The sequence below is a fragment of the Sorex fumeus genome, unplaced genomic scaffold (genome assembly GCF_029834395.1).
Source record: "Sorex fumeus unplaced genomic scaffold, SorFum_2.1 ptg000238l, whole genome shotgun sequence".
Lineage (NCBI taxonomy): Eukaryota > Metazoa > Chordata > Mammalia > Eulipotyphla > Soricidae > Sorex > Sorex fumeus.
Genome location: NW_026606295.1, coordinates 658,961 through 731,049, shown reverse-complemented (window position 1 = coordinate 731,049; position 72,089 = coordinate 658,961). Strand labels below are relative to the sequence as shown.

General features: G+C 48.0%; 1 pseudogene; it reads right to left on the bottom strand.

Moving 5' to 3' along the window:
* Positions 1–15,926: 15,926 nt before the first annotated feature.
* On the bottom strand, positions 15,927–33,884 carry LOC130018135 (uncharacterized protein C6orf62 homolog; annotated as a pseudogene).
* Positions 33,885–72,089: the final 38,205 nt, after the last annotated feature.

Genomic DNA, 72,089 nt, shown 5'->3' with positions numbered 1-72,089 from the left:
GCTGATATCACTGGGAAGTCCCCGAAGAAGTAGGTGCTGCCGTCCCGCCTTCTCCAGAGAAAATCCCGGTGATTATGACCTCCAAAAAGTATGGCTCTGGCATGTGGGTACCAGATCTTTTTCCCCGAACTGCAAAAGGGCCGCCCTGGCTCCCAGGCAACCTCTGATTCCGGAAGTCATGCCCACAACTCGCACACAGCGCCAATTTACAACACACAGCAACAAAGAAGAAAACCGGCTGGAGGGCCACACAGCTGCAGGAGAATGCTTCAGGCCGAAAATGGAGCTGATATCACTGGGAGGTCCCCGAAGAAGTAGGTGCTGCCGTCCCGCCTTCTCCAGAGAAAATCCCGGTGATTATGACCTCCAAAAAGCATGGCTCTGGCATGTGGGTACCAGGACTTTTTCCCCGAACTGCAAAAGGGCCGCCCTGGCTCCCAGGCAATCACTGATTCCAGAAGTCATGCCCACAACTCGCCCCCATACCATCTTACAACACACAGTAACAAAGTAGAAAACCGGCAGGAGGGCCCCACAGCTGCAGGAGAATGCTCCAGGCCCCAAACAGAGCCGCTATCACCGGGAGGTCCCAGATGGGCTAGATGTTCCCGTCCCATATTCTGCAGAGGGTATCCAGTGACCATGAGCTCGTATAAACATGGATATGGCATGCGAGTACCAGGACTTTTTTTCCAAACTGCGAAGGGGCTACCCCGGTTCTTAGGCAACCTCTGATTTTGGAACTCACGCCAACGACTCGCACCCAGCTCCATATTACACCACACATCAACAAAAAAGAAAACCGGGTGGAGGAGCACACAGCTCCCAGACAATGCTCTGGGCCTCAAATATTCAACATCACCTGGAGGTCCCCGATGGTGTAGGTGCTGCCATCCCGCCTTCTCCAGAGGGAGTTTCAGTGACCATGAGCTCACACAAGGATGTGTCAGACATATGGGTACCAGGACATTTTATCTGAACTACAATGGAGCCGACCCAGCTCCCAGGCAACCTTTGATTCCATAAGTCACGCACACGACGCGCCACTCAGCGCCAACTTACACCAAAAAGCAACAAAGAAGAAAACCTGTGGGAGGGCCACACAGCTCCCGGAAAATGCTCCGGGCCCAACTAGAGGCAATATCACCTGAAGGTCCCAGATGGGCTACGTACTGCCATCCTGCCTTCTCCAGAGGGTATGCCAGTGACCATAAGCTCCTACAAGTATGGCTCTGGCATACTGGTACCAGGACATTTTTTCCAAACTCAATGGGTCCGCCCCGGCAACCAGACAACCTCTGAGTCCTGAGTCAAACCCACAACTCGCCCCCCAGCGCCATCTTACACTACACAGCAACAAAGAAGAAAACTGGCTGGAGGGACCCACAGCTCCCGGAGAATGCTTCCGGCCGAAAATGGAGCCGATATCACTGGAAGGTCCCAGCAGGGGTAGGTGCTGCTGTCCACCTTCTCAGAGAAAATCCCAGTGAGCACAAGCTCCAAAAAGCAAAATCATATGGGCATGATTTCAGAATCAGAGGTTGCCTGGGAGCCGGACCGGACCCATTGAGTTCGGAAAAAATGTCCTGGTACCATCATGCCAGAGCCATGTGGATACCAGGACTTTTTATCCGTACTGCAAAGGGGGCAGCCCGGCTCCCAGGCAACCTCTGATTCCAGAAGTCATGCCCACAACTCGCACACAGCACCAATTTACAACACACAGCAACAAAGAAGAAAACTGGCTGGAGGGCCCCACAACTGCAGGAAAATTCTTCAGGCCGAAAATGGAGCCGATATCACTGGGAGGTCCCCGAAGAACTAGGTGCTGCCGTCCCACCTTCTCCAGAAAAAATCCCAGTGATTAAGTGCTCCAAAAAGCATGGCTCTTTCATGGGGGTACCAGGACTTTTTTCCCGAACTGCAAAAGGGCCGCCCTTGTTCCCAGGCAACCTCTGATTCCGGAAGTCATGCCCACAACTCGCCCCCATGCCATCTTACAACACACAGCAACAAACTAGAAAACTGGCTGGAGGAGAATGCTCCAGGCCCCAAACAGAGCCAATATCACCGGGAGGTCCCAGATGGGCTAGATGTTCCCGTCCCACCTTCTTCAGAGGGTATCCAGTGACCATGAGCTCGTACAAACATGGATATGGCATGCGGGTACCAGGACTTTTTTTCCAAACTGCGAAGGGGCTACCCCGGTTCCTAGGCAATCTCTGATTTTGCAACTCACGCCAACGACTCGCACCCAGCGCCATATTACACCCCACATCAACAAAAAAGAAAACCGGGTGGAGGAGCACACAGCTCCCAGAGAATGCTCTGGGCCTCAAATATTCAACATCACCTGGAGGTCCCAGATGGTGTAGGTGCTGCCGTCCCGCCTTCTCCAGAGGGAGTTTCAGTGACCATGAGCTCATACAAGGATGTGTCTGACATATGGGTACCGGGACATTTTATCTGAACTACAATGGAGCCGACCCAGCTCCCAGGCAACCTTTGATTCCATAAGTCACGCACACGACCTGCCACTCAGCGCCATCTTACACCAAAAAGCAACAAAGAAGAAAACCTGTGGGAGGGCCACACAGCTCCCAGAAAATGCTCCGGGCTCAACTAGAGGCGATATCACCTGAAGGTCCCAGATGGGCTACGTACTGCCATCCTGCCTTCTCCAGAGGGTATGCCAGTGACCATAAGCTCCTACAAGTATGGCTCTGGCATACTGGTACCAGGACATTTTTTCCAAACTCAATGGGTCTGCCCCGGCAACCAGACAACCTCTGAGTCCTGAGTCAAACCCACAACTCGCCCCCCAGCGCCATCTTACACTACACAGCAACAAAGAAGAAAACTGGCTGGAGGGACCCACAGCTCCCGGAGAATGCTTCCGGCCGAAAATGGAGCCAATATCACTGGAAGGTCCCAGCAGGGGTAGGTGCTGCTGTCCACCTTCTCAGAGAAAATCCCAGTGAGCACAAGCTCCAAAAAGCAAAATCATATGGGCATGATTTCAGAATCAGAGGTTGCCTGGGAGCCGGACCGGACCCATTGAGTTCGGAAAAAATGTCCTGGTACCATCATGCCAGAGCCATGTGGGTACCAGGACTTTTTATCCGTACTGCAAAGGGGGCAGCCCGGCTCCCAGGCAACCTCTAATTCCAGAAGTCATGCCCACAACTCCCACACAGCACCAATTTACAACACACAGCAACAAAGAAGAAAACTGGCTGGAGGGCCCCACAACTGCAGGAAAATTCTTCAGGCCGAAAATGGAGCCGATATCACTGGGAGGTCCCCGAAGAACTAGGTGCTGCCGTCCCACCTTCTCCAGAGAAAATCCCAGTGATTATGAGCTCCAAAAAGCATGGCTCTTTCATGGGGGTACCAGGACTTTTTTCCCGAACTGCAAAAGGGCCGCCCTGGCTTCCAGGCAACCTCTCATTCCGGAAGTCATGCCCACAACTCGCACACAGCGCCAATTTACAACACACAGCAACAAAGAAGAAAACCGGCTGGAGGGCCCCACAGCTGCAGGAGAATGCTTCAGGCCGAAAATGGAGCTGATATCACTGGGAGGTCCCCGAAGAACTAGGTGCTGCCGTCCCGCCTTCTCCAGAGAAAATCCCGGTGATTATGACCCCCAAAAAGCATGGCTCTTTCATGGGGGTACCAGGACTTTTTTCCCGAACTGCAAAAGGGCCGCCCTGGCTCCCAGGCAATCACTGATTCCGGAAGTCATGCCCACAACCCGCCCCCATACCACCTTACAACACACAGTAACAAAGTAGAAAACCGGCTGGAGAGCCTCACAGCTGCAGTAGAATGTTCCAGGCCCCAAACAGAGCCGCTATCACCGGGAGGTCCCAGATGGGCTAGATGTTCCCATCCCACCTTCTTCAGAGGGTATCCAGTGACCATGAGCTCGTACAAACATGGATATGGCATGCGGGTACCAGGACTTTTTTTCCAAACTGCGAAGGGGCCACCCCGGTTCCTAGGCAACCTCTGATTTTGGAACTCACGCCAACGACTCGCACCCGGCGCCATATTACACCACACAGCAACAAAGAAAAAAACCGGCTGGAGGAGCACATAGCTCCCAGACAATGCTCTGGGCCTCAAATATTCAACATCATCTGGAGGTCCCAGATGGTGTACGTGCTGCCGTCCCGCCTTCTCCAGAGGGAGTTTCAGTGACCATGAGCTCATACAAGGATGTGTCTGACATATGGGTACCAGGACATTTTATCTGAACGACAATGGAGCGGACCCAGCTCCCAGGCAACCTTTGATTCCATAAGTCACGCACACGACCCGCCACTCAGCGCCATCTTACACCAAAAAGCAACAAAGAAGAAAACCGGTGGGAGGGCCACACAGCTCCCGGAAAATGCTCCGGGCCCAACTAGAGGCAATATCACCTGGAGGTCCCAGATAGGCTAGGTACTGCCATCCTGCCTTCTCCAGAGTGTATCCCAGTGACCATAAGCTCCTACAAGTATGGATCTGGCATACTGGTACCAGAATATTTTTTCCAAACTCAATGGGTCCATCCCTGCAAGCAGGCAACCACTGAGTCCTGAGTCAAACCCACAACTCGCCCCCCAGCGCCATCTTACACTACACAGCAACAAAGAAGAAAACTGGCTGGAGGGACCCACAGCTCCCGGAGAATGCTTCCGGCCGAAAATGGAGCCGATATCACTGGAAGGTCCCAGCAGGGGTAGGTGCTGCTGTCCACCTTCTCAGAGAAAATCCCAGTGAGCACAAGCTCCAAAAAGCAAAATCATATGGGCATGATTTCAGAATCAGAGGTTGCCTGGGAGCCGGACCGGACCCATTGAGTTCGGAAAAAATGTCCTGGTACCATCATGCCAGAGCTATGTGGGTACCAGGACTTTTTATCCGAATTGCAAAGGGAGCAGCCCGGCTCCCAGGCAACCTCTGATTCCAGAAGTCATGCCCACAACTCGCACACAGCGCCAATATACAACACACAGCAACAAAGAAGAAAACCGGCTGGAGGGCCCCTCAGCTGCAGGAGAATGCTTCAGGCCGAAAATGGAGCTGATATCACTGGGAGGTCCCCGAAGAAGTAGGTGCTGCCGTCCTGCCTTCTCCAGTGAAAATCCCGGTGATTATGACCTCCAAAAAGCATGGCTCTGGCATGTGGGTACCAGGACATTTTCCCCGAACTGCAAAAGGGCCGCCCTGGCTCCCAGGCAATCACTGATTCCAGAAGTCATGCCAACAACTCGCCCCCATGCCATCTTACAACACACAGCAACAAACTAGAAAACCAGCTGGAGGGCCCCACAGCTGCAGGAGAATGCTCCAGGCCCCAAACAGAGCCGATATCACCGTGAGGGCCCAGATGGGATAGATGTTCCCATCCCACCTTTTCCAGAGCGTATCCAGTGACCATGAGCTCGTACAAACTTGGATATGGCATGCGGGTACCAGGACTTTTTTTCCAAACTGCGAAGGGGCCACCCCGGTTCCTAGGCAACCTCTGATTTTGGAACTCACGCCAACGACTCACAACCAGCGCCATATTACAGCACACAGCAACAAAGAAGAAAACCAGCTGGAGGAGCACACAGCTCCCAGACAATGCTCCGGGCCTCAAATATTCAACATCACCTGGAGGCCCCAGATGGTGTAGGGGCTCCCGTCCCGCCTTCTCCAGAGAAAGTTTCGGTGACCATGAGCTCATACTAGCATGTGTCTGGCATGTGGGTACCAGGACATTTTATCCGAACTACAATGGGGCCGACCCAGCTCCCAGGCAACTTTTGATTCCATACGTCATTCACACGACTCGCCACCCAGCGCCAGCTTACACAGAAAAGCAACAAACGAGAAAACCGGCAGGAGGGCCACACAGCTCCCAGAAAATGCTCCGGGCCCAAGCAGAGTCGATATCACCTGGAGGTCCCAGATGGGCTAGGTCCTGCTGTCCTGCCTTCTCCAGAGGGCATCCCAGTGACCATAAGCTCCTACAAGTATGGTTCTGGAAAACTGGTACCAGGACATTTTTTCCAAACTCAATGGGTCCGCCCCGGCAAACAGGCTTCCTCTGAGTCCTGAGTCAAACCCACAACTTGCCCCCCAGCGCCATCTTACACTACACAGCAACAAAGAAGAAACCTAGCTGGATGGCCCCACAGTTCCCTTAGAATACTTCCGGCCAAAAATGGAGCCGATATCACTGGAAGGTCTCAGCTGGGGTAGGTGATGCTGTCCCTCCTTCTCAGAGAAAATCCCGGTGACCACAGCTCCAAAAAGCAAAATTATGTGGGCATGCTTTCAGAATCAGAGATTGCCTGGGAGCTGGGGCAGACCCACTGAGTTCGGAAAAAATGTCCTGGTACACTCATGTCAGAGTCATGTGGGTACCAGGACTTTTTATCCGAACTGCAGAGGGGGCAGCCAGCTCCCAGGCAACCTCTGATTCCAGAAGTCATGCCCACAACTCGCACACAGCGCAAACTTACAACACACAGCAACAAAGAAGAAAACCGGCTGGAGGGCCCCACAGCTGCAGGAGAATGCTTCAGGCCGAAAATGGAGCCGATATCACTGGGAGGTCTCCAAAGAAGTAAGTGCTGCCATCCCGCCTTCTATAGAGGGAGTTTTGGTGACCAGGAGCTCATACAAGCATGTGTCTGGCATGTGGGTACGAGGACAGTTTATCCGAACTACAATGGAGCCGACCCAGCTCCCAGGCAACCTTTGATTCCATAAGTCACGCACACGACCCGCCACCCAGCGCCATCTTACACCAAAAAGCAACAAAGAAGAAAACCGGTGGGAGGGCCACACAGCTCCCGGAAAATGCTCCGGGCCCAACTAGAGGCGATGTCACCTGAAGGTCCCAGATGGGCTACGTACTGCCATCCTGCCTTCTCCAGAGTGTATCCCAGTGACCATAAGCTCCTTCAAGTATGGCTCTGGCATACTGGTACCAGGACATTTTTTCCAAACTGAATGGGTCCGCCCCGGCAACCAGGCAACCTCTGAGTCCTGAGTCAAACCCACAACTCGCCCCCCAGCGCCATCTTACACTACACAGCAACAAAGAAGAAAACTGGCTGGAGGGACCCACAGCTCCCGGAGAATGCTTCCGGCCGAAAATGGAGCCGATATCACTGGAAGGTCCCAGCAGGGTTAGGTGCTGCTGTCCACCTTCTCAGAGAAAATCCCGGTGCGCGCAAGCTCCATAAAGCAAAATCATGTGGGCATGATTTCAGAATCAGAGGTTGCCTGGAAGCCGGACCGGACCCATTGAGTTCGGAAAAAAATGTCCTGGTACCATCATGCCAGAGCCATGTGGGTACCATGGCTTTTTATCCGAACTGCAAAGGGGGCAGCCCAGCTCCCAGGCAACCTCTGATTCCAGAAGTCATGCCCACAACTCACACACAGCGCCAATTTACAACACACAGCAACAAAGAAGAAAACCGGCTGGAGGGCCCCACAGCTGCAGGAGAATGCTTCTGGCCGAAAATGGAGCGGATATCACTGGGAGGTCCCCGAAGAAGTAGGTACTGCCGTCCCGCCTTCTCCAGAGAATATCCCAGTGATTATGAGCTCCAAAAAGCATGGCTCTGGCATGTGGGTACCAGGACTTTTTTCCCGAACTGCAAAAGGGCCACCCTTGTTCCCAGGCAACCTCTGATTCCGGAAGTCATGCCCACAACTCGCCCCCATGCCATCTTACAACACACAGCAACAAACTAGAAAACTGGCTGGAGGAGAATGCTCCAGGCCCCAAACAGAGCCAATATCACCAGGAGGTCCCAGATGGGCTAGATGCTCCCGCCCCACCTTCTCCAGAGGGTGTCCAGTGACCATGAGCTCATATAAACATGGATATGGCATGCGGGTACCAGGACTTTTTTTCCAAACTGCGAAGGGGCCACCCCGGCTCCCAGGCAACCTCTGATTCTGGAACTCACGCCAACGACTCGCACCCAGCGCCATATTACACCACACAGCAACAAAGAAGAAAACCGGCTGGAGGAGCCCACATCTCCCGGAGAATCCTCCGGGCCTCAAACAGATTTGATAACACCGGGAGATCCCAGATGTGGTTGATGCTGCCTTCCCACCTTTTCCAGAGGGATTTCCGGTGACCATGAGCTCATAGAAGCATGGCTCTGGCATTCAGTACCAGGATATTTTTTCCAAACTCAATGGGTTCGCTCCGACTCCTAGAAAACCTCTGATCCCGAAAGTCAGTACCACGAGGCGCCCCCCAGCACCATCTTACACCACACAGCAACAAAGAAGAAAACCGGCTGGAGGGACCCAGAGCTCCCAGACAATTCTCTGGGGCTCAAACATTCTATATCACCTGGAGGTCCCAGATGGTGTAGTGCTGCTGTCCCACCTTCTCCAGAGGGAGTTTCGGTGACCATGAGCTCATACAAGCATGTGTCTGGCATGTGGGTACCAGGACATTTTATCCGAACTACAATGGGGCCGACCCAGCTCCCAGGAAACCTTTGATTCCATAAGTCACGCACAGGACTCTCCACCCAGCGCCAGCTTACACCAAAAAGCAACAAAGTAGAAAACCGGTGGGAGGGACACACAGCTCCAGGAAAATGCTCCGGGCCCAACCAGAGGCGATATCAACTGAAGGTCCCAGTTGGGCTAGGTACTGCCATCCTGCCTTCTCCAGAGGGTATCCCAGTGACCATAAGCTCCTACAAGTATGGTTCTGGAAAACTGGTACCAGGACATTTTTTCCAAACTCAATGGTTCTGCCCCGGCAACCAGGCAACCACTGAGTCCTGAGTCAAACCCACAACTCGCCCCCCAGCACCATATTACACTACAAAGAAACAAAGAAGAAAACTGGCTGGAGGGCCCCACAGCTCCCGTAGAATGCTTCTGGCCAAAAATGGAGCCGATATCACTGGAAGTTCCCAGCAGGGGTAGGTGCTGCTGTCCCGCCTTCTCAGAGAAAATCCCGGTGACCACGAGCTCCAAAAAGCAAAATCATGTGGGCATGACTTCAGAATCAGAGGTTGCCTGTTAGCCGGACTGGACCCATGGAGTTCGGAAAAACTGTCCTGGTACCCTCATGCCAGAGCCATGTGGGTACCAGGACTTTTTTGTCCGAATCTCAAAGGGGGCAGTCCAGCTCCCAGACAACCTCTGATTCCAGAAGTCATGCCCACAACTCGCTCACAGCGCAATCTTACAACACACAGCAACAAAGAAGAAAACTGGCTGGAGGTCCCTACAGCTCCCGGAGAATGCTCTAGGCCACAAACAGAGCCAGTGTCACTGGTAGTTCCCAGATGGGCTGTGTGCTCCCATCCTGCCTTCTCCAGAGGGTATCCCAGTGACCATGAGCTCATACAAGCATGGGTCTGTTATATGGGTACCAGGACTTTTATTCCCAACTGCAAAGGGCCGCCTTGGCTCACAGGCAACCTGATTCTGAAGTCGCGCCGACACCTAGTCCCCCAGTGCCATCTTACACCACACAGCAACAAAGAAGAAAACCGGCTCGAGGGTTCCACAGATCCCGTGAATGGTCCCGACCCAAACAGAGCCGATATCCCTGGGCGGTCCCAGATGCGCTAGGTGCTGCCGTCCCGCCTTTTCCAGAGGGAATCTCGGTGACCATGAGCTCCTACAAGCATGGGTCTGGCATGCAGGTACCAGGACATTTTTTCCGAACGGCAATATGGCCGCCCCGGCGCCAAGGCAACCTGTGATTCAAAAGTCATGCCACAACTCGCCCTCCAGCACCATCTTATGCACACAACAACAAAGAAGGAAACCGGTGGAGGGCCCCACAGCTCCCGGAGAATGCTCCAGGCAAAAACAGAGCCAATATCACCCGGAGGTCCCAGATGGGCTAGGTGCTTCCGTCACGCCTTCTCCATACGGAATCTCGGTGACCATGAGCTTCTACAGGCATAGCCTGGGCATGCTGGTACCAGGACATTTTTTCTGAACTGCAATGGGGCCGTCTTGGCTGCAGGCAACCTCTGATTATGAAGTCACACCCACATCTCGCCCCCCAGTGTCATCTTACAGCACACAGCAACAAAGAAGAAAACTGGCTGGAGGTCCCCAGAGCTCCAAGACAATGCTCCAGGGCCCAAACAAAGCTGATATCACTGGGAGGTCCCAGATGAGCTAGGTCCTACAGTCCCGCCTTCTCAAGAGGGAATCCCGGTGACCATGAGCTCCTACAGATATGGCTCTGGCATGCAGGTACCAGGACAATTTTTCCGAACTGCAATGATGCACCCCGGCTCCAGGGCAAGCTCTGATTTTGGATGCCCTGCCCACAACTCGCCCCCAGGGCCATATTACAGCACACACCAAGAAAGAAGAAAACTGGCTGGAGGGACCCATAACTCCCGGAGCATGCTCCAGGCACAAACAGAGCCAATATCACTCGGAGGTCCCCAATGCGGTAGGTGCTGCCGTCCCACTTCTCCAGAGGGAACCCGGTGAGCATGAGCTCCTACAAGCATAGCTCTGGCAACCTGGTACCAGGATATTTTTTCAGAACTTCAATGGGGCCACCCCAGTCACAGGCAACCTCTGATTCTGGAAGTTGTGCCCACAACTCGCCCCCCCAGCGCCATCTTACAGCACACAGTAAGAAAGAAGAAAACGGCGGTGGGCCTACAGCTCCCAGACAAAGAACCAGGCCCCAAACAGAGCCAACATCACCCTGAGGTACCAGATGGGGTAGGTGCTGCCGTCCCGCATTCTCCAGAGGGAATCCCGGTGGCCATGAGCTCCTACAAGCATGGCTCTGGCATGCGGGTACCAGGACATTTTTTCCGAACTGCAATGGGGCTGCCCCGGTCACAGGCAACCTCTGCTTCCAGAAGTCACGCCCACAACTCGCCCCCCAGAGCCATCTTACACCACACAGCAAAAAAGAAGAAAACCCGGCATAGGGACCCACAGCTCCCAGAGAATGCTTCAAGCCCCAAACGGAGCAGATATCACTGGGAGGTCCCAGATGGAGTAGGTGCTGCCGTCCTGCCTTCTCCATAGGGAATCCCGGTGACCATGAGCTCCTACAGGCATGGGTCTGGCATGCGGGTACCAGGACTTTTTTTCCGAACTGCAAAGGGGCCGCCTCGGCTCCCAGGCAATCTCTGATTCCGGAAGTCATGCCCACGACTAGCCCCCAACGCCATCTTACAACACACAGCAACAAAGAAGAAAACCAGCTGGAGGGCCCCATAGCTCCCGGAGAATGCTCCAGGCCCCAAACAGAGCCGATATCACCAGGAGGTCCCAGATGGGCTAGGTGCTCCCGTCCAGCCTTTTCCAGAGAGTATCCCAGTGACCATGAGCTCATACAAGCATGGCTCTGGCATCCGGGTACCAGGGCATTTTTTCCGATCAGCAACGATGCACTGGGTTCCAGGGCATTCTCTTACTTTGAATGTCCCGCCCACAACTTGCCGCATTTTTAATCTATTTTAATTTATCTTTAATCCCGCCCACAACTTGCCCACATTTTTAATCGATGTTAAAAATGCGCACTGCATCCTAAATTTACACCTGTCCTTTTGGTTTATACATACTTCACTCCATATACAATGTGAAGTAAAATGAGGATTATTTTATTCTCCAATGAAGTCTACTGGCAGAGAGAAACAGAAACAAAGAAACAGCTGGTCATCAATGGGATGAGAGAGGACCTGGATGTTTTAAACAAGAAAAAGGGGTAAGAAACCCTATTTTATACGAGGGCGTTGGGAAAAGTGCCATGTCAAAAGGAGCATGTAAATTGAGACTAGAAAGATGAAAAGCAACACTTGCAGGATTTTCAGGTCAGAGAGAGAAAATGACCCAGGCAGAAAGAAATGTCAAATTGATGGAAAGTCCCAAAGGTGGAAATGTGGGTTGAATTCAATGCAGTGCTTGAGAAAAAGCAGGTGGCCAACGCGTGAATAAAGAATGAAGAGAGAAAGAGAGAGGCTGAGAGTAGTACAGAGGTGCAAGCACTTGCTTTGCACACAGTACTGGATTCCCCACACACTGCAGGGCAGGATCCCTGAGCACAGATCCAGGAGTAATCCTTGAATACTGCCAGGTGTGACACAAACCCCACCCCCTCCGCAATGGGGGACAGGGGAAGAGAGAAAGGAGAAAAGGAGAAGGGAGGAAGAGCAAAGGGAACCAAATCATGTGTCTTTTATCCTCAGGGAAGTAGGAAGCTACTTAGGGGATCAGGGACAATTGTGACTGATGATAGGACCAATCACCCTAATCACTAGGCTCAAGAGCAGAAGTGAATTAGCACAGCTCGGCGGTCACAGAGACAGGCCACTTCCATGCATTCAGGGCCAAAGGAAAGAAGAGTGAAATGAAGAGGTTTAAAAAGAGACAACCAATATCGAATGTTTGGAAACGACTCCTTCCAATATTTTTTTCAAGTCATCGGAAAAGCTGAAAGCAACTAAAAACATGGAATTTAAGTCACCATCCCCACCACCACAAGGACAGCCTCTCTCGGGTCACAGGAACCTTCCTTCCTATGCCCTGCACCCTTGGTAATCTCAGTTCTGTCATCAGAGTCTATGGGTCTATTTTCAGTGAACACTGTCTATTCCTTACCTTGGATGATCTACCGATGAGATCATCCAGGAAGACTTAGCCTTCAAGTTCTTTTTCTTTTCTTTAAATACACTTGAAAATAGGTAGCCTACTTACACTTGGAGAAAAATGTTAAAAAGTTTTACAAGAAAATCTCCCTCGTGTTCCCAGCCTACCTATGGATAACCACTGATACTTCTACTAAATACTCCTTAGAACAATAGTATAATGCTGTACGACTGAACTACATCAGTTCTCCATTGATGGGCACGTACTTGTTTCAAGTCCTTTGCTGTTACAAAGAGCTGTGGTGTAAAAAACATTGTTGATGTGTTGTTTTCTAAATGTGAGATTAAGTAGATCTAACTTTCTACATTTAATTACAGTTCATTAAGCTTGTATTACTATCATTCTTTATCAATGGAAATGTACTTGCACATCTTGAATTTTAATACTTTGCTTAGCATGTTGTCAGTTAAAATTCTTGGAAAAAAATTTGAACCCACTGCAATAGCTCACTTATAAAAGTTCAGGAATCTTCCAGACTCACCCAAATCATCAATCTTTAAATGATCTTCAGCCACAACATCCAGAAAGGAGTCACCAACTTTTCCTTTGACATTCATGTTTCCCCATCATGCTTTATAACGTAGACAATGTTACTTTATCTTCTGAACTGGAAAAGAGCAGACCTTTTACTCATTTGAAAAGGTTCTTTCAAATAATTGTTTTTAGAACTTGGGGAGTCAAAGAAATAGTGTTGGGGTGTGTGTGTGCAAAAATATGTTCTTTTAGAGTCATTTTTTTTCTTTCCAAAACTGAACTCAGAAGGAGACACCACAAATCAAAGGCACGTCTCCACTCCTAGAGGAAGGGAAACTCCCACCATACAGGAAATAGCAAGGACATCATTGTAAGGCCTCAGTATAACACCTGCCACAACTCCCTGAAGTCATGGTCACAGCCATGTGGGGACATTTAGCAATCACTGCCATTTGTGAAGTCTGTTTTACTTTCACACAGCTTGCTGATGAAAGCTCTCTGCTCCTGTTCCTAAAGGACTATCCCAGCGCTGTGAGGCACTTCAGGCAACTCAAGTGCTTGTTGTGGAGGTCTCTGACAGGGAGCTGTCATTGAGACAGCAATGCGATGTTTTTCAGAGCATTTGAACATGGGTCCATACCGTGAACTCATCTAACACGGTCCTCCTCCACTGCTGAATTAACCGAATCACAGGCTAGAACTTCTCTGGGCTGTCATCGGAACCGAGGACATCTCCCTTGTCAAGTTAAACCCTCTGAGAGCTCAGACATTTTTCAGATGAGGAAAGTCATCATCCTTAGACAAACACTGAATTTCAGGCCACCCGAAGACATTCTTAAGGGTGACCAAAGACCCACAAAAATTTGCTGAATAATGTTACCGTTATAACGCAACCTACCAGACGCCTTTTTCTGACCTTTACCAATTAAGACACCTGTTTGCTGGTGAGGGTCAAGCTTCTCAAATGAATCACCCTAAAAAGGGATCTACAGAAGCACACCCTTAACGTGTGGTAGACTCAAGTAGGCAAGCTTTACCAAGCCTTTCTACAGCAGGGCCTTTCAGAAACTTAACTAGAATAAAACTCGAGTATATAAAAGCCTGATGAAAATATCCTTGACTACAATTGACATCAGATTATTATTACTGCTGTTGTGGGTTTTTTTTTTTTGAGGGGGGGAAGGGGCACACCCAGCATTGCTCAGGTCTTACGGAGGAGGCAACTCAGAAACACTGCCTCCAGAAAAGCACACAGACTATCTAGGCACTATTATTAACTGGCGGTGTTGAGTTCTGCAGATTATTCCAATTCTAAGAACTAGCAAACAGCTTTTTGCTCTGATTCCCAGAAGGAAACTGGGAAATACATAGGATCCTTTCAAATCCTCACCTGCTCAGCGCGCCTGCCCACACCGCCTGCCCACACGCTCAGCGTCCAGCTGGGCCCCACAGGCTGGCAAGGACCCCCACCCCCATGCCCGCCCCTCACCTGCTCTGAGCGCCCGCCCACACGCTCAGCATCCAGCTGGGCCCCAAGCACAGGCCACCTAGCAGCAGCTTGGCATGGCGGGCGCAGCCCAGGGCCTCGGAGGTGGCGTGCAGGAGCCGGGCAGTCTCCAAGGAGCCACCACCAGCGGTCGGCGGTCAACGCCCGTGACGCAGTCCGCACAGGCACGCAGGACACGGAGCCCGCCTCAGCGTGAGACCTGGGAGGTGGGGAGCGTGAGCCCGCAGTCCCAGCCAGGCCTGCCCCACCCGCCTTCCCGCTGACCTTTAAAGGCCAGAGCAACAGCGCTTTCCCCCTCCCGCCCCCACCAACTGGCCCCTAGCCACGCCCCCTAAGCGGGGGCATTATGACATACATTGTTTGATTATGTTCACAAGCCAGTTAGTTTCAGCCCTCAGGAAAGAAACACAGCCAAATGTTCTGGCCTGTTATTTACAACCTCAAGCATCTGGTGTCAAGTGGGTCTGGTGTCATCTGGTCTATGAGAAAAGACTGACTCTTCTGCTATACTAAGATTTAGGTTTTTTACTTAAGGCAGCTTAAAGAAAGAGATGTTGAGCCTCATTGAAACCAATCTGGACACACACGTCTTGTCTCGCCCATTTTCATGGTTCCCTGTATTCCTGACCGTTAGTGGGATAGTCTACATGGACTCGTCTGGTTTTTTTTTTTTTAAACAAACCTGGCCCAGTAAAATGAGGCTAGAATACCTGCAATGAGATGCTTTTTTCATTTAAGATTTCTTTTCCGTGGTTGAATTTTCTTTTTAGAACAACTACTTCTGGTCATTAGATTGAATCTGACAGTGTTCTGGATCAACGGTAATTATAGCAAAGCTATTGCATTTGTAAAAATTATTTATTCTCCTACATGTACTTCTTACCCTCTAAATGCTGATGACAGATGTCAAAGAGGCAAAAACCAGCTCAAATGGAAAGACCGTCAAAAAGAGTATCACCTTGTGCTTTCAAATACATTGAAGCATTTCGGTGTACAATAGTCCTTTCATTTGACATTTTTAACAAGATGCTGATACAGTGCAGCAAATATGCAAAGTCTTCTTTCACACAGTCTGTGAAGAAGACAGCTAATTTTTTTCAGTTCTGAGATACAAATGATTTAAAAAGAAATCAGGATGAACAAGTTTCAAAATGCAGAGTGTTCTGTGCATGAGTCCATTTTCTTTAATCTCTGAAAGAATAAAGTGGTAAGAAAACAAGACAAGATCTCCTGCTGCACTCTGATCTTCTCCACTGTGCTGGCCCAGACTCTATTCTGGCTTGGAAGGATGCAGGTGTTTCTTTACGGTGCCAACCTCCCAGTGGGTGAGCTGTTCCTCTGGCAGGTAGAGGCAGATGCTGCATAACTTGAAGATATTACCTTTATTTTTTGGAGTCTGCAAATGCTGTTGGTCGATAAAGAGAAACACTGACTGGTTGGGATTGTTGACAACAATTCCAGTCTTGTCCTTGTGGCTCAGTACATGCAGAAAGTGTTTTTCATAGTCACAGTGATGAAACTCAAATTTGGCATGAATGAGACGAAAAGGCTCATCAGATTCCTTCCAACTAGAAAACAGTAGACAGACAATTTTTTTCAATAACATTCTAAGGCCACAGAATGAAATACATCTCCTGAGTACAGTCAATGACATCCCTTCTCACAGACTGGTATCGAGGAGCAGGAAGCTGGACCACATCCTCCTTTAAAAGCTCTATGGAACTTTCCAAGGAATAGCTGGAATCCCGCACACCTTTTAGGATATTTTCTTATAATTATTCGTCATGACTGGTTTGACCTCAGACACTTCAAAACCTGCTGATTTTTTCTTCTTCTCCTTGAATGCAAAGGTAATATACATCTTGAAGTCAAACTGGTCAGCTAGAGCTTCTTTTTCTTTCTAAGCTGAGCATGTAGTCTGTACAGAGCTTGTTTCTTCTACACGGACTCATCTTCACCATCTAGTCCGGCCCCAACAGAAAGAGACAGTGAGAGAGAAAGACAGAGAGAGACAGAGAGAAAGATACCGCCACTCCTCCAATAAGAAACTAGGAATAGTTCTCAAAAGCCAGAGTTTGAAAACAGGATTTGAAAACGGAAGTCCCTGGTTAGATGCTCAGTACCCTGTGGTCCCATGAACACTGCCAGCAACAACCTTTCACACCAAACCTGAAGTAGCTCCTGAGAACTAATAGGTGTGACCTCAAATCAAAAGCCAACGTTTGAAGTCATGGTTCCCACCACCAATTGAATGAATGTTCACAGCGCATTATATACTTAGGACCAAATCTTTGCTGGAATAAAAAACTAGCCACGATAACCCTGTGTGCATATTTCTGAGAATAAGACCTTCCTTGGGTCTAGAGTGATAGTGCAGTGGATAGAGCATTTGGTCCCCAAGGAACTGCTCAGAGTTGTTCCTGAGTTACAGAGCCAGGAGTAACCTCTGAGCATTTCCAGTCTGCTTCCCCGACGAAAATAGAAATGAAGAAAGCCCCCCAAAACACGGCTATAGAACGAAGAGCTGGAGTGCAGGCTTTGTGTCTGGGTTTAGTCTTGCACTGCATGGTTCACTCAGCACTGCCGGGAGTAATCCCAGACCACAGAGCTAGATTAGTCCGTGAACAATATGAGGTTCAATCCCTGGGGCAACCCATATGGTCTCATGAGCAGTACCAGGAGTAAATCTTGAGTGCGTAGCCAGGAGTAAGCCCTGAACATTGCCAGATGTGACTAAAAAAACAAAATCATAAGTACTTAGACCACCTGAAATAGAGCTGCGGGCAGGTCCTACAAGACACATTCCAGAGGAAGCTATTGCTGTCCCAAGGGATGGCAGATGACAACTCCATGTGAGATTCTTCCTCTGCAGCCACGCCAGTGAGAAGAACAGCTGTGAAGGTGGAAAACAATGAGATTGCTGGTTCTGACCCTGTCTAGGACTATGCGGATGGATGTGCTTATGCCTTACTTGATGCTGTTAATGTTCATTCATTTTCCCTTTCTCTTCCCTTTTCACTGTTGTAATGACCAGGATTTGCAGTGCTCCCACAGTTGGTTATGGTATTCACTGGGGTTACACGCATTTTGTTGTGGCATCTGCACACACTTGGATGCAGTGCACCACAGGTCATGTGGACTTGCTGAATCAAGCATCTTTCTAGTGTGGGAAGAACTACATCAGAGGAAGTGGGTGGGGGCTGGGGAAGGGACAAGGGACAGTCTGGAGTGAAGTGAGCGTGGGCAAGGAGGATCAGGGCACTCCTATGCCACTGTTCAGCAGCATAAGGACTCCATAAATTTCAAAGTGGATCCAGTCAATGGGTTTGCTGTGGTGCTATATCCAGGCTGGGGTGCCCACCTAATATAAAGGATCTTGAGTCAGGGTGTTTAGTGTGAATTCCCGGAGGTGACTGAAATGACTGGCAAGTTGGCTTCAAAGGGTCATTGAGAATAGAGAGCCGCAGGCCTGAGTCTGTTCTCAGTCATCGGGGTTCTAAGACACACGCCAAGAGAGGTGAAAAGACACAAGAAAGTACTGGCCGCTGGCCTCTGGCACTGAGTAAATCCCATCTCCTTCAAAGCCCGTGAACCAGCTGCCAGCATGGCTGGTGCATTCTCACTCTCCAGGCTGTAGGCCTTCCCTGACATCCCAGGCTGACACAGGGCCCTCCTGGGCATCGCCTCTTGATTTCCTGTGTGAATTCATCAGCATCTCCTTCATCATTTTGATTCCATGCTAATGATAAGCTTTCTCACAGAAGGTAAGCTCTGGAAGAGCAGGAATCGCACCTGCCTGTTCACCACAGCAACCTCAGAACCTACACAACCCAACACTCCGTTAACATGGAGAGGAGGGGGTAGCGGTCCCTCCTGGTTCTGTACTCGGGGGTCACTCCTGGTGATGAAGATATGCTGTGCTAAGGACAAAACTGTGTGCGAAGCAAACCTCTTCACCTCTCTCGAGCCACTCGTTGAACATGTAATAAATACTGTTGAATTAATCAAATTGTTATTCTGGGTTGTTTTTCCAATGGACTCGTTTCCATTTTGTATAGCCCCCATCATCAATATGTTGGCCCCTTGGTCTTACCATTTATGTTATTTTCATCTGAGGTCGGACCCTGACTGAGAAATGTTTTACTAGGCTAAGGATGTTTTTATAACTTTTTCTCCCCTCTGCTGGCCAAGGAGTTTTGATCATCATCTTTAAAAACATTTTGTGATGGGGGAGAATTGGGCTATACCCGAAGCTGCTCAGGGCCTACTCCTTATTCCTTCGCTCAGGGCTTCCTTCTAGAGGTACTCATGGGACCACATGTGGTGCCAGAAACCGAAGTGAGATTAGAAGCAGGTATGGCAAGTGCCTTGCCCCCTCCACATCTCTAATCCTAGATACATCTTCTCCATGAACACTCTAAGATATCTACTCTGTCACTGTCATCCTGTTGTTCATTGATTTGCTCGAGCGGGCCCCAGTAACGTCTCCATTCGTCCCAGCCCTGAGAGTGTATCAGCCTCTCCTTACTCGTCCTTCCCAACGGTGCCTTATGGGAGGCTCTTTCAGGGTCAGGGCAATGAGACCCACTATTAGAACATTTACTCTAGGTAAGTTAAAGTTGAATTTGGGCCTAAGAGAAAGAACACAGTGGCTAAGGCACTTGTCTTGCACACAGCCAATCGGCTTCAATCCCCAGCATCCCATATGGTTCCCTGAGCCCCCGCCAGGAGTGATTCCTGAGTGCAGAGACAGGAGTAATCCCTGAGCACCACCGGGGGTGGCCCCAAAGCAAAAATCAAACCAAGAAAAACCTGAAGGGGGTTATGCGATTTATCAAAGTCTGTAGCAAAGCTGAGTAAACTGAATTTTGTTAACTGAGCAGCAGTGCTCATGCTGCTAAGGGTTTTACAGGAAAGAGGAGAAGGTGAAAAAAAGAACTTAGAAGAAGAGGGGCTGTAACTCCGACTCTTTCTGGTGGCACTAAGGAGACATGAGGTTCTGGAGATCAAGTCTGGGGTTGCTGCATGCTGAGCTGAGCATCCACCCTGGAGAGCTCTCTCTCTCTCTCTCTCTCTCTCTCTCTCTCTCTCTCTCTCAATCTCTCTCTGCCCCTGGCACTTTTTAATGCTCTGACATCTGCCTCATGCCAGCTGTTTTAGCATATTCAAAATTAACTGTTGCTTTCTGAAATTCTGATTTTTAAAAAATTTCTATTAGTAAAACACCATGAGGTACAGTTGTAGACTTACAAATGTTTGTGATTGAGTTTCAATTATACAGTGATCAAGTACCCATCCCTCCACCAGTGCCCAATTTCCACCACCATGGATCCCAGTATCCCTTCCCCCCCCCATTGCCCCTCCCCCCCACCCTGCCTCTGTGGCAGGGCATTTCCTTTTGTTCTCTCTCTCCTTTTCAGTGCTGTGGTTTTCAAAAGACGCATTGAGTGACAATCATGTTCGATCTATAGTCTACTTTCAGCATGCTTCTCCCATCCTGGGAGGATTCTCCTATCACTAATCTAATCATCTAATCTTTGATAAAGGAGCAAGAAATGTGAAGTGGAATAAGGAAAGCCTCTTTAACAAATAGTGCTGGCAAAACTGGATGGCTACATGCAAAAAAAATGGACTTAGATCCTGCCTAACACCGTGTACAAAATTAAGATCAAAATGGATTGAAGACTTCAACATCAGACCTGAATCCATAAGGTACATTGAAGACAAAGTTGCAAAACCCTCCATGACATTGAAGCTAATGGTATCTTCAAAGATGTCACATCACTGGCCAAGCAAGTGAAAACAGAGATAGACAAATGGGACTATTTTAAACTAAGAAGCTTCTGCACTTCAAAAGAAACAGTGACCAAAGTACAAAGACAGTCTACAGAAAGGGAAAGGATATTTGCCCAATACACATCCAACAAGGGGTTGATATCAAGGATATATAAAGTACTAGTTGAAGTCCACAAGTAGAAAACATCCAACACCATCAAAAAATGGGGAGATGAAATAAACAGACACTTTCTCAAAGAAGACATTGAATGGCAAAAAAGGTACATGAGAAAATGCTCTACATCATTAATCATCAGAGAGATGCAGATCAAAACCACAATGAGATATCATTGCACACCACAGAGACTGGCCCACATCCAAAAGAACAAAAGCAATCAGTGCTGGCGCGGATGTGGCGAGAAAGGGACCCTCCTTCACTGCTGGTTCAGCTGACTGGTTCAGCCCTTTTGGAAAACAGTATGGACGATTCTCAAAAAATTAGAAACTGAGCTCCCATTTGACCCAGCAATACCACTCCTGGGACTATATCTCAGAGAGGCAAAAAAGTATAGTCGAAGTGACATCTGCACCTGTTTGTTCATTGCAGCACTCTTTACAATAGCCAGAATCTGGAAAAAACCTGAGTGCCCCAAAACAGATGACTGAAATTCTGGTTTTAAAGAAGAAACAGGAATTATGACTTCTTTCTTTTCCCACAGCTTTCTTCCCGCACAGCTCAGACTTCCCTTTCATCCCTTCTCCCTTCTATGCCCTTTGTGTAAATTTCAAGCAAAAATTAGAATGTTCTTACAGGATTCTGGATGAGAATATCTGGTGCTGGGTGAGTATCAGATCATCCAAGAAAAGTTACTTCCAATAGATGAAAAGTAATGAAAGAGAAGTCACAAAAATTTAAATCTGTCCCTTCCAAAGGGAGCGCTTGAATTCCAGAGATGCATATGATTATGTCAGCAGAAGGGAGGACATTCAGAAATGGAGTAGAAAGCATCCAAATGATAGCAACCCCTATATAAAAAGAAACAGTGTTGGGAAATTGACAACCTCCCATCTTGGTACTTGAGGGAAAACTGTGATTTATGTTCTTGAGTTTTCAGGACCTATGGGAGAGCAGGCCTGCATGCTGACTCAGGTCCCAATCCCAGCACCCCGTATGATCCCCCAAGCACTGCCAGGAGTGCACCCTGAGCTCAGAGTCAAGAGTAAGCCCGAAGCACAGCAGGTATGGCCCAATCTCCCCTCCATCAAATCCCCCCGTTCTTGTAATAATATGAAGGTCACACTTAAGTCTAAAACCGGTCAGGATGTAGGTCAGCAACAGAGCATTTGCCTTGCACGTGTGAGAGCCTGAGTTTGATTTCCAGGAATACAAAAGTAACAAACAAAAAACATAAGCAAGAGACTATAGATAAAAGACTCAGCTTAAAATCTCAAGTTTTCAGAACTCATATTCTTCCAAGTGCATCTCCGAACCCCACTGCAAGACGTGACTCATACATACAAAGTCCACAAAGAAATGGGAAATTACCCTGGTTTCAAGCACAAACAATTCTTCTGACATACTAAAGTGTTCCCTAAGTGAAAGTGAAAAGAAGACTCCAGGAGAAAGCCTTCTTCAAAACTAACTCAGAAATCACCACAAAGGCCTCCGACTGCCTGCTTTGGGTCTGACAGAAGTAGGGGCACCACTTTCTCCTTTTTCCAAAATCGGTTTCAGGCTGGTCCCTGGAATGTCTAGTGCAGGACTGCTTTGTTTGCCTTCTTTGCGACAATACTTCAGAGGCTGGAAGCCCAGTTAGAATGGAAGGGAATCATTCCTACACCACACATTTCTCCCACTGTTGTCTGGGGGAGTAAGGGTGATTTGTGCCTGTAATGCTCTGTCTGTGCTTGAAAACTAGGGTGCCCATTAGAGCAGGAGTGACAGAGGAGAAGGATTTCTGGTTTTTCACGCAATATTGAGTGTGTAACTCGTGTTGTACAGAATTCAGAAAGCAAAGGAAATTCCCCCAAATTATACCCGTTTTGTAAATCTTTTCGTAAAATTTAAAATTTTTAATGACTGATGTTTTAGAAGTTTCATTCTGAAACAAATTCCCACTATAACAAGCTTTAAAGGTGAAAAAATATAAAGGTGCTAGGGACTTAAAAACAATGGGGAAAAAAACCAGAGAAAAGACCATTATTAAATGTTATTAAATGCTCACCCTCTGCTATTTAAAATTCTTAGAGAAATGGGCCCAGGGAGAGATGGAAACGCCCACATCGCCATCACGTGGGGATTAGGTGGAACTACTGCAGCCCGACTTGTCCCAGGCTTCAGATTTCCTAACCCTCAGCTCAGATAGAGAAGGGAGCACCAAATAAAGGGTGTTGGGAGGATCCACCCAGGATGGGAGAAGCATGCAGAAAGTAGACTATAGACCAAACATGATTTCCACTCAATGCCTCTTTTAAAAACCACAGCACCCGAAAGGAGAGAGAGAACAAAAGGGAATGCCCTGCCAAAGAGGTGTGTGTGTGGGGGGGATGGTGGGGAGGGATGCAGGGATCCGTAATGGTGGAAAATGGGCACTGGTGGAGGGATGGGTACTTGATCAGGGTATAATCAAAACACAAGCACAAAAATTTGTAAGTCTACAACTGTACCTCATGGTGTTTCACTAATAAAAATTAAAAAGAAAAATGTTCTCAGCACAAGAAAAGAATTTAACTATATGTAGTGACATACATTAACTAGACTTACTCTCTAAATTATTTTAAAATGTACACAAATACTGAATCATTGTGTTATATACAGAAATCAATAGAAAAGTGTATGTGAGCCTTAATTATATTTTATAATGATATTTCACATTATAGCACAGTGGTAGGGCGTTTGCCTTGCACGCAGCAAACATGGCCAACCCACGTTCGATTCCTCCGCCCCTCTTGGAGAGCCCGGCAAGCTACCGAGAGTATCTCACCCACACGGCAGAGCCTGGCAAGCTCCCTGTGACGTATTCGATATGCCAAACACAGTAACAACAAAGTCTCCAATGGAGACGTTACTGGGCCCGCTCGAGCAAATCGACGAACAACGGGAGGGCCTTTACCTTTAAATGATATTTCAGTATATCCTACAATAAATGATACCTTGTTTTAGTTTCTGTAAAAAAAGAGACGTCGTGCCCTTTTCTTTGCTTCAAAGCTAGGTAGCATTGTAGCACTGTCCTCCCTTCACAGATTTTCTCCAACAGGCACCGGTAACGTCTCCATTGTGAGACTTGTTGTTTCTGTTTTTTGGTATATCAAATATGCTATGGGTAGCTTGCCAGGCTCGGCCGTGAAGGCGGGATACTCTCAGTAGCTTGCGGGGCTCTCCAAGAGGGACAGAGGAATCAAACCCGGGTCAGCCACGCGCAAGGCAAACGCCCTACCTGCTGTGCTATAGCTCCAGCCCAGTGGATCACAGCCAGTTACAGATTTCAGTGTTAGGTATAGGGTCATTAGGAAACAAGTAAGCAGTTTGGCCGTTGCAGCGGGAGCAGAGCGGTTAAGGGCTCTTTGTTTGCATGCATGGGACCCAGATCCTTTCGTACATTCCCCATACAGTTCTACAGCCATTCCGAAGTGATTCTTGAGTGCAGAGTCAGGAGAACCCCCTGAACATATCCATGTGTGGCCCCAACCATAAACAAACAAACAAGAAAATGAAAACAAAGCAGTCTCAGATGCTTGATGGCGAACTCCCTCATTCTGAGCTGGATCTTCCTCCATCCCCCACATCTTTATAGAAGAGGGTTGGGGCACCCTCACAATGTGGGTGGAGTGTGGGTTGTCCCTTGTAGGAAACATTCAAAGGGCACAGCCGCAGACATCGAAGGTGGGTTCAGAATTTTATTGCTCAGAGCGAAGAGAACAAAAAAAGAAAAGAGCCTTGCTTTGCTTCTTCCAGACCAGGTTCCAACCCCTGCAACCCTTCTTGTCCAGAGACCAAGCTGGGGCAACCCACCCGGGCACCCCGAGGAGATTCAGATATGTACCCCACAAAAGTCTGAAGGCGGGAATCGGACCTTGGTCACCCGCGGGAAAGACAAGCACCCGCGACACTCTCCTATCGCTGCACCTGTGGAAGCTGTGTGCTTAATGACCCCATACTTAACACTGAAGGAAACCCAAGGGAGGAAAATTCTTAAGAGAAAGGGGTCTGTGGAGGGGCAAAAACGCGGCACACCGCCATCTCGTGGCAGTTAGGCTGAACTACCGCGGCCCGACTTCTTCCATGCTTGATTTCCAGCCCTTTGCTTCAATATGGGGTCATCAAGCAGGCAGCTTGGGCGGCTGCAGCAGGAGCAGAGCGGTTAGGGCTCTGCCTTGCAGACACAAGGCCCTGGTTCTTTCTTTGGCTCCCCATACAGTCCCACCGTCATGATGGAGCGATTCCTGAGTGCAGAACCAGGAGAAGCCCTGAGCGTTTCTGGGTTTGTGACCCCCAAACTATGAACAAGTCAAATAACATGGACACAGCCTCAGTTCGTGATGGTGGATTCCCTCACCCCAACTTGGGGGACTCTGAGCTGTATCTTGCTGTATCCCTGACCCTTATTCCTTGTAGAGGAGGGTTGGGACACCCTCAGAACATGGGGTGGTGGTGTGTGGGGTTGACTATAATTGGAAACCTTTCCAAAGGGCTGGATCAAAGGCAGAGCAAAGTGGGTATAGACCATTTTTTGTTCACCTCAATGAGTAAAGCAAAACACATAAAAAATAAACTTAATTAAAATAAGCAGAAGTTCATGGCTAACTTTAATAGCAAGCACTTATAAGGGTCCCCAGAACCCCGCGAACCCACATCAAACCCCCAAATAAAATAATTCTTGGAAGAGTGAGTGGTGTATTTAGAATTTCCAGGGAAGGAGGTTGCCTGGTCTTTGGCTCATTATCACTGTTTTAATCAAAATTCTTTTTAACCTACTCCCATTTCTCTGATGGTAGGCAATCTCACCCCAAACTTTTGGAGATCCTGAAGTTGAATCTAACCTCTGTCACCATCCTTCACAGACTTGGGACTTCTCATGTATATAGGAAGCCCCAAATTCTCTGCGATAGGGAAAGATGGCACCCTTGGAAAAGTGGAGCGTAGGGGTGTGGGGGTGATAGACTGGAGACCTGTAAAAATGGTTGATTTGGAGAGATCATACTATGGTATGGCACAATCGTCTACTGTGCTCACCCTGGGTTCTGTCTCAGCACCATATCATACCCCTGAGCCCACCAAGAAGCTGTTGGGGCCACCCACAGCCCACAGTAAATAAAGCCAGAGACTAGCTTGGCCAGTCAGTGCGGGGGACTAAGGAGAGGGACAAGGGTGCAACTCCACTGTGCAGAAATTCTTTTTTGTTTTATTAATCAGAAATTCTGAGGATCCTGGGAGGTCTAGTTCTGGAGGAAAGTCGGGACTAGGGTTGGACATTTCTTAGAGGAATGTCCCTGGGGAGGGGAGGAAACGCCCCACAGCGCCCTCTCGTGGTGCATCGGCGGAAGAGCCGTGGCCAGGCTTTCCTGCCTGAAGATTTCCAGCCCTTGGGTTTGCTTCCATATTAACCTGCGGGTCACAAAGAATCAAGAAGGCGGCCTCAGGCCGTGCAGCGGTAGCCGAACATTGAGGGCGTTTGACTCGCATGGGGCGATCCCTGTGTCAGGATGAACCCAGCAGCCTGGCCAGTGCTTTGCCCGAAGTAGAATCTCTCCCTCTAAGCCCGTTCGCAAACAGTTCCTGTCGCGGTCATCCCCACACCTCGCGGTTTTCCGTAGAGGAAGGAGCTGGAAGCAAGACTCAGCTCGGCACCCCCAAGTTCGGCGTGAAGGAATGCGCCGCGAAAGTCGCATTCTGTTTGCTTGTGTTTTGCGGACCACACGGGCGGTATTCGAGGGTTATTCCTGCCCCTGCACTCAGGAATCACTCCTGACTGTGCTGGGGGAACCTATGGGTTGATCGCCCCATACAAGACCAGCGCCTTCGTGGCTCACTGTTAGATCCTTGACCTTTGATCCTTCATGACCCCGTATTAACACTGAAGCAAAGAAAATTTTTTCTGTTTTTCCCTTTTTGGGTCACACCCGCAATGCACAGGGGTTCCTCACGGCTTTGCACTCAGGAGTTAAGTCCTGGCAGTGCTCCGGGGACCATATGGGATGCTGGGAATCGAAGCCGGTGGACCCAGGTACCGGGCAAACGCCTTACCCGGGTACTAGAGCTCCAACGCAGGAGCTGGAAATCTTAAACTTGGGAATAGCCGCCCCGGTAGTTCCGCCTAGCCGCCACGTGATGGCGCTAGGCGAGGGCGTTTCCGTCCCTCCTCAGGACCGTGTCTCTAAGAATTTTCCACCCTTGGGTTTGCTTCAGTGTTAAGTATGGGGTAATTAAGGGTCAAACGCAGCTTTGACAGGCAGCAGTTGGATAGCCATGCGGATACTTGTGTTTCATGCGGGTGAACAGGGTTCGATTCCCACCTTCAGACTTTTGTGGGGTACATAGCTGAATCTCCTGGGGAGGTTCAGGTGGGTTCCCCAGCTTGTTCTCTAGACAAAGAGGGGTGCAGGGGGTTGATCCTTGTCTGGAACGAGCAAGGCAAAGTTTTATATATATATATATATTTTTTTTTCTTCGCTCTGAGCAAGAACAGTTCTGAACCCACTTTGTGATGTCTGTGAACGAGCCCTCTGGATGTTTCCTGCTATGAGCAACACACACTCCATCACCCCACAATCTGAGGGTTCCCCAACCCTCTTCTACAAGGACGTGGGCGATGGACGAAGATACAACTCAGAATCCCTCAAGGGAGGGAATTCGCCATCAAGGACTGCTTTGTTTTAATTTTCCTGTTTGATTGTTTATGGTTGGGGACACACCAAAAGATGCTCAGGGCACTCTCAGGAATGCCGCCGGGCACGACTCGAGGGCCATATGGGAAGCCAAGTGACAGACAACGGTTCTGTGAATGCAAGGAAAGTGTCCTAACCGCTAACCTACTGCTGCACCGCCCGAAGCTGCCTGCTTGATCCTAATTACCCCAGGCCTAACACTGAAGCAAGCCCAAGGGTGGAAAATTCTTAGAGAAAAGGGCCTGGGAGGGATGAAAACGCCCCACAGCGCCATCTCGTGACCCGGAACGAACTCCCAGCCTCCATTTTTCTTGCTTGAAGTCAAAAATTGGTTTGGTTTTGTTTGGGTTTTGGGAGTCACACCTGGTTATGCTCAAGGGTTACTCCTGGCTCTGCGCTCAAGAATTACACGTGGCAGTGCCACGCCCCAAAGTCACAGCAGCTGCCCTGCAGCAGCCAACCTAGGTTCACCCTCAGCATCCCATAGCGTTCCCCAAGCACCGCAAGGAGTGATCCCTGAGCACAGAGCGAGGAGTACCCCTGAACACTTCCTGGTGTGGTCGCCAAACAAAAGAAAACAAAGCAAAAACAGCTTACCAAATCCATTGACTTAGGAGGAAAATGCTGCTCAGATGTGGAAAACCAAGCATTCTGGCCATGATTGGTGGTGATTAGAAATCATTATTGGTAGGATAAATAGTAAGTTGCAGACAGAGAAGGAATTCTGATAACACGCTATTTGGTTTCGTGGTGAGAGTACTTTAAATGCTTATAATATTTCTGTAATGATCCAAATTCATGTTTCATTTAACTAGACATGTTATGTTTCTTGGAAAAGAAAGGGTTAGAACTGGATAAAAATTCAAAGGTCTCAGCAATTCAATTTTCCCTCATGGATTGTAGTGTACATTTTTTGTTTTGGGATTTTTTTAGTTTTATTTATTTATTTTTTGCTTTTTGGGTCACACCCAGCGATGCTCAGGGGTGACTCCTGGTTCTGCACTCAGGAATTACTCCTGGCGGTGCAGGGGAGACCAAATGTGATGCTGGGGATCAAACCCAGGTTGGCCGCCTGCAAGGCCAACTCCCTACCTGTTGTGCTATTGCTATTGCTCCGGCCCCTGTAGTCTATATTATTTTCTGATACATGTTCAAAGATTTATGTACCAAAAAAGTCACTACATCATTGAACAAGAACTGACAAAGAAAGACAACATAAGTCACCATCAGTTGGAAAGTGCTTAAACAGCTGGTTAAGTGAAGCATTGCTAAAGCATCAACAGTCAATCCAGCCCCCCGTCCCTCCCCCGGTGCGCGGCCCTGCGGAGCCAGCCAACTGGCCAGGCTCCCCTTCCTGGCCATAACGGGCGGGCGAGCTGCCCTGAGGAGGCGGGGAGGGGACGGCTGGGCTGGCGGGTGGGCGGGCGGGCACACGATAATAAAGAACTTCTGAGTGCCCCCCAACTGCATGCGCTTGAGCACGCAGTCCGACCTGGCCTTCTTCAGGTTCCCGCGGGACCAGGCCAGGTGCCAGAAATGGGTGGAGAATTGTAGAACAGCAGACTTAGATGGTAAAACACCAGATCAACTAAATAAACATTATCGATTATGTGCCAAACACTTTGAGACCTCTACGACCTGTAGAACTCTAAGTAATAGATACATTTTGCAAAAGTAGAAAATGAACGCTATGAAAATGGACGGAAGTGTCTCAAAGCTTACCTGAGCAACACTTTGAGAGACCAGGGGTCGAATAACTGGGCTTTGCTTAATATAAATTTTGATATAAAACATGATTTGGATTTAATGGTGAACACATATATCAAACTCTACACAACTAAGTCAGAGCTTCCTGCAGATAATTCAGAAACCATTGGAAACACCGAAGAGATTTTAAAATAGGGTTTATCTTCCATTTGAAAGCATCTTACAGAAAAGCTATGTTGTATGTAGGCCACCCAGTCACTGACTGTCTTGACCAGTAGGTCTCCCATTGAGTATGTTCATTTGTACTCCTATTTAAGTGGCTCCAGTTTGAATTCCTGCTTTGGAGACCGAACTGTTCTAAAATATAGCATTGAAAGTGTCACATCACATTTCAGTGTGAAGTCTGCTAGTGGCTCTAGAGTTGTTTTTAGTTATTTTAGACATAACATTATCACTGTGGATGCGATATGTGGGTATGGAGTTACCAGTTCCTTGAAGAAATAAATTGGAGGTTGTGTGGGAGGAATTCATTTTTAAAATGTTACGTTAAAGCTCACAACTGACCTTTGACTGATAAGAGTTCTAAGTGTTACTGCTCAAAACCTGTACTGGACAATTAAGAGTATTACCAGAGAAACTTGAGCTTGCCAAAGTGTAGATTTTAAGTGAAGATTTTGTCTTTAGCAAGTGAACTTAAAGAAACAGACGAGTCTGCCATTGTTGTTCCATAACTGGTTGTTGCTGTTTGCATTCCTTTGTTGAGCCTACAGAAGCTTTTAGCAAGTGTATCTTGAACTTGTGTTTCATGGTCAAGATAGGATCAGAGGCCATGGATACTGACAACTGATTTGTTTTGCTTTCAAGTCTGTTCTCCATGACTATTATCTACTGCCTCCTCTTGATTTATAAGTAAAACTAGGAGAAGACACAAGAATTATTGTTTTGTGGGCTTCTGGGAATTAAATGAAAATATTGCAGTTAATTTTGGTGAAGGAAATCAATTTTGTATAGTTTATTTCAACGTAAATAAAATGTGAATTTTGTTTTTAAAAAGTCAATCTAATAGATTCTAACATGAAGTCTCTTCACTTAAGAAACTGAAACAAAAGATGAACAAATTGAAGACTAGCACTAAATTGGAAAGTAAAATCAATTCAAATATCACCCTACAAACAGGTGAAAACATCAAATCTTGTGCGGGGACACAGACTCGAGGGGTATACTCAACGAATGGAGTTTTTGGATAAGAATTGGGATCATCAGGCTAGGGATAAGTTAGAGACTAAATCTGTACTACATACCATTTTGTCACTTGAAATATCATTCTAGAAGTAATATAAGAACTGTGGTGGAGGGTCCTGGACACTTTGACAGTGGTGAAGGTGCAGTGACTTTGGACAACAGTGCCATACAGTTAAATGCTATTAAGGTATTGAAACTATTTAGGTTTAACAATACAGGTGAAACTAAACTATAAAATGAGATGAAATGTTATGCTCAGCAATAATTACAATTTAAATGAATAACTTGAACATCTCAAAGAAATGGAAACATAAATAATACAGCTGTGAACCATGAAAGATCAGCACTCGTGTCCTCACTCCTTAGCCTATAGATTGAAAGATAAGCATTTACGTACATCACATCCAGTGTCAGCACAAGCAAGGTTATAGCTGGAATCATTAAGCCTTAGGTAATCTCCCTTGACCATCCTCATTTGAGTTACCCAAGTCTGCAGGGTGCTTTAGTGAGAGAATACATTTCAGGAACAGTAAATACACCTGAATCCTATCACACTTGGTTTAGAAAGATGTTATGCCCTGTTCACTTTCCAAGTCCCCTCTCCCCCAGGTGCAAAGCAGCCAAGCAGTTTTACAGAAAGCAATGTTGCAAGTTAGCTGAAGCACGCAAAAATTTGATGCCCTAATATGGATTCTTTCATATCCTTTTCTCTCTGGCTTGTATCACTTAGCACAAGGAACGGAAAAACGAATTAGTCTCTTAAATAGCTCACCTTAACACTATCATCTTAAGCAGCATTCTGTCATTTTAGCATATGGCCTGTAGGTGGCAGCAACAGCATTCTATGGAATCTCCATACTGCCCTTTCAGGGAGCGCATTTCATAGGAGGGTCCGAGTGTTCCTTCCTTCCTTCCTTCCCTCCCTTCCTCCTTCCCTCCCTCCCTCCCTCCCTTCCTTCCTTCCTTCCCTCCCTTCCTCCTTCCCTCCCTCCCTCCCTCCCTTCCTTCCTTCCTTCCTTCCTTCCTTCCTTCTTTCCTCCTTCCCTTTTCTTTCCTCCTTCCCTTCTTTTCTTTCTTAATTTCTTCTTTCTTTTCTTTCTTTCACTCTTCCTTCATTTTTTAAAATTTGTTTCTGTTTTTGTTTGAGGTCCACACATGGTGATGCTCAGGTGTTACTCCTGACTCTGCACTCGGGGATTACTCCTAGCAGTGCTTGGGTAACCATATGGGATTTAGGGAGTCCAGGGTAAGTCACATGGAAGGAAAGTGCTCTGCCCACTCTACTATCTTTCCAGCCCCATATATTTCTTTTCATAAGAATATTTTCTTGAAATATCTACTTATAAATTTATACAAATTTATACTTGAGTGGACTCTAAGTACTCTTGAATATAGTTATGAAAAAAGAAGCTACAAATCTCAGGATGGAAACACTGAAAAAATCTTCAGCAGAATGTGAATGATTGCCCCTCTGCTGTAGAACAATTGGTTTTCAGTTGGTTTTCCTCTCTGTGCCTTTCCAGGTTTTTCTACAAAAATCCTGGCATGCTGACCTCATTCCCTGCCTATCCTGACCAGAGGAGCCTCCTTCAGAGGTCTGGAGCATGGAAGTTGGTGTCCTATGTTACCCAGCATCCAAACACTGGCGATCTCACCAAACACTTCCTTTTCCAAAGTTGGAATGCAAATAATGAAAATGGCATTCGTTTCATAATAGCGTTGTTGAGGCAGATATGGGGAAGGGGGGCGCTACAGGATCTCTTTAGTACTCTTCCAATCCAGAAGCTGATTTTTCATGATGTTAATAAAGCTTATGCTTCAAGACCCCTCGCCTCACTTGAAGTAGTCCCTCTCCAAACATTCAATTTCTGAATACACAGTACTGTGATTTCCTTAGAAGACCCATCACTCCTCTGGTTACAGAATGTACCAGACACTGAGACCCAGTCTAGCCAAAGCTCTGGACAACTTTAATAGCCTTGTATGAGGGCTGCAGTTTTGTACAGTGGGCAGGGCATTTGCCTTGCACACAGCCAAGCTGGACTTGACCCCCAGCATCCCATATGGCTTCCTGAGCCCCACCAGGAGCAATCCCTGAACACAGTGCTAGGAGTAAGCCCTGAACTCAGAACTGACAGAGCCAGGTAAAAGCCCTGAGCACTACAGAGTGTAGCCCCTAAATAAAACAAAAAGAATCTAAAACAAAAACAAAATCCAAAATCATCTTCTCACAAGTTTCTTCAAAAGATGGACAAAGTGCATTAAGCATATTTGCTTTTTATTGGTTGTTCTCTATCTCTGTTTCTCTCTGTCTCTCTCTGTCTCTGTCTCTTTCTGTCTGTCTCTCTCACCTACATTCATCCACAAATAGGTTCTTCCCATCAAAGTAACAGACAAGTCCCTTTTGGCCAGAACATCTTCCAGTAAATCACAAAAAAGATTAACACAAAGAGGAAGAGGAGGGGCACCCGCTCTATGTTCTCTAGACCTTTAAGAAAACATGAGGTTAAAAAAACCCCCAAAAACTTGAGGTTGTTCCTTTGGCCACATACATGCAGATCCACAAGAAAGGTAAACTCGTAGACATAAGGGGAATGGGCATTGTCCCAAAAAAGAATTACTCCAGAAAAGTTTTTTTTTTTTTTTTGTAGGAGTACTGCTATTTATTCAGCCACTGATTAGCTGATTGAATTGTGCATGAACTCCACCTTACTTTTTTTTCCATTTTGTATAATTTTATTTATTGAATCACCGTGAGAGCAGTTACAAAGCTTTTGGGTCTAAGTCTCAGTCATACAATGAAACACCCGTACCTTCACCAGTGCCCATTCTCCACCCCCAACAACCCCAGTATACCCCCATACCACACCCTCCCCCTGCCTGTGGGGCAGATGATTTCCACATTACTCTCTATGATCACATTCACTATTTCGATACCAGACCCACCATTATTTGAAATTTTACCCCAACACTCAGATCTGCTGAAAAGGCAACAATAGATAATTTGTTCTATTGCTGGTTATGAATAACATATGATGTCATGTGGCTGCAGTAGGCCCATGTGGTTTTGAAATTCCGAAATTTTAACACTTAAATCTGGAGTGATTTCTGCCAAAAGCCACTGGGTTTAGAGATCTGCTCCTGAGTCTCTGGGATCAGGACCGTTGAGCAGCTTGATGAGGAGCCAGAGAGGCCGTTCGTGGGCGATGACTTGGGGTCTCGTTAGGGTGGGGAGGACAGGCCCGGTTTCCCCCCCCCCCCATCCCGTGAGGCCCAACAAGTTTTCTGCAGGCCCAAGCCTGACTGTCCAATGGCCTCTGGAGGATGACAGCCACAAAAGTTTTTAACTGAGAGCACCTACAATGTTACCTAGCATGCTACTGGCATTGTCATAAACCAACAAGTCAAGGGCCAAACATGACGGAAAGTTAAGGAAATAGTTCACATCCAAGAGAAAGTGACGTTACCAGTCTCTCAATTTTCACTGGAGAATACGATGTGTTTTGCAAATCAAGTCATTTGCAGCACTTACATTACATTCTCTGTACTCTTCTTTGCTGACTTCCTTATAGTAGTGATATCGCTTGGAATATGAGAACTTAGTCCACAGCTCCCTCATTGTCGTTAATCGTATTTCTTGCCTTTGTCTGATTTTGCTTGAGCTCGAGCGGGCCCAGTAACGTCTCTACTGGAGACTTTGTTGTTACTGTGTTTGGCATATCGCATACGTCCCGGGGAGCTTGCCAGGCTCTGCCATGCGGGCGAGATACTCTCGGTAGCTTGCCGGGCTCTCCGAGAGGGGCAGAGGAATCGAACTTGTGTCGGCCATGTTGGCTGTGTGCAAGGCAAACACCCTACTCGCTGTGCTTTGTTTTGTCCTTTTTTCCATGATCCATTACATAGCCTTCTTGAGTCGAGAAGTCTATTTTGTGCTAAGATTGTAATAAACCAACAAGTCAGGGACAAGATTCTTGCCGAGAGAATGACTGTTCATCGTGAGCATATTAAGCACTCTAAGAGATGAGTCAGCTGTCTGAAACAGGGGCAGGAAAATGGTGCGAAAAACAAGGAAGCCAGAAAGAAAGAGACTCTGGCTCAGCTGACGTGCCAGCCTGCTCCACCCAGAGAAACAAAGAGCCAAGATTTCCCATCACTAAAGCTCCTCAAATACACAACCAATCTGGAAAGTGGTTTCCACCAATGCAGTTCTAAGGAGCAGGCTGAAGAGGATGTTTCGAGGCTCTATGCTCCCATGTCATTAGAAATGTTGCCTCTTTTAGGTTGCCCACATTTGGACAGATCAGCTCCTGAGAAGTGAAAATTATCTGTGAGATACTCACTTAGGGGCAGCTAGGATCAGGCTGAAGAAATCTGACACTTGTCTCTAAAGCATGAATTGGAAACTCTTTAAGACGGATGGGGGCCCAAGAGCTAGTCCAGGGCAAGATGCTTTCCTTGTGTGTGGAGGGTTCCTACTTGGATATGGTCCTCTGAGGATCTCCAGGAGTGACCCCTGAACACTGCAAACCAACCTAAAGAACGGGGGTTGGGATAAGGAAGAAAGCTTCACAGCCACAGAAAGGCAGGGCAAAGAATTCTAAAACTAGTGCCACCCCTTTTCAAAGGTAGCAACTGCCTTTGTATATGCTTCCTTCTGTCTCTTGTCTAGAGCAGCCCAACGTAGAACACATCCCAAGAGCTGCTGTGTGTGTGTGTGTGTGTGTGTGTCTGTTGCCCTGACGGGAGGCGAGCTGCGGGCCCGCTGCTTCGATCCCTGTGCCTGGACGCCCATGGGCTAGAGCACCTGGGCCGCTCGGAGGCGGCGCTGGACCGCGAGCCTCTAGCCTGGACGCGTTGTGCCCGCGGCAGGAGACCCTGGCGGGACCATGGGGGCATCTGGGCTTGCCTGAGGCCCTTAGGAGAGGAGGACACTGAGCATGGGCCGCGGGGGGAGGGGGCGACTCGCGCCCGGCAAGCACATGCAGCCGTGCGAGGGGTTTAAATCCACAGAGTTCTGCTGCTTCGCGACCCCGCCTTTCCCACCCTCACGCCCCGCCCCGCTGCGCCAAGCCACGCTGCCCTCTCAGGGTCGCTCAGTCCCTGCTGTCCTCGCCACCACCCGACGCAGCCGCTGCTCCCGACCCTATCTTCTCTGGTCTTGCTCCCAGCCCTCTCGGCTCCTCTGTACATCCACCTGGGCGACCAGGCTCTGCTCGGGGGAGGAGAGGAGGGAGGGGGATCTTGGGGTCCCCCCGGCGCTCTGCGCCCCATGGCACGGGTTCCCGCGGTGGTGGCCCAGTCAGTCGGCCAGCGACAGGGGCCGCACAGGACGGTAGGCGACCACCGGGTCCCCTCGCCTATGCTGCAGAATCCTGGGGGAGGCGGCGGGAGGGGGGGTCGAAGGTCCAGGGGTGCGGGGGCTGCAGGCAGGTCCTGTTGGGGATGGGGCGGGGCTGTCGAGGTGGGCGTGTGTGGCCTGTCACAGCAGGCAGCCAGCAGCTTGTGGCCAGGCCACTTCAGGCGCCTTCCACCAGCAGATCCTGTTGCCGGAACAAGTGCTCGGGTTTGTGGGCGGGCCCAGGGATGTGGCTCGTTGTGCCCTGCCCGGTCCTCACCTGCAAGACTTAGTCACTGTTGCTCCCCATCCTTTTCTTTTATTCTTTTTTAAAAAAAAATTATTAAAAACCCTTTTGAGCTGCATGTTGTAGCAATGCCCTCCTGGTTTCTGCGGAAACAAATTGAAATCGGTGAGGAGCGGTGGGCGGGGGGGAGGGGGCATTGTTTCTTCCTCGGGACCTTAGCCGACTGCCTTTTTCTTTAAGTCTGTCCCTGGGTTGCCACCTGGACCTTGCAATGGTGAGAGGTCAGTAGCAGGGGGGTGCGAGTGCAGGCGAGCACGAGTACGTGCTTGTCACTGTGTCATGTCACCATATCACTCTCCTCCCACCTGGGGATAGTGCGTCACATGATGCATCACCATTGTCTGCAGTTTCTGTAGTGCCCAAGGATCAGCAGGAGGCTCCGTAGAAACCCCTGGAAAAGAAGTCATAGCCGTGAACACCAGAGAGGAGCACAACCCAAAGCCGTCACCGGAAGTCCCCGCACTGAAGCTGGAAAGGCCCTGACCACCCCGAGGTACGTCTCAGAGTTGCCAGATGCTCCTTCCTCTCCAGGGGACATAAAAGTGGGTTGTGATCTAAGCTGCCCATCACTTTCAGGGAAGGAAAAGCAAGCAGCTGACCTGCTGTCCTTTTTCTTTAACTGAAAATTTTATACTATTTGAGCAGACATATCTAGCCGAATTGATGAAAACTAAGTGTGGGAGCCAGCAAACAGAACACAGGGAAAGAGGGAAAGAGGGCACTGGCCTTGCGCACAGCTATCCTGGTTTGATTTCCTGCATCTATAGGGCCCCCACAGCCCACCAAGAGATTCCCGAATGCAGAATGTGAAGGAAGCCCAGACTCTTACTACTGTTGGATGGGGTCCCAGAACAAAACAAGAACACGCTCAAGAAATGTGAGTTGGGTACTTAGTAGAAATAAGAACCTCTACCATCACAACTTTCTGGAATTTAATCAGAGTAAAAGCTTTTTTTTGATGGCAACAGAGATAGCACAGATCATTTGGTGGCTGCCTGGCACACACTTCAACCAAGTTTCAATCCCCATCAGACCAAAGGGTCCCCACATCTTCATGGGGGATCAATGAGCAGAGTCACAAGTAACCCATTAGCATTACCAGGAGTGGCCAACAACAAAAAATAAAGCAATAAATTTAGAGGCTGGAGCTATAGTAGCATAGCTAATAAGCCTCACACATGGCTGACCTGGGTCAGTCCCCAGCACCAACTGGGTATTTGAAGCAGCAACCACAGGCTATGACCCAGAAGCCAAAGGATAAAAAGAAGAACTTGTATATTAGTCAAAGCCCACCAGGCAACTTTGTCGGGTCAGGGTTTGGTTTGGGGGACAGCAGGGAAAGAACTTTTGGCAGTGCTAGGGGACTCTGCTTTCCCGGGATTGGACTGTGGCAGGCTGCTTCCATGGCCAGGGCCTGCACTCCTGGCCTATCTCTGACCCTAGAAATTCAAATTCTAGATAAATCCTGTGTACCTTGTGATAACAACACAGACTGACTATTGGGGAGGAGGTCTTTGTCTTATCTTAGAAGGGTACCCTGGGAAGGAAGGGCTTTCCTATGTTCATTGTGCTACCTCACCTGGGTGAAACTGCTACCAGGAACGCTTGCAGGGTGGGCAGGAGACTTAGGCTGCAAGATGGAGGGAGGAGAGACCACCATAGGGGACAGAAGGAGACAAGATTGAGCGGCAGGGTGAGACTGGAATGGGGAGTATAGTGAGGCTGAAACAGTTGTGCGTGCAGAATGGAATAAGTGGCAAATGGTCTCCAACCAGCCTGGCAAGCCTGTTCCCTCCTTCATGCGTCTACTCAACCACACTCATTTATTTTATAACATAAATATCTCACTCGCATATACATGTCTCTTCCCTGGCCTCAGAGCTCCACCTTCCAGCCAGATCATGACCGGTTTCTCCCCCAGAAAGTCCTAAACCCCACAGACACATCTTCATGAGCCTGCATCTAGCACTCACTCCTGTTGTGCAGTAATTTATCTTAAAACAGTGCAAAAAGTTTGCTGTATAGGAAAATTAACCCAATATCCAGGACGTTTACTATACACCAGAATGTGAGCTGTGTCTCAAAGTTGTAGCAGCTGGAGTGATTCTACTTTTTAAAGATGAATATGATACCTTGTGGCCAAGGTGGTGATATAGGAGAAAAGGTGCTTGCCTTGCACTTGGCTGACCCAGGTTCTATACCTCAGCACCCCAGATGGGCTCCTGACCTTGGCAGAAATGATCCCTGAGTTAATAGCCAAGAGTTAGACATGAACCCTTTAGGTTGTGGACCTCAAATACTGCAACAACAAAAGGTAACTAACAAAGAAAACAAAACCAAAAATAAATTCATCTGCAAAGACAAATTCTACAGAGAAACACTTAAAGGATTGAACACTGGGTGCTAAAATCACATTTTTGGGACTTATTTTATGCTATAGAAGTTTTACACTCCATGTTTTATCCCGAATACTTATTCTTTTTCTCTGCTCTCACATCCGGTGTGTGTATGTGTGTGTCTCTGTGTGTGTGTGTGTTTCCTTCTGCGTATGGTGTATGGGCTTAGTTTTTGGGCAACAGCCAACAGTGCTCAGGGATTATTACAAGCTCTGGGATAAGAGATAAGTCTTGGTGGGGTCCGGGGACCATACGAGGTACCAGACATACATAGAACCTGGGTTGGCTGCTTGCAAGGCAACTCCCAGAATTGCTGTACTCTGGCCCTTTCTAAATAAATTATTTCTAGCACACCAGGAATGAGCCCTAGGCAAAGCTCCTACTCATCCCCAAGCCCTCTCAAACATCAAATATCTTCCTTCAAATATCTTAATTTATAGTACATCTCAAAACAACAGCATGGCTAGCATGGAAAAGGGAAAAATGAAATGAGGGGGGTACTTTGCTCCTTGTATTTAAGAAGCACACATTCCTACATATTCTTTTTTTTTCTTTTTGGATCATAACTGGCAATGCTCAGGGTTTCCTCCTGGCTCTGCACTCAAAATTACTCCTGCAGTTGCTCAGGGGACTATATCGGATGCCAGGGATCAAACCTGGGTTGGCCACGTGCATGAAAAATGCCTTCCTTATTATAGTATCACTACAGACCCAGAAGGAGATATTCTTTACTGGGAAAAAGAAAAAAGGAAAGAAAGATAGAGCAAGAGACAGTAAAGTGGGTAGGAAGCTGCTTGCATACTGTTAACCCGGGTAAATTCCTGGCATCCCATAGGGTCCACTAAGTCGGCCCACAGAAATTCCTGAGCACAGTGCCAGGAGGAAGCTTTGAGCATTTTCAATGTAGTACAGAAATTTAAAAACATGATAATTAAAAAAAAAAGCGAGTTTCATTTTGAAACCCCACCCACCTGCCGGATAGCCGCCCTCATCATGGCAACCAATGAAAGCACAGGAGATAACTAAGTCTCATGCTTTAGGGTTGGGGTCCTGCCAATCAGAGTTTTGAGGTTCTACCCTTGTGAGGACCAAGCCAAAGGCTCCAGGTCAGGGAGCAGCACATCCTGTGTTGGGAGGGCAGGAATTCCAAGCCACCTATCCTTGGTAGGACCCACAAACCCAGGGTCTTGCGTGCTTAAAAAAAATAAAAACACAACCTTTACCTGCAATTATCACCCCAACAGCCTGGGACACCTGATCAGGGAGAGAGGAGAGATGCGGGAGGCTTCGTAAGTTGATGTGAGAGAGCAGAAATTCCTGATGTACAAAACCACCAACACTGGAATCAGACAGACTGTAAAGTTGTAGGGTGCTCGCCTCGCTGACACCAGAGAATCCTCTGCATCCCGATGGCCCCCAGAGCACCCAGAAACAATGCCTGAGTCCGTAGCTAAGCACTCGGGCTATCACAGGGCATAACAGCCCCCATGCCCCACAACAAAAATAGCCCCCAAAGGAAACTAACATTAGCAAACCCCAGTCACATAAGGATCCACTGCTAGGGATGGCCCCGTCCCACCAGGGCAGCCAATGTGAAAGTAGGACAGGAACAGGGTCTCTTGCCATTGGGGGAGCGGCCGCTCTGCCCCTCAAAGTGAATCTGGAGACTTGAAGGCAGCGAGAGAGGGGCCAAGGTCCCAACAGGGGTCAATAGGGAGGGGAGGGTCGGCCAAGGTCCCGTACCCCCATGGCCCGAAGCCCGCAGCACCCTGCACTAAGCCCCACGAAAACCCGATGCTGCCCCATTGCAGATCTGGGGGCAATCGGGACCACAGGAGCCTCTCAGGATTACACACTCACACCCTTGACACCTGGACCCCAGTATAGGCCCCACTACACGCCACAAAGCTCCGCCACACCTCAGGAACCATCTGGATATGAGGGAATACGTGAAAAACAAGCACAAAAGCGCCCCCCACGCAGCTCAGTGTGGAGATTGGTAGGTGCCAGGTGATCACGGGATTCTGTCCCCAGCCTCCCACAAAATTGGCTTCAAAGTCCCGCCGCTTCTCAGGGGCCCTACTCTGTCCTTTACCCACACCACATTTCCAGAAACAGAAGCACCAGGAAGAGCCCACTGTGATGTCACTTCCGGTTCAGAACGCAGCATTAAAGGGCCAGAGCCCAGATGTGCAGAAAAGCACTATGCCCACCCAGACAAATAGGTGGCTCAAGGGGGATGGCCTCGCATAAAGGGGTGGAGAGGCAGCTGCTGGAGTGGCTTGTCATACATTGGGGGCTAGCGGGGAGTAAGGAGAAGTACCCTGGTCTTGTACTGAGCAGACAATGAACCAATGCTCTCACACACAGTCCGTCAGGAAAAAAGCAAAGGGGGTTCACTCCAAGTAAAACAGGCAGATAGGGAGCGGGTGGGGCACTGGACAGTGAGTTTCTCCAGGAAGTCATCAATCAAGATGGGGTGAAAGCAGTGACTCGAAGCCAGCACTGGAGATGCAGAGAGGAACTGGCCTAGCACCAGCCCAGACAGCTGGAGAGATACTGGTACAGGAGCAAAGGCTTGTAAGAACATCAGAGAGCACTTTCAGTCACCGCTCTAGCCCTGATAACGCATGAGTAGTGGACTCTTGCCTAGAAGAAAAACCCAGGGGGCAGTTTAAGAAAAATTAAAACACAGAGAGATAGTACAGTGCACTGGCACCTGCCATGAACTTGTGTCGACCTGAGTTCCATCCCTGGCATCCCAAATGGGACCCAGCACCACCAGGAGAGACCGTTAAGAATTACCAGTTGTGCCCACAAACAAAAATATATAAATAAATAAATGAAACGCAGCATGTGGAGACCAACCCTAGAATGGAGATATACATGAAGCTAACAGGCAGTAAACTAGACTGGCCATTGTGTGGCCTTGCTTGGCATTTTGGAGAGATCTCAATGATGTTGAGCATTCTGGTCAATATAAATTGTTGGAATTTTACTGCTTCCAAGCAAAAGTTTGATCTTTCTTTTTCTAGCCCTTACTACTGCTGAATTGAGGTCAGTGGATCCCAGGTATGTGACTGCCCTTTATTACTAGTAATCACAGTTAAGTCGAATTGCCTATTGAGATGGGTGCAGATGTTGGTGAATCTCTCATGTGCCCACCATTTATTTCAGGGTCCTCTGTACATTTCAAAGAACCAGCAAATATCTTTCTATGCCCAGTAAAGTCTGTATAACGTCTATATCCAACCTATTAAGGAAACTTGCCTAGGATGGTCTGCTAACTTGATACTTCCTGAAATGTTTTTAATGGTTTTACAAAACTAATGGAAATCTGAATATCGAGTGTGCAGACATGCTGGAGCAGGTAAGGTACTTCCTTGCACACAGCTGACATGACACCAACCCCAGGACCCCATAAGTTTCCCTGAGTCCCCCCAATCATGGACTACTGACCTTAGAGGCAGAATAAAGGCCTGAGCAGAGCTCAGTGAGTCTCCCAAGAACACAACAGGAGGGGCTAAAGAATGAATGCTTGCCAGTTTTTCTAATTTCAAAGGACTTGCTGAGGCATCATGGTTAAACTATCATTAGCCCAAGCAAACCAAACCAGGGCCTGTGAACCATGCCAGAGTTGGAGCAAAGAATCAAACAGTCTTGAAACTTGAAAGCCTGAAGTGCGAGAGGTTTTCGTACCTGTATATTTAGTTCTTATTTGATCATCTGCTTCCTGGCTTCTATCACCAAGACCCATTATTTACAGATTAACAGACACATCAAGTCCAATTTCTGGAACAGTGATATAGCTGCACCTGAATGATAACAAGGAAGTATTTTTCCCTTATGTGCTGACATCATGGGAATGGTATCCCGCACTATCAGGATAATTTCCCTCTTATCTCCACATTGGGAACCCCCACATCCTTATACAAACAAACCATGTAATACTGAATGGGTTTGCTATTAGGGCATCACTCATCCAGTATGAAATTAACGTTGTCTCCTAGGGCTTTCCTTGTTCCTTAAACCAATAAGGCTTCTCTCCAGTGTGAATTCTCAGATGCAAAGCAAAGCCTGAGTACAGATTGAAGGCCTTCCCTCATGCCTGACGCTGATGAGGTTTCTCTCCACTCTGAATTTTCATTCGCTTTACCGGATAAAACTGCATGGGTGGTCATGCGAGAGCGCCAGCTATCCTGAGGGAAACTTCGGAGGGAACCACCTACTGGATGGTTCGATTAGTCTTTCGCCCCAATACCCAGGTCGGACGACCGATTTGCACGTCAGGACCGCTCCGGACCTCCACCAGAGTTTCCTCTGGCTTAGCCCTGCCCAGGCATAGTTCACCATCTGGGCTGGAGCGATAGCACAGCGGGTAGGGCGTTCGCCTTACAAGCGGCCAACATGGCTGACCCGAGTTCGATTCCTCCGCCCCTCTCGGAGAGCCCGGCAAGCTACCAAGAGGCGGCTGTTCAGGCACGTCCACTCTTAGACATGGGGCTTATGGCCGTGTCAGGGAAAGTTCTGAGTCAGGTATACAGGTGGGCAATACTAAGGCCCCGTTGCCACCTTGCTCTAAGTAGTGAGAACGGGCCGATCAGGACCATACAGGGGCTCAGGGCAAAGAGCCTCAGATGAAACCACGTTATATGTATAGCTCGGGCGGATGGGACCAGAGATCACTCTAAGGCAGTTTGATCAGGTAAAATAGGAGGATGCTATTCTAGAAGGTTCCTGGGAGCGCGAGTCTTGCATACGAACACCCCAGAGTCAGTCCCAGCACCACTGTTCCAGTGAGAATTGCAGAGAGGAGAACTTGTGCACAGACTCAGAAGGACCCAAAAAGTGATGCTGGGTGAGGCCAAAAATACTAAACACACAAGCCCTGGACGTCACAGCCCATGATCACTACGGAGGAGAACAGGTCACTCAACGTCCAGTGAGTGATTCAAAGCTGTGCAAGGGGATGTGTGCCACAGGAGTCTGAACTTAAGGTTCAGGGCTGCCCTAAATCCCTCTCAAAACAGGTAGGTGTCTCAATGTGGAAGACCTCTGCTGGCCCCAGAGATCCTTGTCTCTGGCTCCCTGGTTGTGGCACATGCCCAGAACTGTGCACACAGCAGCGAGAGAACATGAGACTGTGTGACTGAGCAGGCGAGTCTCTCCAGAACGGGAAGGATGAAAAAGGGGAAATGCTTGTCCTAGGTTGTGAGTCACTGTAGCTACGGGGCGATTATGGGGCCAGCACATCCCAGAGGCCCCTAAAGCTGGGGAGGGTTCATCTGGAACACTGACCCAAGAGGAAGTCATGAGCACTTCCACTGTTGGACAAAAACAAATATGAAAAGAAACACAGGAGCAAGATGGAATAAAGGACAGTGGGCCCAGGGACAGTGAGTAGGGCAGGCGATCCCCACCATACCATCTGGTCAAACAAGCCATGCCAGGTGCAATATCGTATACAGAACCAGAAGTAGCCCTTGAGAATCACTGGGTGTGCCCCTCCCATCACCTCACTTCACAAAACAAAACAAACCGGAACAAATCAGACTCTTATTCTGGCACATCAAAGGGTTCCCAAGACTTGGCAGGAGGGATCCTTGAGCACTGAGCGGCGAGTACTCCTTCAGCATCTCTGGGTATGGCCCCCAAATCCAAATTCAACAAAAAAACACAGGGTCAAAAATGTTGTCAAACAGCAGAGCATTGGGCACTCCAAACAGTAGTGACAACCCAGGGCTCCTTCCAGAACCAAATCAGAGATGGATGGCCCTGAAGTCTGTGTCCTCCTGTCACTGCTTTCTGTCATCTTGTCACTCCTCCTACCTGGGGATGGTCTGCCAGATGGGTCACTGCCATTGTCCCAAGCTTCTAATTCCCTAGGATAGCAGGAAGTTGTGTCCAACGACCTGGAGGACAAATCAGAGCTGTGAGCATCAGAGAGGAGAACAGCCCAGGGCCGTAACAGGCCGGAAGTCCCTGTCCTGGTGCCAAAAATGTCCTCACTGGCCTCACCTTTTGATACATGGTCACAGACCCACACAGGGCAGACACTGTCATATGCTCCTTACACTTCAGGAGAGGGTTTGCACCCGGGGTACTCATGGCGAAGGTAAGGCAAGTAGGTGACTTGGGTCCATTCTCTGAAAATACTCTAATATCTAAACAGGAATCTAGTGCTACAGATTAAAATTAGGTCTGAGCAGCGACAGCATATCAGGGAGAGCATGTATTGTGCAAGTGGCTGACTCTGCTTTGATCCCCCGCATCTCATACGGTCTCCCTGAGTCCACCAGGAGTGATTCTTGAGCTCACATTCAGAACTAAGCCCATAGAACTGCTGACTGGTCCCAAAACACACAAATGTAAGAGAAAGTTGTGTTCTAATGAGAAAAAAGACATCCAATTTCACAACTTTATTGACTTTACCCAGAGTAAAAGCATTTTTATGATGGTCAAAAGATAGCACAGAGCACGGAGTGCTTGCCTGGCATGCAGCTGACCCAGGGTCTTTGCCCACGACACACAAGTTCCCAAGCCATGCACGAGGGAATCAGTAAACACAGAGTCAGGAGTAATTGCTGAGCAACGACTGACATAGCTTCCAACCAAAAATAGATGAATTTATAGACTAGAGCTACAGTCTGCTAGGGTGTTGGCCTAGAGCTGACCGGGGTTCAATCCCTGGTACCCCACTGGGTATCATATGCATAAAATAAAAAACGAAAATGAAAAAAATGTATTTTCTCAAAGCCCCCTCCAGCCAGTTTTGTAGGACAGATTTGGGTTTTAGGGCCACAAGTGGCAGAACTTTGGGATTATTCATGAGGGTGTTTGGGGGACCCTGCATTGTGCCAGAGGTTGCCCCATGTCAGGCTGCTTACAAGGCGAGGACATGCACTCCTGGCCTACCTCTGACCCCAGCAATTCAAATTCTATATAAATCCTGTCAGCCTTGTGAAATGGACACAGATGGGCATGATGGGGGTGGGTGGGGTAGTACACAGAGGTGAGGTCCAGCCAGAAAAGGACATGGCAGGGTGATGGTGCCTGGTGGATCCCAGTATGATGCCAGTAAGCAGCACAGTCTGCAGTTCCAAAGAATTTTTAAAGATTTGCAGGGGACAGAAAGAGAAACCAGTGGGCATGACACTTCTCATGCATGTGGCTGACTTAATGTCACAACCTGAACTCCCAAGGAGTGATCTTGGAGCACTGCTGGGTCTGGCAGAAATCCCAAATCCCCTACCCTTCCTACACACAAATAAAAGCAAAGAGGCAGTTATGTGCCAACAGCAAAGGTTTGGAAATCAGCAGTATATTCTCGAGAGTCAGTTCTTTACTTTGTCTTTGCTTGGGGGCCACACCAGGCAGGACTCAGAGCTTACAGGCAAGGCTTTAACAGACTATATGATTTTACTCCCTTGGTATGTGATTTTGTGTAAGGAAAAGGAGAAGAAATATTACACTTGGCCCAAGAGAAATCTTAATGGTGAAAAGTCTGTAATTTTTCTCAGAGCCTCCAACTACTTCCCTACAGACAGTGTTTTGCTGTGGAAGGGAAGAACTTACACCTGTTATGGTGGCAGAAATCAGCACAATCAGTCTGGCCCCAGGTTCCTGGAATTGAAACAGTCTCGGCTTCCCAGAAATGGAACAATATGCAACTAGCCAACCTGAACCCACCTGGGAAAGTTCCTGTGCCCTGCCAGTGGGCTCAATCAATCATTATGCCCCTAGTCAAAATGTCCCAGAAATTGTCTTTTATTAACCCTAAAAGAATGAGCTTACGTAACCGTGAATGATTATGGAAAACAATTTTTTAACTACTGCCTCACCACTGTTAGCCTAGACACTTGCCAAAACAACTTTGTTTGGTAACTAGCTAAGTTTTTTCTGAAACTATACAAAATGTACTGCTTAGGTAATCCAACCCGTACTACCTGATGTCAGTGTCCCTATCAAGAGGCCACTCCGTGAGTGAGATAGTTGGCCCCAGTATACTGGATTACAACTCCTACTGCTTTCGCATTATCAAGTTAGTGTCTCTTTCTGTCTTGCTGCTTGGAAACCCATAGTTTCGTGCTTAATAGTTAAAATGTTCCAGAATGTTGACATCCAAGAACTTACAAAGAACATATCAACTGAGGGCAGGAGACAGCACACCAGGCTGGGGTGGATGTCAGCCAGCTGAAAGCCCGGGGGGGCCTTTCCTGGTACCCACTGTCCACCAGTACTGTGAGCAGAGAGCAGGCTGCAGCCCTCCAGCACTGGCAGATGTGGCCCCAAATCCCACCTCATCTGCTCCCCTCGTAGTGAGATAGACCCGGGAAGAGGAGCCCAAATGGCGGATCATCTGGTTAAGGTGGGGTACATGGAATCTTAAGGACATCTGGACAGAGGCCCAGAGGCCCTGACCATCCTCAAGTTTGTAGCAAAAAGAAAAACAAGAAAAGAATAGGCAGGGAGCTGGAGTGATAGCACAGGAGGTAGCGAGTTTGCCTTGCACGTGGCCAACCCGGGTTCAATTCCCAGTATCCCATATGGTCACCGAGCACCAACAGGACTAATTTGTGAGTACAGAGCCAGGAGTAACCCCTGTGCATCGCTGGGTCTAATCCAAAAAAAAAAGCAAAAAAAAAAAAAAGGAACAGACAGGAGAGATATTCACAAAGCCCAAAAAGATGGTCAAAGAACGGTCACTGTCATGACAAATTTTGGAGTGACACTTTTTTTTGGGGGGGCTTTGTGCCACACCTGGCTGTGTTCATTGGACCCTATGAAATGATGGGGATTGAAATCAGGCAAACTACATGCAAGGCAAGCGCCCTACTAGGTGTACCCACACCTGGTCTGGGAGAGATGGTCAATGGGTAGGGCTCTGCTAAGAAACTTGGTAGATACAAAAAATATCTTTTTCTGTAGAAAAATTAAATAGGGTAAGCAGAGACAGTACATAGGATGCTTTTCTTTCTAGCTGCTAAACCACATTCAGTTCTCCAAAGCAGATAGGGTCCGCAAGCAGTGCCAGGAACAATGTTGAGCTCAAATGCTAATCTTAGCACAGAGCACTGAGTGCTGTGAGTCAAAATTTACAATTCAAAAAGACAATAATAAATCAAAATTTTTCTGTGTAAAGGGTCTGGAGATATAGTACAGTGGGAGAAGTGCTTGTCTTGCAAGCAGAAAAACCAGATTTGACTACTGGCATCCCATATGGTTCCCTGAACACCATCAGGTGTACCAAGTATAGCAAGGTGTATCCTTGCTAAAAAATAGCAATTTTTTTTAGCAAGGATACACTAAAAAATAAATAAATAAATAAAACAACTAAAATGGAATTAACTGAAATAAACTGATCAAGTCGAGGGAGCCAATGGTTCAGTGTAAGGAATGAAAGGTGGCCAGCAACAAGCTGTCCTGGAGATAATCCCCAAAAAATCCCCTGCCTCCACCTCCAAGAAGCAAAATGGGAAAATCCTGCACTGTGTGCACTGTGATTGAAAACAGGAGTCGGGGGTCGGGCGTTGGCATCTTGTACTATGTCTATAAATAGGAACCAGGTCTTTGAGAAGCTAAGCTGGAACTTTCTAGCTAAAATGTTCTTATGCCCATTGAAGTCACTGACATTAATAGCCCAGTGTTTTCATCATTAAAAGAATGATTTACAGTGCGTATTCACTAATTCTCATTTAACACACGTTCGAGAATTCAAATTTGAGCCCACTATTTCCTTAATTCCTTCTTGCTAAGAAATAACAATAATTTTAAAAGAAATTACTTTCTCGTTTGTTCCGTTATTTTGTTTCAGAAACTCTCCCAGCAGACCTTTCCTCTCCAAGCTCATTTTATTCCCTAACTCCATGCTTTTCTGACCACTTGGGGTTTCCTTTTCAGGTTCTGGGGTGATCACATCTGGCCATGCTCCGGGTACCCTATGTGGTCATGGGGTTCGAACCCAGGTTGGCTACATGCAAGGCCACTGTCCTCCTTACACAAAAAAAAGCTTTCTTCAGAAAAATCTCCTCTGATCAATAGCACAGCGGGTAGGACATTTGACTTGTATGCAGCCGACCCAGGTTTGATTCCTCTGCCATTCTCAGAGAACCCTGCAAGCAACTAAGAGTATCTCACCTGCACAGCAAAGCCAGAAAAGCTACCCGTGATATATCTGATATGCCAAACACAGTAACAAGTGTCACAAAGGAGATGTTACTGGGCCCGCTCGAGCAAATCGATGAACAATGGGAGTACAGTGACAGTGACTGTTTCCTAAAAATCAATTATTAAGTAAGATACAGCTTTCGTCAGGAGCACTCTGTGTGTCCCGGGTGAGGGGCCGCCATTCCTGTACACTATCATCGAGTGACCCCACCACTCAAAATGTAGAGACCTCAGCAGTTTAGGGCACTCAGAGCGACCACAGGGTGGCTGGCAAAACAAAAGGACCTTGGGGACGCTCGCTGTCTCCCTGGGCACCCCAATACCTGCTCCTTCCCCGCGCCTCATACTCAGCAACAATGGTGGTTGATTGTAACTGTTGCCCAGAGAGTGAAGCCACCTTGGGTGGAGGGCAGGGATGGAAAGACCTGCATTCTGTGAAGCCACCTGCATTTCTGGTCCTAGCCTTAAAGAGCCAGCCTCCAAGTATTCCTGACCACATATATTTTGGTCACTGAAGAGTATGAGTACTCTTTACGATGGGCATGGTTCAAAAGGAAACACAACAAAACTGAAACAAACATGGCATCATACAGAGTCCGGCCCTCCAACAAGGAGGCACAATGCAGGATCCTTCCTGAAACAACTCAGAGACATTTGGCACAAGAAGGCTGAGCGCTCCTTGATAAGTGAGAAGGTCACTGCATCACCTTATCTTGTCACTCTCCTCCTACCTAGGGATGGTGTTTCTATTCGCATGTCACTATCTTCTTCTGCCTCTGTTTTTCATGAGGATCAGAGACCTGGAGGAGAAGTCAGAGTGGTGAGCACTGGAGAGTAGCACAACCCCCAGGCCTGAGAAGCCACAGTCTCGGGCAATGGCTCACAGACCCTCCTTGGGGATTACACCAGATGCTTCTGTCTCCCCAAGAGAAGCAAAATGGGTTGGTATCTGTGCTGTCTTTCATGACACAGGCTCTGGGCTTGGCTACAAGGGAGAAAACTCAGCCCTACCTTGACCTGGGGCCTCCTCCCTGGGTCCCACAGAAGGTTCTCACAGCCACAGCCAGGGGCTGAATCAGAGGCCAGATCCCGTGCATTAGCGCCCCCTGTGCTGGCAAAAGGGCTTCCCCCGACAAACATAGCCGAGAATGGGGCAGCCCCTTTCCTCTAAAAAAAAAAACACACTTTCTACACACACACATGCACTTACCAACAAACTCACACACCCTTTACCCCCAGTATTCACCTCTATAAACAGGGGTCAAGGACAGGGATTTGCAATGTGATGTGAAGAAGCAAAAGTTCCTGTTCTGACAGACAGTAAAGCTAGTAGGATGCGTTGTTTGCTGATACCAGTCAACCCTCTGCATCCCCATGCATCCCTATGGCCCCCAGAGTACTCCAGGAAAAATATCTGAGCCCTGAGCCAGGAGCCAGAGTAAGCTCTCATTGTATCTTCGTGCAAGCAGAGCCCCCCATTCCCCACACCAAGTATAGCCCCCAAAGGAAACTAAAACACCAATCACCAATGGATCTACTGCTCGGGAAGGCCTCGTCCCATCAGGGAAGCCAATGAGAAAGACGGACAGGAACAGCGTCTCTTGGAATTGGGCGAGCTGCGGCTCTGCCCCTCAAAGTGTATCTGGAGACTTTACAGCAGCAAGCCTAGGGCCAAGGTTCCAACATAGGTCAGCTGGGGGTCAGCACAGTCAAGACCCGCCCTCGGAAGTTCCCTCTTCCCAAAGGCCCTCAGCCCCGCGTTCAGCCCCACACCCAAGGGCCGCTGCCCTATCGCAGAGCTAGAGGCATAGTGGCCGCAGAAGCCTCCCAGTATCAGTCATTCACACCCTCCTCCCCTGCACCCTGGAACAGTCCCAATGTACCCCCTGAAATATCTGCCCCACATCAGTAACTGTCTGGATATGAGGGAACAAGTGAAAAACAAGCATGAAAGCGCCCCCCTGCGCCCAAGCTTGTGGAGACCCACAGCTCAGTATTGAGATGGGAATCGCCAGGCACTCACAGGAGATCAGCCCCGTTCTACCACAAAATTGGCCTTCCGAATCCCGCTTCCTCACAGGGGCCCTAACTGTCCTTTATCCATGTGAACAATGACGCTGACCCAATTTTCAGGAATAGAAGCACCAGGAAGGCCCCATTGTGATGTCACTTCCATCCCCACAAGCAGCCATAAAGAGCCCGGATCCAGAAGTGCAGAGAACCACTATGCCCACCCAGGTGAATCTCTGGCGCAACAGGGATGGGCTCGCATAGAGGGGTGGAAAGGCAGCTGTCGGAGTGGCCGGTCACAAAGTGGAGGGCTAGAAGGCAGTATGGAGAAGTCCCCTGGTTTTGTACCGGGCAAAAAATGAGCCAATGCTCTCACACAGTCCATCATAATAAATGAACAGCGGGTTCATTCAAAGTCAAACAGGCAGATAGGGAGCAGGTGCGGCACGGGACAGTGAGTTTCTCAGGGAAGTCATCAAACAAGATCGGGTGAAAGCAGTGACTCCCAAGCCAGCCCTGGAGATGCAGAGAGAAACTGGCCTAGCAGCAAGCCCAGAGAGTTGAAGAGACACTGCAACAGCAGCAAAGGCAGGTAAGAACATCAGAGAGCACTTTCAAGTCAATGTTCTATGCTTGACAACAGGCGAGCAGTGAACACTCATCTACAAGGAAAACCAAGGAGGCCGTTTCAGAAATGCAATTTCAACCCAGAGCATGAACCAGGAGGGAGAGTGCAGAAGCTTGACACTTGCATTGAAACTGGTCATCTGGAGTCCATCCCTGTACGCCAAATCATGGCCCAAGGAGCAACAGGAGTAACTGACAGGTATGTCCCTCCCCCCAGAAGTATATATAGTTCAATAAACAAATCCCATGATATCCAACATTCCTAAGAACAGAGGCATATATTTAGCCAAAGGTAACCAAAGCATACTGGTAAATTTGTAGCCCTACTAGGCCTTTCAGACAATCTATAGCACTGTCCTCCCGTTGTTCATCTCCTGAATGGGCCCAGTAATGTCTCCATTGTGAGGCTTGTTACTGTGTTTAGCGGATCGATTATAGGATGTGTAGCTTGCCAGGTTTTGCCGTGTGGGCAAGATACTCTCAGTAGCTCACCGGGCTCTCTGACAATCGAAATCATTATTATCAGCCAGGTGAAAACATCATGGTTGGGATTTAACTCCTTCCAAAGGCAAGTTTTGTTTTGTCCTAACACTACTGAAGTGAGGTGGGTGGGATCCTGGAATGTGACCCCCTTTATTAGTTAGTCATCAAAGCTGAATGCATGTTGAGATGGGGAAGCAGGGGGCTCTCCCATGTTCCTACCACCTGGAAAACATTTGAGTCAAGGGGCCCCTTCCACAATTTCAAAGTCCATTTCAATGGTCTCCAATCCTCACTATAAAGATCTTTGTCAGGATATTTTCACAAGATAAAACTTTTTGTGAATATTAATCTTTAGTGCAATGTAAAATTTTAAAAAATATGAATACAAGGAGTGTACAAATGATACCGAAGACAAAGTACTTGCTTGCACATGGCTGACCTGGATTCTGAGCCCCATAAGGATATATGTGACCCCCAGTCTGGATCCCTGAGCTAAGAACCAACAGTAAAGCCTGAGTCCAGGGGGTGTGGCACCCCAAAACCTAGCACAGAAAGACTGGAAGAATAAAGGATTTCCTGGTCTTCCACTTTGCAGTTTTCACTGCAGCTTTGTGATTCATCTCTGTCATAATTCTCTAAAACCAGGGCCTCTGGGCCAAGTTGGAGTGAGATTAAACAATGACACAGTGATGAGCTGTGACCATTCCACAGAGGGCCTATTTTTGTACCTGTTTTTATTTAGTCACCTTCCTCATGGCCTCCATCACAAAGACCCACTATGTACAAGTTAAACATTCATGTGATGGAAACATTCCAGGGCACTGGCATGGCTGTGGTGCGGCGGATACTCAGCAAGAAACTTTCCTTACAGAAGTGACATCATAGGTAGCTCATCATATGATACGAGGATGATTTCCTTCTTGGCTGCAGTTTTGTATCACCTATGACCGCCCCTGTCCAAAGGAATCTGGCTAAACTGATAGGGCCTGTTCTGACCTTATAGATGGTTTATAGGGGATCAACTCATCCAGTATAAATTTTACAAAGTTTACTAAAGCTTGAAGGTCCATGAAGCCCTGTTCACATTCATTACATAAAATTTTCTCTCCACTATTCATTCTCATATGCCTAGTAAGGCCTGCGGATCCAATAAAGACGGTCCCACATTATTTAGTTATATAGGGCTTCTTTCCTGTATGAATTCTGCAATGAATACAAAGACTTGAGAAATCGTAAGTACGGGATGCTTTGCAACTGGAACTTAGGAAGCAAAAATTCTTGATGTAGAAACAAAACCAAAAAGGTTGGGATCAGAGACAGTGAAGCAGGCAGGGAACTTGCCTTGCATGCAGCCAACCCAGATCAATCCTCACATCCCATATGGTCACTGAGTACCACCATCAGGAATTCCTGAGTTCAGAGCCAAAACTAAACCCTAAGCATCTCCAGATGTGGTACACAGGGCAAACCAAAACAATATTACTGAAAAAGTTTCATTTAAAACCCCACCCTCCGGCAGGGAACAAACCACCATGTGGCCCCACCACATCACGGCAATCAATCAAAGGAGAGACGATAACTGGATCTGCTAGTGCAGGGGTCTGAGGCCCTGCCCCTTGAAGTGAATCTGAAGGTTTTACACATGTGATGCCAGCGCCAAAGGCTCCGGATCAGGGCAGAGCGAAGTCCCGTGCAGGGAGGGTCGGGAAAGCCAGGCCGTGCTCTCTGCAAGTCCCGCAGGCCCCGCACTCAGGCCACCCCTCAGCCCCACGACCACCCGCCACTGACAGATCGTGGAGCAAGAGCCGATGGTGGGCAAAGGGGAGCCTCACGATCACCCACTCACACTCGAACCCTGCATCCCCTAAAGCCTCTGGGTTCCCCTAAAGCATTCACCTTGCCTCAAGAGCCACCTGGTATCAGAAACAAGAGAAAAACAAGCATGAAAGGGCCCCCAAACTGGAACAGCCCACACCGCTCACAGTGTGGAGGCACCGGGAGCTCATGGACCACCACTCCCATCCTGACAGAAAAATCGGCCTTCGTAGTCCCCCTTCCACGCAGGGCCTCCATTTCCTTCCCTGCCCACGACACCAATGGTGGCCTAACGCAGGCAACCACAACTGGAATAGAAAGGACATCTGAAGGTTGCTGGCCTGTGACGTCATTCCACTTCTGCCAGGATCCGGAGCCTTAACGTGTCATGAACCAGAGGCAGAGACCCTTTTTGCCCACCCAGGTGAATAGGGCTGAAGGGGGGATAGACTGGATAAAAGTGTCGAGAGGCAGATGATGGGGTCACACAGTGGGGAGCTGGAAATAAGGAGAAGAACCTTGATCTTCTACTGGTCAGTCACACAATGACCCAATGCTTTCACAAGCAGTTCAACAAGGAAAAACACAGCTGGGTTCATTCAAGGTAAAACAGGAAGGTTGGTACAAGTCACCAGATGTTGAGCTTTTTGAGGAACGAATCAAGATGGGGTGAAACCAGTGACTGCCAAGCCAACCCAGGAGATGCAGAGGAACTGGTCATGCAGCAGCCCAGAGAGCTGGACAGACACTGGAACAGGAGTAGAGGCTGGTAAGAACATCGGAGAGCACTGTCCAGTCAATGCACTACCCCTTGAAAACACCAAATCAGTGGACCCTTGACTACAAGGCAAACTGCAGGAGGCAGTTTCAGAAGCACAATTTCAAAACCAGAGTAGGGGGAAAGAGGCTTGGGTGCTTGCCTTAAATGTGGTCAATCTGGGTTCAACCCTCAGAATTCCAAACAGTCCCCTGAGCACCATCAAAGTGTAAAGCCAGGAGTAGGCCCTAAGCACTGCCAGGTGAGCACCACCACCAACATCATATATTCCTACCCTGAGAATGGAGGTTAATGGGCAGTAAACCATATTGGTCAGTTTGGAGCCTTTTATGACCTATAAGCAGATCAGAATCCTTTTGATCGTTCTGGTGACTACTAGATTGATGGGACTTTGCTAATTCCAAATTCAACACTTACTTTTTTCTGAAATATTATTGAACTGATTGGGGGGGATCCAGGAACATGACCATCCTTGTAAGTAATCACAGGTAAACAGAACGGCCTGCTGGAATGTGGGGAGCTGATCCATATTCCCAGCATTTGTCAGACATTTGATTCAAGGGCCCCTTCTACCCTTTCAAATGTCTTTCTACACTCAGTAACGTTCATTTAAACTGTTTCCAATAGGGGTCAATGAGATAGGATAGCAGGTAGGAATTTTGTCTTGCACCATATTTAACAGGGTCCTAGAGCACCACCCGGAGTAATCCCTAAGTTTTCTGGGTAAGAACCAAAAATATGGGAAAAACAAAGTTTTAAACATTAAAAATAAACTGTCTTCATTGCACTCCATTAAAGAACATTGCTGGGGCCATTTGCCTAAGATGACACTTTCAAAAATATCAATCCTTTATTCTTACACAATGCTAACCAGTACCTGAATACAAGGGAGGCAGAGATGACATGGAGGAAGGAGCTGGTCACACATGGCAGACCTGGATTCCAACCACAGCAGCCCATACGAATCCTGAGTTCCCCAGGTATGGATGCCTGAGCTGAGAGGCAGGAGTAGGGCTCAGCTGGGTGAAGTTCCAAAGAACATGAATCAGGAGTAGCTGAAGAACGAAGGTATGGCTGTTTCTCTGTGTTAATACCCCAAACCCAGAGCCTCCAAGTTAAGCCACAGGGGTTGGAGCAATAGTCCAGAGGGGAGGGCATTTTCCTTGCATGGGGCCGACCCTGGTTCAATCCCCGCCAACACATATGCACCACCAGGAGTAATTCCTGACTGGAGTAGCAGGAGTAACCCCTGAGCATCGCTGTGTGTGAACCAAAAAGAAAAATAAGTTAAGTGAGAATCAGAGCAAAGATTCAGAAAGTGGTGAGCCTTCACAGCCCTGAGCCTAGGGGATTTTTTTGCCTTTTTTATTCACATTCCTACTGACTTTCACAAGATACGAAAATCTGACATCACAGAAGGTTTGTTACACACCACCAAGATCATTTCTTTCCTGGCTGCACTTTTGTAGCACCTTATATCATGGTCCAAACAAAACAGACTTTATTGAAGGAGCCTGTTTTGATGTTAAAAATTGTTATTAGGGGACTGAATTATCTAATGTGAATTTTATGATGTTTCCTAAGACTACAAAGAAACACAAAGGCCTTCCCACATTCTTGACGCACATGAGATTTCACTCCAATATGAACTGCTCTATGTGTAGTAAGGCCTGAGGGCAGACGGAAGACCTTCCCACATTCCTTACAAATATAAGGTTTCTGTCCAGTGTGATTTCTCAAATGACTAGTAAGGCTTGAGGAATAACCAAAGGCCTTCCCACATACCTTACATACATAAGATTTCTCTCCATTATGAGATTTCATATTCCGAGTAAGGGCTGAGGATAGAATGAAGGACTTTCCACATGCCTTACAAACATGAGGTTTCTCTCCAGTGTGAATTCTCACATGACGAGTAAGGCTGGAGGAATACCAAAGGCATTCCCACATTCCTTACACATATAAGGCTCCTCTTCAGTTTGCGTTTGCATATGCCCAGTGGGGGTCGAGGATCGAGTGAAGGCCTTTTCACATGCCTTATATTTATGAGGTTTCTCTCCACTGTGAATTTTCCTGTGTCTAGAAAGGTGTGAGGAGTAAGCAGAGACCGTCCGACATTGCTCAGACACATATGGTTTCTCTCCCGTATGAATTCTCCAAAAGTTTTAAGGGGTCAGAGGGTCGCGTGAAGGCCTTTGCACAGTCCTTACATGTATTAGTTTTCCTTCCTGTGCGGATGTTCATGTCAGCACATTGGGATGACACTGGACTCAAGCCACGCCCTTGCTGCTGACACTCCTGGGGATTCTGTCCACTGTGGGTTTCTAAAGGAACATCACAGTCCTGGGAACACGAGGAAGCTCCCCCACATTGCTTACTCTTAGACAGGGTCAGTCCATGGTGACTTTGCTTATGGGCTTTCCGGTGTGAGGGACTCACTACAAACAGTGCTCCTCTCCCACATTCTAGGGTCTGCTACAGTATTGGAGTTTGTGTCTGTGGACTGAGAACAACAGACTGTATGGACCTTTTCCCAGGGGAGGGCTTCTTCAGAGTGAGGTTGCTCTCTCCATTTGGATCACCCTCAGGGGCCATCCTGTGTGTTTTGGCATCCCCATGGGGCTGAGGGCACAAATGCCCACTCGAGACATTTTCACAGTGTGCAGGATCAGAGACATTCCACTCAGGCTGGCTGCTTCCCTGTCGAACAGCAGAGGATTCCAATCATCGCCCTATGACTTTAGAGTCTCCATGGAAAAAGACATTCAGAACTGCAGGTTGGTTCCTAACATTTGCACCACACCAACGCAATGTGAATGGCATTACCAGGGAATAAACTAATGTTTCTGTAAGACACACATGCAAAATTGATGAACGAGGGGTCATTAAGTTGTTAAGAACGACAGGATGGTCGTGATCTTGATCTCATAGGGTTCCCTGAACAGCACCCACAGTGATCAGAGTGCAGAGCCAGAAATAACCCCAAGAGCATCACAGGGCGTGGACCTAAAAGCAAACAGAAACCAAAGGGGAAAAAAGAAAGGAAAAGGAAAAGGAAAAGCCCTCCGAGCCTGATGGCTGAACCAGGAACAAGTGAAAATCGAACGCTGGGCCCAATGTTCTTGAGCCCCAAGCACAGGAGAAACGCACCCAGCGCCCTCCTCCCCCCACCAGGTAGTGGGGCGCTGATGCGCCTTCACGCTGCTCACCAAGGTACGGGGTTACACCGAACACTGCCTGGGTCGTTTCCTGAGGGAAGGTTCAGGAGAGAGCCCTGAACAAGCCAGGAGAGGCCCCAGCCCTCTCCCACAAAAGGCCAAAGAATGGGCCCCCAGGTCCCCTTGCCGAGGGAAACCCCTGATCTCTGACTCCTTTTCAACCCGCCTAGATACGAAAGTCGGCCTGGAAAGAGGGGGATATAGGTAGGCAACCGGGGCGTAGCCATTCTCGAGATGTCCCCACGCCCCAATCCTGCTGAGGCCCCCGGGCTCCGAGGGTCCCTGCTGCAGAGCCAAAGCTGTGGTGGTCCCACAAGGGCCATGAGACTTGCGGGCAAGCTGGGGCTCCCTCGGGCTCTGGCACATTCCTCTCCGGTTGGGGGCCAGAGCGATGGGTTGGGGGGGAGGGCGAGGGTCTCGTGCCCGCGACCCCATGGGGTCGCCCGGGCCATAGCGACTAGGACACACAATGAAAAACAAACTTGAAAAGAAAACTCTTTCTCTTCTGGTCGTCCTCATTTCTGTTGTTCCTGACACTTTCCGAACGGACTTTGGCTCTCGAACCTTCCACCTCACTTGTCAGCCCACCTGCCCGGGACCGACGCCCCCTCCTCACTCGCCTCCGAAATAAAAAACTCCTGCCATGCGATGCGCTAAAATAGAAATGAGTAGACAGACAAAGCTCTCGAAAAGGCGGGCGCTGGGGGCGTCCCGCGGTGGGGAGACCGGCGGAGGCTCAGGGCTGCTCCCAGATACACCACTCACTCCATGGCCAGAGAGGAAACTGGCCCTATGGGACGTCCCCGCTCCCTGGCCGCCCCCTTCCCGCCCCCCACCTCCTCACAAGCCAACAAACAGGGTGGATATTGCTCCGCCCACAAAGACCCCAGGGAAAGGCGGGGCTCTGTGACCTCACCTACACTTCTGGTCGGAGTTTTAAAGGGCCAGACACCACACAGGGTTGGGAAAGTTAATTGTTTCCCCATTTCTGCTAGTGATCCCAGGAATCCCTCACACGGAGCCAGATCTGCTACAACAACATTATTCTAGAAAGTTCCTGCAGGTTCTGGACAGGTTCGCGACAGGTTCTGGACTTGCATGGAGCCATTCCAGGGATAAATCCAATGAGCACGGCACAGGGTAACACCTGAGCAGAAACCCAACAGGACCACAAAAAGCAACACTGGGTTGGAACAAAACACTAGCTGCCCCCTCTCCCCCAATGCCATATCCCACATTCCCCGTTCCATGTATTAGGGATGAGACGGAGACAGACAATGTCAGCGAGTGACTCAGAGCTATGTGAGGGCATAAGTGCCTGTAATTCCTGTATTGAAGCCGCCCCAAATTATCTCTGGGCAGGAAAAGTGACCCCAATGACATTGACGGCCCCAGGCATCCTTTTCTCCCAGGGACAGACACATGCTCAGAACTACACACACTGCAGTAAGTGAACATGAAACTCTGTTACTGAGCAGGCAACACTCTTCAGAGCGGGAAGGACAAAACAGGAGAAACACATGTCCTGGGGACAGAGTCACTGTAGTTGCCAAGGCCCATACAGAGCCTGCACACCCTGGGTCCTGATGTCCGTCAGGGGTGAATCCAGAGAACAGAGCCAAGAGGAAGCCATGAGCATCTACACTGTAGCACAGAAACAAATATGAAAAAAACAAAGCAGCAAGATGGAGTAACAGTACCGTGGGTCCAGGAAACCCGAGTAGGGCTGGCGATCTCTGCTGTTCATATGTTGCACCAAGAACTCTGAGGTGCAATGTTGGAGTGCAGAGCCAGGAATAATCCCAAGAATCATGGGGTGTGGCTACCTATCAGCTCCCAAAACAAAACAAAACAAAATCCAGGAGGTTATTCTTGAATCACCAGCATCGTATGCAATCTCAGAGCTCCCCAAGCCGATCCCCAAGGTCAAACTGGTGTGACCCCTGAGCACTGAGTTGGGAGTACTTCTTGAGCACCATTCAATGTAAATAGAACAAAACAAACAGGGACGGAAGTGGCCTGAAACAGCAGTCAGTCACCCCTGCCAGGAACCCTATCCCAGGGCTCCCTCCTAACATAGCTTGAAACAGATGGGCCTGGAAGCCTGTCTGTTCCTGTCACTGCATCATGCCATCCAGTCACTCTCCTCTGACATGGGGACAGTGAGTCAGACAGCGTGTCACTATCTTCCCCTGTCTCTAATTCCTGAGCATCTGAAATAAGCTCCATGCAAATCCTAAAGAAGTCAGAGCCGTGACCACCAGTGTGGAGCACAATCTCCCAACCTTGACCAGAAGTACCAACACTGGAGCAGGAAATGCTCTGATCGGTGGAAATTATCCAGCACCAGAACCCTGACCCATCTGGGAAAGACACTGTCAGAAGATCCTTCCTCTCCTGCAGATGCAAAGTGCGTTGGGATCCGGGCTGTCTGACCAGATTGGAGTACTGGGCTTAGGCTACAGGAGAGGAAACTGAGCCCTGGGAGTCTTCCCTACAGGAAGGTTCCTACAAGGCTGGCCAGGGACTGACTCTGAGCCCATGCGTGTAAGAGTATTAGTGGCCCCTGCAGGCCTCAACCAGGGCTGCCCCCACCACACCCAGTGAACAAAGCCCTGTAAGTGGCTATGCCATGGGGGCAGACAAAGGAATTCATCATGGACAAACCTTCAGCCACCCTCTCGCAGGGTAGATAGGGACACGAGCATGAGAGATCTCTCCTGGAGACCAGGGTCACTTCTGGGTCAAGGGAAGCACAAGGTAGAGCCTCAGGTCTGTCGACCTAGCCCCCGACTCTTCTGCGTGCTCTTTTACTCTAATCCCCAGTCAGCACATTTGCATGAGCTTCATCCAGCACTTGCTCTTGTCTTGCGTGTTGTATAGTATAATAATCCTATATTCACGCTCTTTACAGGACCACGATATGAACTGTTTCTATTTTTCAACTATTAATATTCTATTTGGGGGGACAGAGTGATAGTACAGCATATGTTATCAGCTTACCCAAGGCATATCTTAATGTCCTCTGACCTTGGCAGCAGTGATTCCTGAATTCAGAGTCTGGAGTAAGGCCCGAGCACTGTAGGGTGTAGCCCAGAAGTACAGCAACAACAAAATGGAAACAATCCAAGCAGGGAAAAAAATAAAGAAAAATTCTGAGAACAGAAAGGCAGAAGCAGATGCTGGGTGGCTGGTCAGGCACGGTAGTGCTGGAGGTAAGGACAAGTCCTCTGATGCTGTACCGGTCACTCAAACATTCAACCAAAGCTCTCACACACAAGCCATTAGGAAAAATTCAAGCAAGTTGATACAAGGTAAAACACGAAGGTAGGGAACAGGTGGGACATGGACAATGAGAGTCTCAGGAAAGTGATAAATCACGATGGGGTGAAAGCAGTGATTCCAAAGCCAGCCCTCCAGAGAACTGGGACAAATCAGAAAACAGCCACCAGAGAGGCAGAGAAAAACGCAAAAAGGAGTAAAAGGCTTCTACGAATACCTGAAAGTAATTTGGATCAACCCACTACCCCTGATAACACACAAGCATTGGGATTTCACCTACTTCAGAAACAAGTTTTCAAACCCAGAATGTTGGAGTATACGAAGCTTAGGTTTATCAGATTGTACCCATCACAGTGCTCCCGAGTCACTCCCATTACTTTATCAGTCTGTAACCACTTCTATGCTCTCTTCCCCAACCAATTTGTAAGGTCTCATCCTTCTTAGACACTGAAGCTGTACTGTAAGTTAATATTGCCTTTCTCCTCTCCTTATGTCCTTTGAGCAGTTTACCTTAATGCAATGTCCTTTTGTATGGATACAGGAAGACAATTAATTAATATTATGCTTTATAACTTAGAATTTAATTGGCTTCGAATATTATTTACTCAAACCAGTACAGTGGCTTAGCGCTTGCACTGAATTAGGTCAGCTTGAATTCCAGCTATGACATTCCAAATGATGACCCAAGCACCACCGGGAGTAACACTCAAGAAGTGCCAGATGTACCCCCAAATCAAAAATATTTTATGCAGGGACTGGAGAGAGAGCACACTGTGTAGGGCATCTGCCTTGCACGCAGCTGACCCAAGTTCGATTCTCAGCGCCCCATGTGATCCCCCAAGAACCGCCAGGAGTAATTCTGGAGGGCATGAGCCAGGGTTAACCCCTGTACAACACCAGGTGTGACCCAAAAATCAAAAAAACATATGTATATATACAAAAAATATATTTTAAAGAAGTAGAACCCAGCATAAGGATCAATTTTTAAATGGAGGGATAAACTGAATCAAAGTCAGCAGACCATACTGGTTTTTCGAAAGACTTGCTTAGCCTTTTCGACCTATCTAAATGATATTTAGCATTCTGATGACCACTGAGCAATTGTAGTATTCTGATTGGGATATTAATGTTTCCAAAAGCAAATGTTTCAGGTTTCCTTACCTCTAATACTGCTGAAATGAGAAAGAGGTGGGATCCAGGTGTGTGACCACCCTTACTGTTCAACAATCACAGCTGAATCTAATTGCCTGCTGACATGGGTGGGTTTGTGCTCTCCCCACCATTTGTAAAAGATTTGACTCAAGGAGACCCTCCAATTCTTTCAAAACACTGGTCCACGTTTCTCTACTCACAGTAAAGACAACTAACTGTCTCCCATCCACTCTACTGAAGAATATTTCCAGGGCCATTTTCCAAAGATGAACATTTTCAAAATATATATCTTTAACCCTTCTGAAAGTCTAATAAAAGATCCTGAATACTATGTATGCAGAGAGATGATAAAGAGGATAAAGTGCTTGTAAATACGGGCGACCTCGATTCCAACCACAGCATCTATAACGTGCCAGAATTCTCCAAGTCATGGAGCTCTGAGCTGAAAGTCAGGAGTATGGACTGACCACAGCTCCCTCAGGCAAACACAGGAAGGCCTGAAGAAACTTTTGCCTGATTTTAGAATTAAAATGATTCTCGACAACTTTATGGTTTGTCTCTGCCATAAACCCCTTCAAAACAGGGCCACTGGGCCAAGCCAGAATCAGAGCAATGACTGTAACAATGGCGAACTGTGGCTGTCCAGAGGTATGGGTGGTTTTGTATGTATGCATTTAATTTACCAAAGAGAAAAATCCCCAAACGCTAATAAAATTCTAGGATTAAAATTGATGAGACAACAAACTTGCAATACCAATAGATGTAGAAAATTTGAGTGAACATTGTTATATTTGATGGCAGGATTTTTAAGACTCTAAGAAATTTTGAAGCTTTTTGTTGCTTCAAGAACTTTTAACCTATTTATGTTTATTTATTTATTTATTTATTTTTTAATCACCTTCTTCCTGACTTCCATCACCAAGACCCATTATTTACAAGTTAACGTACAGGTGAAGTTCAAATGCTAAGACACTGCTAAAGCCGAAGCCCAGGTTATAAACAGGAAGTACTTTCCCTTATAGTACTGATGTCACTGGAAGCTTGTCTCATGCTACGTGGATTGCTTCCTTCTTGGCTGCACTTCTGCGGCCCCCAAAACTCCTGGTGCAAAAAAAAACACCTTGTTTTCCCGAGGGGCACTGCTCTGAACCTGGGGATACTTTGTAGGGATCAACTCATCTAGTGTGCATTTTAGGATGTCTAAAAGGCTTGAGAGGTATGCAAAGGCCTTGCCACATTTACAAACATAAGATTCTCTCAAGTATGCATTTTCATATGGCTAATAAGGGTTATGGATTGAGTGAATGTCTTGCACACTATTTACATATATAAGATTTTTCTCCACTTTGACTTCTCAAATGCATAATAAGGCTACAGGGTAGAGTGAAGACCTTCCCGCATGTCAGACATCTATGTGGTATCTTTATGGTATGATTTTTTTCTGTGCTTCGTAAAACACCAAGTTTGAGTGAAGGCCTTCCCACAGACCTTATATATGTAGTCTGTCTCCAAGATCAATGTTCCTGGGATTCTAAGGCTTGAGGCCATAATGTAGGGCTTCCTTCATTGCACACATATGTAAATTTTCCTTCCGTTATGAATATTACTATGTGTAATAAGGAGGAGTAAGTGAACGCATACCCACAGTCCTTACATTTATAAGGGAGACCCCAAATTCATCTCAAGGATGGTAAAAGTGATTCAATCCTAAGGTTCTCTGCTCCAACTCCCTGGAACAGGCGCATGCCCAGAACTGGACATACAACATCATGTGAACATGGGACTATGTGACTGAGAAGGTGAGGCTCTCAGAGTGGGAAAGACAAAAAAGGAGAAACACAGGTCCTGGGCCCTGAGACATTTGTAGCCATCAGGGTACATACATAACCAGCACACCTGGGTTCCCCTGAAGCCTATCAGGGGTGAATCTGGAGCACAGAGCCAAGAGGAAGCCCAAGGCAACTCCGCTGTGGCACAAAAATAAACATGAAAGAAAACAAAGCAGCAGGTTGGAGTAACAGGACAGCGGGTCCGTACACAGCAGGTAGGGCTGGCGATCCCGTCATCCATTATGGTTCCTCAAGCACTGCCAGATGCGTACAGAGCCAGAAATAACCTGAGAATCACTGGTATGGGCCCTCCCCTTCAACACCTTCAAAAAAATTCTAATCAGCATTGGACCCCTGGCACCTCATATGGTCCCCCATTCCCGAAAACAGTGATATTTCAGCACCACTAATATGGCCCATTCAAATCAATAAAATAAACAAAACAGTGACCTCAAACAGAGAGCCATTTAATCAGGCCAGGAGTCACATCCCCTTCTCCTTACTGAAACAATCAGAAACTATCTGCCTGGGAAGCTTGTGCTTCCTGTCACTGTACTTGCGTCATTTTCACTCTCCTGCCTGAGGATGGTGTGTGGCAGAGGTCATGTCCCTATCTTCTGCTTTTGTTTTTCTTGAAGATCTGCAGGTGGCTCCATGCAAAGGCCTGAGCCATGAGCACTAGAGAGGAGCACAACCAGCCCTAACCCCACCTGACCAGAAGTCCCTGCATTAGAGCCAGAACTGTAGTGACCAGTCAGATGTTTGGACACAGTTTCATAGTACCATCCGCCGTGAGAAACTGCCAGATGTTCCTGCCTCTAAGGGGACAGAGTAGTGGGTTGTGACCCGGCTGCTTGCCAGGTCAGGAGCGCTTGAGGCCTACAGGGGAGGAAACCACAGCCCTGCCTGAGCCCCGGAACTCCACCCTGGACCTCACAGAAAGGTCGCTAAGGTCAGAGACTAACTCTGAGCACAGGAGCTCCCACGTAGAGGGGGCTCCTGCAGGCCCCAGTGACCACAGTCCCATTACTGGCTATACCATGTGAACAGCCACAGGGGCTCAGGATGGAAAAAACTTCAGCTTCCCACTTGCTTACTGGACAGGGACATGGACCTGGGCACTCTCTTCCAGGGACCATGGTTAATTATGGGATCAGATGAGCCCCAGGCTGTCCCAGCTCTGACCCACTGGACCTGGACACATCCTGGTCATGATTTACTGTAATCCCAAATCAGCACATGAGTCTCATCCAGCACTCTTTCCTGTTGTGCAGGAATAGCTCTGAAAACCATGGAAAGGGCTGGAGCAATAGCACAGCGGCTAAGGCATGTGCCTTGCATATGGCTGACCAGGTTTGATCCTCCGGCATCCCATATGGTACCCTGAGCAATGCCAACAGTAGTTCCTGCCTGCAAGGCCATGAGTAACTCCTGTGCATTGCGAGGTGTGACCCGAAAAGCCAAAAACCAAGAACAACAACACATCTAAACAGTGCTGTATCACAAAATTATCCAAATATCCAGGGTGTTTACTATGAACCATATTATGTGTGTCTGACATCCGGAATTTCTAGAGTGAGTCTACTTTTAAACCATGGATAATGAATAATATTGAGTTGGTAGGTCCCATGGTACATTGTGTTTGGTGCTCTGTCTCTCCAGAGAAACAAAGACATAGAGAACACAACAATTAATGGCCAATGGACAGTGAAAAGTGGACCTTTAATTCTGAACTGATTAGCAAAATTATAGAACATCTGAGGGGATTCGAGGTCCAGGACTGAATGTATTCTGATTTATCACTGACAGAGGTCAAGCATTTCAACAGAGGCATTTCTTTTGGGGGAATTATCTCAAGGAGACGTACTGCCTGAGACTACACTGAGAAATTCTCTCAGGGCGAATTCGCACAAGCATCCGTGTGGTTTGCTCATTCCCTGCTTGCACATATAAACAAGAAAATTTACTTTTTATTAATATTTGCAGTTATTTCGACATACACAGTAAGAAATAAACATTCCAAAACTTACTTCTCTGGGGTTCAGGAGCTACGGTTAAAAGCTGACTGGGATTTTATCATAAATTCCACATGGAGTGCTCAGGCCAGTTTCGCTTCCCACACCCCACTGCGTCAGGTCATTTTGGTTCTGATGGCTTGGAAACAAGCTGGTGCTTTATGACTTCTAGACCGTCCCATCTTGAAGCCAGGGTACCTTTGCTGCTTGCCCCAGGTCCATCCAGAGATTCTCGATGGGATCCAGCTTTCTGGAGTTAGAAACTATGGCAACTGAAGCCTGAGTCAAGTAATTATGATGAATGCCCAGCAGTAAATATATTTCAGAGTTAAATAACTCACAAAAATTAAGAGTTTACCATTAACTTTTTTTTGTTGTTTTGAACCAAAGAATATTGCTCTATAATGATAGATTATAGATTATATAGGTTATAGGGGGAATAGAAATGCAAATAAATGACTACATAGATAAAGTTTTGAATCACTGGAAGACTTGACCTTTTGAGTTAAATATAAACTCGGGGGATCGGAAGTGCTCATAAAACCACTTCTCAGGGCGGGGGGGGGGGGAACACTTAAGGTAAATATCCAACACTCATGTAAAGACATATTTTAGAGCGAAATATTTAACAAGGATCCTTAAGTCCCCTTTTTCTTTTTTTTTCTTGTTTGTATGCTGCAGAAATCCATGTTTTTCTCCTGAATACAATGACTCTTTCATTGCCCTCACATCCTCTATGTGTGTTTATGTCTGTGTGTGTGTGTGTCTGTGTGTGTCTGTGTGCATGTGTTTCAATTTTGGACAACAACTGTCAGTGCTCAGTGAATATTGCAGCTCTGGTATCAGGGTTCAATCCTAGGGGTCTCAGAGACAATATGGAATAGCAGACGTAGATCGAACCTGGGTTGTCCACTTGCAAGGCAAGCACCTGACTTGCTCTAGTATTGATCTGACCCTTTCTAAGTCAATTATTTCCTCCACATAAGCAAAGCTTCCCCAACACCATCACCCATCCCGGAAACCAACTATTTTCTTCAAAATAAAAACCCCAAAACTTTAGCCCCAGTACTCACCACAACAGCTGACGTTCGGCAAGTGAGGGTGGGATTCCATGTGTGGGGTGCTTTGCAGCTAGTCCTTAGGAAGCAGAAATACTTGATCTAGGAAAAAAACACAAAATTTGTGGCTAGAGACAGCAAAACAGGTAGGGAACTTTCCTTGCATGCAGCCAACCCATATCAATCCCTGGCATCCCATTTGGTCCCCGAGTACCACCAGCAGGAATCCCTGAGTACAGAGCCAAAAGTAAACCCTGCATATCTCCATACATGGTACACAGCCCAACCAAAACAATAATAATGAAAAAGTTTCATTTGTAAACCCCACGGCAAGCTACCGAGAGTATTCGATATGCCAGACACAGTAACAACAAAGTCTCCAATGGAGACGTTACTGGGCCCGCTCGAGCAAATCGGGGGCTGGAGCGATAGCACAGCGGGTAGGGCGTTTGCCTTGCACGCAGCCAACATGGCCGACCCGAGTTCGATTCCTCCGCCCCTCTCGGAGAGCCCGGCAAGCTACCGAGAGTATTCAATATGCCAGACACAGTAACAACAAAGTCTCCAATGGAGACGTTACTGGGCCCGCTCGAGCAAATCGATGATCAACGGGAGGGCCTTTACTTTACTTTACTTTACCTACCCGCAGGTCCCAAGCCACTGGGTGGACCCGTGCCATCAAAGGACAGAGGACAACTTGGTCTCCTCTGTAGGGAGGCTGGGAACTGCCCTTCGAAGTGAATCTGAAGGTCTACATTAGTGATGCCAGGGCCAAAGGCTCCCGGGTAGGGCGTAGTGAAGTCTTTGATGACAAGTTCTGGGGGGCTGAGCCCCACCCTCGGCAGCTCCTGCAGTGCTTCACAAACCAGTCTCTGACCCTTTCCGCCTCTGAACCTTTCCCGAGTTGGACGCGATCTTGGCCAAGGTAACTCACTCACACCTGTGACCCCAGCACCACCGCACAGCCCCTACTGCAAGGCCCAACATCTCTGGGTCTCCCGAAAGCCTTTGTTGCACCTCAGAAACAGCCGGGTATGGGGAATGAAGAAAAAACAAGCGTGAAACCGACCGGAAAGATGGTGTGGCCCTACTGCTCACAGTGTGAATATACAGTGGTGCAAGGAGCTTCAGGGACGCAGCTCTTGTCATGTCATAAAATCAGCCACGGTCTAGATGCAGAGAGACACTCTTTGCTCATCCAGGCGAATCCACGCTGCAAGGGGGATGGACTGATCAAGGACTGGAGAGGCAGCTGCTGGAGTGGTTGCTCAACAGTGGGGGGCTGGGGATAAAGAGAAGACCCCTGATCCTGTACTGGCCAGTCAAACATTGAACCGATCCCCTCACACAGTTCATCAGGCAAAGCACATGTGGGTAAATTCAAGGTAAATCAGGCAGGTTGGTTCAAAGCACCTGACCTTGTGCTTCCCGGGGAATTAATCAAGATGGGGCAAAAGCAGTGACTCCAAAGCCAGCCCTGGAAATGCAGAGTGGAAATGTCCTAGCAGAAGCTCAGAGAGCTGGACAGACACTGGAAAAGAGAAAAGTCTGGTTAGAACATCAGAGAGCACTGTCCAATAATACTGTCCAACCAGCCGACACACTACCTCTTGAAAACGCACGACCAGTGTAAACTTGCCTACTAGGAAAACCACAGAAGGCAGTTTCAGAAACACAATTCCAAAGCCAAAGTATGGAACAAGAGCAGGTGGACGCTTGTCTTGCATATGGTATATCTGGGTTCAATCCTCAGAATTCCAAATATACCCCTGAGCACCAAAGAAGTGAAAATCCATGAGTAAGCCCTCAGAAGTGCAGGTGTGCACCAACAACAAAGATATATAGAGTATTTGTGTGTTATACATCATAATATAATATATCATATAAATTACACATATATAAAATTTACTTATATTTATGTACATTTACTTATATTATCTCATTCTTACTTTGGACAAACTGGCAGGGTACCAAATGTAACCTGCCCACAAGGCAGAGTATAGCAAACTCCCCGTGGTGTACCCAATATCCCAAATACCAGTAACAATGATGGGTCTCATTCTCCTAATCCTGAAAGGGCCTTGAATATGGCACTTTTTAAAAAATTATCTGGGCTAAGACGAAGGAGACGTTACTGGGGCCTGCTCGAGGCAATTGACGAACAACTGGATGGTTGTGATCATGATGTACATGGATGTACATATAAAAATCTAGAGTATATTCCAACACTAAGCATGGAGATTAATGGACAACAAAGCATTCCGGTCACCATGAAGCATTTTTTGGCCGTCAAAATTCTTTTCATCACTCTAGTGAAAACTAGATTAATTGGACTTTGCTAATTCCAATTTTAATACTTATTTTTTTCCTCTGATACTATTGAACTGATGGGTGGGATGCATGACTGTGATCAACCTTGCAAGTAATCACAGGTAAACGGAGCAGCCTGCTGGAATGTGGGGGGCTTGGGGAGTGCTGGGATGTGGGGAGCTTGGGGAACTAACCCATATTCCCAACACTGTCAGACCTTTGATACAAGGGGTCCCTTCCATCCTTTCAAATGTCTTTCTATGCACAATAAAGTTCATTTAAACTGTTTCCAATAGGTGCCAAAGAGATAGGACAGCAGGTAGGGTATTTGTCTTCCACAAGGTGTAACTGCGCCGGAGCACCACCAGGAGTGATCTCTTAGCATGTCTCAGTGTGACCCAAGATGACGAAAAGAAGTTTAAAAATTAAAATAACTCTTCATTTCACGCCAATAAAGAACCTTGCCAGTACCAATTTGCTAAGATGAGTCTAAAAAATACTTATCCGTTATACTTCCACAACGCTAATCAGTACCTGAAACAAGGGAGGCAGAGATGACACAGGAGGGAGGGAGCTGGTCACACACGACAGACCTGGATTCTATAAGGTACCCCATAAGGATCCTGAGGTACAGATACCTAAACTCCTTAGAGCTAGGAATGGGCCCAGCTGGTTGTGGCTCCCCAGACAGAACATTATTCAGGAGGAATTGAAAAGAGATGGTATGTCTGTTTCTCTGCCATAATCCCCCAAAGCCCAGGGCCTCTAAGCCAAGCCACAGGGGCTGGAGAGATAGTCCAGTAGGGACAGTTTTTGCCTTGTACGAGGCCTGGCCTGGGTTCAATGCCACCTTCTCCTGTGGTCCCCAAGGTAGGAGTAATTCCTCAGGAGGCGGGAGTAACACCTAAGCATGTCTGGGTGTGACCGAAAAGGAAAAAAAAATAGTCAAGTCCGAGTCAGAGCAAACAATGGGACAGTGGAGAGCCTTGACAGCCCTAAGCGAGGAGCATCTCTTTTGCCTTTTTATTTATCCACATTCTTCCTGGCTTTCACCAGAAGATCCAGAAACTACACGTTAACATACGCGTGAAATCCAAATATCTGGACACTCACACAGACTTTCCCTTATTGACTGACATCACAGGAACTTGTCACACACTACCCGGATCATTTCCTTCCTGGCTGTACTTCTGAAGCACACCTAACACTCTGGTACAAACAAAACAGGCTTTACCAAGGGGGCCTGTTTTGACACTGTAAACTCTTATTAGGGAATCGAGTTATGTAGTATGAATTTTATGATGTTTCCAAGGCTTATGACTTGGGATATAACTAAAGCTGCAACAGTGGGCAGGAGGCAGGTTGGAGGAGGGATCAGGGAGGAATCCGAGCCAAGAACAGGGGAGAATACAGGAGGAAGAATCAAGAGGAGGAGGCTGGAAGAGCGGGCGAGGGGAAAGAACCAAGGATAATGTTCGGAGGAGAATACAAGGGGAGAGTAAGAGAGAATGGAGAAGAGTATCATGGAAAGTAGGGAAGAAAGAATCCAGGAGGAATCCAGGAGAATCAGGAGAGGAGGATAAAGGAGAAAAGAGAGAGAATAGTGGAAAATCAAAAGTGAATGGAGATGGGATTGGGATAAACTGTAACTGATACCAACCAGCCAGGCCCTTGTTTTCTCCTTTGTGAACCCATGGCCAGTGGCCATTCAGGGTGGGGAAAGCAGTGTGCGACCACTGAACACAGGTGGCGAGAGGTGCCGTGGTATTAGTATTTCTTTTTTGAATACACATTAAAGGTCCTCTACCTCCAAGAATTGGATTCTGGATTTCTTTCTGGCCATGGCCAGGCCTGCACCTTAAAACTAACATGCTGTTCCACTGAACTTCTTCATTGGAATAATAATATTGATTTCAGGGGGCTGGAGAGATAGCACAGCGGATAGGGCGTTTACCTTGCACGCGGCCAACCCGGGTTCGAGTTCCAGCATCCCATATGGTCCCCTGAGCACAGCCAGGAGTAACTCCCGAGTGCAGAGCCAGGAGAAACCCCTGTGCATTGCCAAGCGTGAAGCAAAAAGCAAAATAATAATAATAAATAATAATAATAATAATATTGATTTCAAATTTGCAAACACAGGATCATTCCAAGATGGAGAGTCCAGAGGAGTGAACGGCAGTGTAAGTGCTGCACAGACACCTAGATCCAGGAGCCCGAGGCCCCCACAGTCAGCAGCGTGTTTCATATGTATCAGGAATCGCCACCCCCACCACCACCACAGGGCAGGAGGCTAGTACATGGAGGGGACATTTGCCTTGTATGCTGCTGACCAGGATTGGAGCCAGCATCCCCTCGGATCCCCCGAGCACCATCAGGAGCAATCCCTGAGTGCAGAGCCAGGAGTTAGCCCTGAACAAAAATTGTTTTGAAAACAAGAAAGAAACAAACGCCTCCCACAGGCGTGGGAGGCCAGTGACCCCCTGCAAGACTAGTGCTCCCAGGCGGCTTCCTAAATCACTTTTCTTCGGGAAACCTCCCTCGTTTCCTAAAAACCAACTGACTTGGCAGACAAACCTCTCGGCAGGGGTCCGAGGCGACCCAGGGACTGACCACCACCCCCGACTGGCACAAAGCGACCCCTCCGCTCAGAAGGCCGCTCACAAGGCGGAGGCCGCGGGGGGCTCAGGGCGCCCAGAGCCACCACTCAGCCCGGCCTGCCGGGACGCCCCCCCACCCCCCCTTTCCGTGGGTACCCCAATGCCTGCCCCTTCCCCACCCCTCACCTTTGCCAACAATGGCGGCTGAGCGGAATTTCCGCCCGGAAAGCTGGTCCACTGGGGGTGGAGGGCGGGAGGGAAAGACCCGGGTTCCATGACCTCACAGGCATGGCCAGTCACAGCCTTAAAGGGCCAGGCGCCGAGTTTTCCGGGCCAGGTACTTTCTGGTAAGGAACGTATTTTTTATTTTTGCTTGTTTCTTTCCTCAATCAGGTGACCAGGGCATCTGGGGGCAGCCAGATCCAGGATAGATGGACAGTGAGGG